General features: G+C 39.1%; 2 long non-coding RNA genes across 2 annotated transcripts; both read left to right on the top strand.

Annotated features, from left to right (window-relative positions):
• Positions 1–16403: 16403 nt before the first annotated feature.
• On the top strand, positions 16404–19239 carry LOC145051316 (uncharacterized). Its single transcript, XR_013683538.1, has 3 exons — positions 16404–16494; positions 16580–16650; positions 19080–19239. It is a non-coding gene; the product is annotated as an uncharacterized LOC145051316 (long non-coding RNA).
• A 29720-nt stretch (positions 19240–48959) lies between these two features.
• LOC145051315 (uncharacterized) lies at positions 48960–55936 on the top strand. The gene is made up of 3 exons (XR_013683537.1): positions 48960–49074; positions 49164–49232; positions 55805–55936. It is a non-coding gene; the product is annotated as an uncharacterized LOC145051315 (long non-coding RNA).
• The last annotated feature ends 16153 nt before the right edge of the window (positions 55937–72089 follow it).

The following is a 72089-nucleotide window of genomic DNA, read 5'->3' as shown; positions in this document are numbered from 1 at the left end:
TTCCCGTTGCCAGATACGCGATTAGGGCGGATCCCCACATCTCTATTGAGAAAATTTTAGCCATCTGCCCTTGTGAGTTTCCCTTTCCACGATTTCGTTCCGAACCGTTCTCAATCCTCTCCAGGCCGGAGAGTGAAACCTTTCCATGTATAAAAGTAACTTAGTAGGAACGACTCGCATCTTATGGCCTTTTTCCGATACTCATACTCTTACCTTGATTTCCAGGACTACATCATAGGGATGTAGGTCAACGTTCAAACAACTAGTACCCGAGGCACGGGAAAAATTTATGCCTAATGCGTTAAGGACAGAAATGTCCAGGGTTAACCATCATCTCTCATTACCTTGTATTCCTCTCCGTGTAGGAAAAACCATGCCACTGAAGAAGCGTAACCAATCCGCAAGCAAGAAACCTGCCCTCTTATTCGATGAAGCTACGTTCCAAGCTGCAGTCTCAGCAGCCGTAGCAGCTGTCATGGCTCACCTGAATGCTAACCACACCAATGTTAGCAAGGGCCCTGTCGGGATTTCTAATTCTGGCAATGGACGGCAGCAACCCACTCTTCCCCACTCAGCCACCCAAGAACCTCCACTTAACCCACTAAAGAGAAAATTCAAGATAAAGGAGGGAAGTACCTCGGCTCCAGGACCTTCCGAAGGGCAACGAGCTGAGGCAGTCGATACCCCTGTAAATCCTTCCCTCCCGACCTCAAGAAGACCATACCTAGGAGACCTTCCCCACTGCAGCAAGTGCAGCTACCATCATCATGGTACCTGCCGGGAACTTTATTGTGCTAGGTGCCACATGTTGGGGCATACTGCTCGTGTCTGCAAAACCCCGGTTGAGTTCATTACACCAACCACCAATGTGGCGACCCGTATGGTTTGCCACCTATGTGGTAGAATGGGACACTCTAAGAGGGACTGCCCAACTGAAGAGAAAGACAAAGACACAGAAGGAGCCTGACACTACTGCTTAGGAAGAAGCAGCAAAGAAACTCGTTGGATTTTGGTACGTCTCTCGATCCCGGATAACTAAGCTAAAAAAAAAAAACAATAAAAGACTAATTCAAGTATAAATTCTTTCTAGTAAGGTGAAAGTCGCAGCACTGTTATAAAATTTAAAAATTCATTAGGTAAAACTACAATGGCTAAACATATACGTTACGGCCATGTATATTTAGGATGGATAGACCTAGAGTGAGCGAATGCCGCCTCATTTCCTGTTCCTCCTTTGGTTGTGGATTTAGGGCGGGGTCGCTCAGTCGACAGTCCTCCCCACCTTAAATATACATGACTAGTATATGTGAGGCGATTATAGAAATGCCTCGTGAGGATCCATTCAAGAAAAGATACTCTATTCGGAAACATTTAGAACTCTCTATAGTTCCGCGTCGACTCTATCGGTCCAAGTATCCGCGGTAGAGATATATGGGACGAAACCCGAGACGCCTAGAACTTGTGTGCCTGTTCGGCACATGACTCTATCGATCTTCACTTTATATCACGTTGAAGTGAGCCAACTTCGACGACTCTATTGAGCACGGTTTGACTTCGTGCAACCATGTGTACATTCTTAGTGCTGTGAGCTTTCTCCATGGCCATATCGGCAAATAAAGGTTCCTCCGAACCCGAACCTAACACAAATAATCACATCTAATGCAATTCGTCAACCGTCCCTCTTATCTCAAACCTTTCGAAGTACTCAAGTGAGGGTACCCCACGCCATCGATCGACCCCTCGTAGTCAAATGAACGTCAAAGTAAAAGGCACTGCAAATACCTCAGAAAACGACAACCATCTGAGGCATACTCCGTTGAGTTCCCTGGGTGACCCTCCTCACCTCACACATAAGGTTCGTGAACCCAGAGAATAGAACTCATGAGGCTGACCACTATGACCAGGTGTACTGCTGGCATCCATCAAGTATGGGCAGTTAAGCCACGCATGAGTTCTACCATGAACCTCTTCGCAAAACACTTTCACCCCATTCGATGACATAGGAGCAGAAAATCAAGAGAACTACTGCGGATTGAGCTAGTAGAGTTCCGAGTGAAGAGACCCTATGCCCACTAGATTTGCCTTAGACCGAGAAAACTCAGAACCTTTGGGAGAATAGTTGCGGTAGGTGCTCGCACTACTCCTGCACCTTGCCCACCCAGTTATAGGCAGGTAGTGCTTATCATCCTCCACCCTCTCACAAGGAGGAAAATCGTCGTCGCCTCGTAGGTGATGAATCATATTTCCCGAGGTAAACACTAGAATACCGAGAACCACAGCGTAACCTTCGCAGCCAAGAATACTTGGTCAAGTGCGAAAGTAGTTGCGTTAAATCTCATGACACGGATCCCGAAAAGATTATAGACTCGACACCAGCCTTGGTGTTAGTCGAGGGATTACGTCGGAGCACGCACTTTCCACACTAGAATAAACCACAGTCTTAGAGATTCCTTGGACTAATAGGTGTTCTCCGAATACTATCTCAAGCAGAGATAGTAGAACTACCTCGCGAGATAGTCCAACACTCGTCTGGTGAAACCCTATCTCCCCGATTCTCAGGGTTTCCGTATCTCAAGTGTCGTTAGTGCAGGTCCATTTTGCACAAGCTGGAGATAGACACTCTATAGCAAACCAATGACCATAGTCGCGCAACCCACTTGACGATCTAGGAAGCCTCTATCATCCAGTGGAAAGAAAGCATGAAACTGAAGACCACTTGAGATTCCTAAGAACCAACCCGAAGGACTACACTACCAGTATGAGAGAGAACGTTAGGAACTTCGGAATGGCGATCACGCCAGTGATGATCTTGCCATAGAAGTACACTATGTTCTAAGTACTGAAAGGCTATACCCTTCCTAGAGCGTAGGACCATCCGGGAATCCTCATGGAAATTTGGTCCAATCCTTTTCAGACCACTACTACTTTCGGATATACCACAAGATTCACATTCGACCGATCCACTTCTTAGACTTGATATGCGACTATCCGACAACACTCTTCGTGCCTCACTCACCTTGATAGAATCCATCGAGAACCCTGACTTCATAGATACACCAGTCGGAACCCGCTAGCTACACTTGACGGAATGCGCATCCCGTATGTGAAGATCTGTGGGGAGGACAAACACAGACTAGAGATCACTTGGGAATGCAAGGGCAACCGTATAGGAAGTACTCCCTCATCTCTACTTGGCCATTCATGCCTACTTCCTTGTCTAGACTTGAATTTCGGGACGAAATTCCCTCTAACGGGGGGATGATGTGACAACCCAAGTTGTCCCGTTACATTTCCCCGTTACCGTTAACGGAATATTCCACTGTATAAAAGTTCAGTTAAATAGAGGGCATCAATTTAATAAACATTCCATTGGTTGCCTTTAACATGCCGTTAAGTCGTGATAAAAGGGAATAAAAACTCAAGACACACATTTCCATTTATTGAGGAAATGTCAAGTTTTATTATTACGACCACTAAATCGGGTGCGACCAAAAGCCCCGTTTAACGGCAGTATCGGGTAAAATTCCACTGAGCCCCGACTGTGAAACCTATATAAGGGTGAGTGGAGTCAAATGGGAGACTTTTTACACTCTCTCTCTATACTCTCTCTCTAGACCCGTTTTCGCCCCGAATTCGCAACCAAACGCTTCCAAATTGTAAGTCTGCTTACCCTAACTTATTCTAAGCGTATTGATTTATGTTTATAGCCCAAAAATCATCCAAGAAGACATAAGATAAGGAGTTTACGGCCCAGGAACATTCTAGGGCCGTAAACCCCTAAAAAGGTGTCAAAAATGCCTTTAAACTTGACCATGAGCTTAGAAACTATTAGGGGATATAGCCTAGGGGCGTTTAAACACTAAAATGCATGGATTTTAGACTCAAAGAAGAGTTTACGGCCCAAGCACATGCTTAGGCCGTAAACTCCACAAGTTAGGGTCCCAAATGTGCACCAAACTCATCCTAGGGCTTATTACATATTTTAGGGACTTATTCCTTTGAGTTTAGGACACTAGAACACTCCAAAATGAATTAAAGAAAGGAGTTTATGGCCCATGAATAGTCAAGGCCGTAAACTCCCTAAAATCATGCCCAAAAGTGTGATTTTTGCCCCCCTAATGGCCTTAGACATTTACCATAAAATGCTAGAATGGAATTAAAGGCTTAAACACAAGAAAAATGAGCCATTTCTTGGAGTTTATGGCCCAAGCATTATCTAGGACGTAAACTCCCCTAAAACCCCCTCAAATGTTGGTTTTAATCCTCCAAAATAGCATCACACTTCATTATAAATCACTAGAAAGGCATTAGAGGCTTGAAACTTCACTAAACTCAAAGATTGAGAGTTTACGGCCGTAAACTCCCTTGGGAGAGTTCTTAGGCCGTAAACTCCTATAAAATACCTTTAGAAGCCTCAAATCCAATCATGCCTTTGATGAAAAGTGCTTAGAATAAATCAAGGAACAAGCTAGAAGCATCAAAACCCCAAGAATAGAACCTTGGGAGTTTACGGCCGTAAACTCCCTTAGGTTGGGCCGTAAACTCCTTGTTTGGTCCATATTGATGCTTTAAACCCCTTTACACCCTTGATACTTGAGCATAGCAAAGTCCCACAGCTGATAGGAGACCCTTAGCACCCTTAAACGCTACCCGGGACCCCAAACACTCAACCAAAAGTGTTTTCCACTCCTTTGAGTGTGTATAATTGTTTAATTAGTATATTATATGCTAATTGTATGTGAACATATGTTATCATATGTTAAAATAGGTCCTAGTGTGTGTTCAAGTCCTTGCGAGACCCCGAACGCCCAAACGGCACTTCCGTCGGACCTACTTACACTAGGTGAGTTCATACCCCTGAATGAACCTTTTTAATGCTTTTAAATGTTTTCATAGGGGGGGATTACAAGTTAAACATGCCAGTTATCATATCAATCACGTGTGATTGATAACCCGCATGCACAAGATTTTACCACTGTACACTGTTTTACCGAGTAGGACACTATAAATGGCTTTCAAAAAGGGTTTTTAAATTTGTTCAAGTTCTTACTTTCATAGCTTATCAAAGACTCATTTCAACTGATTTATAAAAGATTCTCAAAGATTTCTAAAGATTTTCACACCTATTTTATCAAAGAATACAAATGCGATTTTCCTGAGTAACAAAATCTTTAAGGGTTTTCATGAATACTTTTAAATTGTTAGATACCACTGCTTCGCTTATACTTATTTTATGCTCCTACTCTGTAATGTTTTTGCTTGTACCTGAAGTCACTTATACCTGATAACTCTTATACTTATTTACCCTCTTACTTAGTGATACGATTCTACTTCGCTTGTATTTGAGAGCGACTTTACTTCACTTATACTTGATACACTCTTACTTCACTTGTGGTCATATCTACTTCGCGATGCGCCTATACTTATTCGACACTTATACTTCACTTGCGACCGCTCTTGCTTCACTTATTAGACACTCCTACTTCACGAGAATCACTTTCACTTGATACCCACTTAGTCATAGTTAGATGTATGTCCGTACTTATATAGGTATATATAAGTAATGACTGAAAGACTTAGGAAGGCTCATCGGCCCTATTTCCTTTTCTTCGTTGAGATGTGGTCTGGTGGGATCGGGTAGCCGTCCGAAGGTCGTTTGGTCCATTAGTTAAATACTATGTATATGGGTATGGACATATAGGGAATTCTCTAGTCAAGTCAATTAAGAGTCTCTTCATCTATTCTACACATACCTTAGAAACACACTACCCACTGTTTGGAAGTCTCTACCTCTAGTATATCACTTGTATTAGAAACCCACTCCTCTCAAGAAACACACTATTCTCTATTTGGGATGCATCTTCGGGACGCGGCCTTCTCCGTCGTCTAGTTGGTAACCAGAGTCTCCTGTAGGGAGAGCGGACATTGTGTGTATATGCCTATACGGGATTGACAACCCCGCACCCTGACAGCTAGCTACAGTCCACGGCCCACCAAGCCAAGGGGTGACAAATGTCATATTATATAGATGCTTGTAGGGCGTCTGGAACTCTAGTCAGTATGGTTACGAGTATCCTGGGTTGCCTTATAATTCATGGTTTTAAGGTAACGGTATTTGCGTCAGCAATTTACACTGTATGCTGATGTCACTTTTCGGAGTCACTCTGTTTCGACCTTGCTAGCTGTATCTTTCATTTGATACTGTCTGGGGTCTATAATCTCTGTTTCGACCTTGCTAGCTGTATCTTTCATTTGATACTGTCTGGGGTCTATAATCTCTGTTTCGACCTTACTAGCTGTATCTTTCATTTGATACTGTCTGGGGTCTATAATCTCTGTTTCGACCTGGCTAGCTGTATCTTTCATTTGATACTGTCTGGGGTCTATAATCTCTGTTTCGACCTTACTAGCTGTATCTTTCATTTGATACTGTCTGGGGTCTATAATCTCTGTTTCGACCTTGCTAGCTGTATCTTTCATTTGATACTGTCTGGGGTCTATAATCTCTGTTTCGACCTTACTAGCTGTATCTTTCATTTGATACTTTCTGGGGTCTATAATCTCTGTTTCGACCTTGCTAGCTGTATCTTTCATTTGATACTGTCTGGGGTCTATAGTCTCTGTTTCGACCTTGCTAGCTGTACCTTTCAATTGATACTGTCTGAGGTCCGTAGTCTTTGTTCTAACCTTGTGAGAGATACCTTTCATTTGGTATCGTCTTCGGTCTATATTTACTGTTTTAGACCTTACTAGCTGTACCTTTCATTTGGTACCTTCTGGGGTGTATGTCTCCCCTTTGTTAGACTGAACCAGGCGTGTCGTCAGTTCGATACCCTCCTGGAGTCTAAGATTCTTTGCCTTAGTCAGCAGTCCTCACTGCTGAGGCATATGTTATTCCCTGATGTCTCCTGCTTTCTTAAATAATCAAATTCAGTATTTTGATAACAATGTCAATTAAGGGAAAACTACCTCTTACCACAATGCACTGAAACAGTCTTGGTAGAAGGCTGCTTTATTTAAAGAAAATATAGGATTTTCTGGAAAGGACGCTAAAGCACAGAAAGCACTTAAACTACTACTTATTAAAGTTATTTGACTAAATGACACTAAATGCTTATGAACTCACCAGCATTTGTAAAAATGCTGATACTCGCTTTTCAAATAACTTGTAATCTCAGGTAAGCAATTAGACAGGTACATCCCCGGAGCTGCTGATGAAGATGGCCTAAGTACCTTGCTGCACTTTATATATGTTGCTTGTATTACTTTGATACTATGTAATGTAACCATGTAAAATTATTACTATTAATGCAATGTTTTGTTGTACTTTGATTACTATATGCATGTGTTGTGATACTTGACATGACGTCATCCACCCCAAAACGTTTCCGTCGTTCTGGTTTTGGGGTGTGACACTAATGAATAATGAATTCGCGTAAACAAAAGGTTAGTTTACGCTGTTGTGATACCGTATAACCATTCTTGATATGACCTAGTGACCTCTGTGATGTTCTTCAGGCGTCGGATATTATGACATTTGTCAACGAAGGCATGCCTGCCTAACTGTAGCTAGTAGTTTAGGTGTGGGATAGTCAATCCTGAATAGATCTATTCACAAATCTCACGCTCTCCCTCCGGGAGACTCTAGTTATACTATGATTTGATTTAACCCACACCCCGAAGGGTACAATTGAAGTGATGTCTCACAACGCTGTATTAACTAGTTTACGTGTAGTGTTATGTTCTCTTGTATTTGAATCCGTTTGTAAACTAGTAGTGTAACAATAGTTATACTTAAATAATTATCTAATATTGTACTCTTGAAATTCGTATGTATTAATGTATTTCATAAACTAAGTCTGTCATCATTTATATGTTTGTTAATGTACTATTGAAATCCGTATGTTATGTACTCGGTTTGTGTATTGGTCTGAAAAGTATGCAATTTGATTGTAAGTCGGAAACGTCCCCTATGCTCAGCATGTTACAAAAGGGATAAAATATCTAAATATTTTATAAAATGTGGAAATCTTTTGATTGTATGAATTGCATAAGTTTTAAACATGTTGAAATTCTTTTGTATACGTTCACAAAATCATTTGTGTTTGGCTTGTATTCTTCCCCTGAAAACGTTAAAATAGTAAAAGCTTAGGGGTATGAACTCACTGTTGGTTGCGTGTATATTGGACCACAAGACTGGAATGAGGACCCTCGAGTTGTTGAGCGTGAGGTTAGTTAAATTAGTAAATCCATTAGTTAAAGTGTTATAAACACATGTTTTTGGTTGAGGAATGTTACTGAGGCTTGATCGAAGTGGAAAAGTAGGTTTACAGCAAAGATTCACGATATAAGGCTGATTACGGCCATGAACAGATTACGACCGTCAACTGTTCTCAGCCGTGAATGGTTTATTGCCTTTGATGGGTTTGTGGTCTTTGAAGGGTTCATGGTCTATTCTTGGTGAAAATATGAAGATTTGAAGGGTTCACGGTCATGAACTGATTTCGGCCCTTGAATATTTGAAGATTTGAATGATTTACAGCCGTGAACTCAAGAACAAAAATACTTGATTTGATGAAAAGACTGATTTTTGATGCTCCAAAACGAGGTCTAAGGTGGATTGAGTGATAGATGAAGAGAAACTTGGGTTTTTCGGGTGATGGTTTTAGAGAGAGAAGGTGTGTTTTCGGCCAAAAAAGTGTAAATGAGGGTAGAACACGTATATATATATATATATATATACATATATATATATATATATATATATATATATATTGGTGGTGGGGTCCACCAGCCGTGAACGGTTTACGATCGTGATCAGGTTCACGGCTGTGAACACCAATCAGACCGGATTTGCTGATTTTCGAAGAAAACTCAGGTTTTCGCGTAATTTTGGATCCGACTCTTATATAAATTTTAATTATGTAAATTAATGATTTTTCAAGCTATAAGGATTTGACGGAACAAAATAAAATTAAAATTTTATTTAACGGAATCGGGCAAACGTTAACGGAAAAAGGTTCGGGTTGTGACACCATGCTTCTTGTGATTAATTCTAGATTTCAGTTGTTCAGACTTCAACGAAATATTCTCATTAAATCAAGATTAAAATTACATACCATGAATAAGGATGTTACAATACGTAAGAGTGGGTGCTACAGTTTCTTTTTGTCAACGAGCTACTAATCGGCTGGGATAGAACTTTCTTTGGAACTTCTGCTGGCTAACTACAGAGTTTATGTACTGTAACTTGACCACTAATCGATCTCAACTATGATTTCATCTATTCGAGCTGCCACCATTGAGTAAATCAGCGTCTTCATGTGGAATGGTTCAAATTATTGACACAACAACCACTCTTATTTAGGACTTTCAGATATCCTTTTAAAAGATTCCATACAACCAAACTGGCTTAGGATTTTTTTGGTATTCCACATGGCGCTAACGTATCAAGATAACGTGAATCGTAAATTAGAGGAGATAAAGCAAATCCCAAGCAGTACAATGAAATTGTCATTGTCTCCCATCTAGATAACACCATTTTCTCCGGTTGCGTGTAATTAGAAGCATATTTATTATCTAACATAACATCCTTAATTTTTTCCAACATATTATCCATTTTTTCATACATTTCTCCAATTTTTGATCCGTCACCATAACAAAACTTTATCAATAAAAAAATTGGTTCTGTAATTACTAAAATACTTTCAATATCTTCCAAGAACTCTTCACTTCTTATGGTGTGAGCAACTGTGGCTCTAGTAACTCTAGTGTTTTCATATCTACGTTTAACCCAATCTCTCTAAGAATTTAGGGAAATGGTTGTGGCAAGAGCCTCTCTACTATCCATTAACCTTTTCAACCTTTTCAATATAATATAATGAGACACAAATCTTTTATTGGCCATTTTTATCAATTCTAAGAATGATTTATCTCTAAATATGGCTAGGGATTGATTGTAATTAAGGAAATACTTAATAATTACTTTACTTCTCCTATATACAGTGATCAACCATTAAATTTCATTAGCGAGGTGTTTAAAGTTCAAATTCAATGTACGAACACAAGGAGACCAAAAAATGTTTTGGTGTACCTTTTCAGTTTCCCTTCCAGTAGCCTTGAAGTTCACATCATTATCTATAACAACTTGAAGGACATTGTTTCGTCCTACTTCTTAAATAGCTCAAATACATTGCTATTGCGACACCTTTTTTTCTATACCTGAGAAATCCTCTAGGTACATGAACATTGCCCCACAACTATTCATTGTAAAAACAATAATTAGACATTTGTGTTTCACAATTTTCCACCCATCAGATACCATGGAAATGCATTGAGACCACATATCATTGATCACTTTTAAATCCTTTTCAACATCTCTAAGGCGTTCATCAAAAAAAATTGTCATCGCATTTTTGCTTGATGAAAGTTTATAACCAACACGAGTTTTGCTTATTGCTCTAACGTTCTTGAAAAATTACAGATTCCACAAAACATTGATAGGAATTCAATTAAAACATAAGCCTCTTGTAATTTTCAAGTCCCATGTTTCTTTCCATTTTATCAAATGATTCTTTAGTGGTTTTCCTAGACAAAGGAGAGATGGAGTATTTTTACTGATTACATAATTTTTCAAAGTACAAGGAACACCTACCTTTTCGACAGCTTTAACTTTATTCATCAACCTTTCATACTTCTCGCAGTCTTTTAATATTTCGCTACACCTTTTTATATTTGCTTTCCTCCCATCCTTAGCACCAAAAAAGTGAACATGAATTATTGTATAAGAACATGTAAATTTCTGATGGTAACGGTTGCAAACTCAAACCTTGGCATCCCTCTTTGTTTTTGCTATTTATATAAACAATTATGTTGACTTCTTGCAAACGTGGTTTTTGATCCTTCACTTCTTAGCTCAGAACTTTTTTATTATTCTCCGTAATTGTGTTATCATCACTACTATCTTTATTCTCAGTTAGCACAATATGCTCTCTAGTTTATTGTTTGAAACAGAAGAAGTAGATCCCTTTTACCAAAAGACATTGTGTAACTTTAGCATTTTGTTTCTACGAAGAAAAGAGTGCAAAAATTATATATTGTTGTTGATGTGAAGAGAAGAGTGAAGAATGTGTTCTACGAAGTCATGTTGTTGCATTATATATACGTATAGGAATTGTGAATCAACCAAATCAAGGAAATCATATAGTTGATTCAATGAAACAAATTACAAATGTAAAAGTAGTTAATTAAAGATAAATTAATAAAAAATCAATTCAAAATTTCAAGAAAATATTTTCCAATATTGTGTAATCGTATCCCCGAGAAGAAAACATGATTTCAAATTTCAACTAAATCAATTAGCAACTTGTTTGTGTTCCAATGACACCGGTACGGGAACCCAATTCCACAAATTCAAAATTCATGTTCCACAGACCTCCGATTCTTGATCCCAGTTGAAGAAAATACGAAATCGGGAATAGGGTAAATCACATTCCAGGTGACAATCCATGATCATTTGGTGTCAAAATGTACCACAAACTGGAACGCACGATCCAAAATGCAATACGTGGCTGATTTGACGATCTTTGTGACTATGGGAAGAATATTCAAGTTTCATGAATGTTTCAAAACGGTTTATGCCCAGTTCCTTAGTTTAAGCAAAGCAAAGAAAAGAAAATAAGGAGAGAAAAGAAGAGAAATAAAAGGAAAAGAAAGCTTTCTTTTGTGTTCCCAAGTTGGAGAGAAGTTGAAGGAAATTATTCATTTTGTCCTTTCTTTCCAAATCCTTCCAAATCGGAAGGAAAGTTTGGACGAAAAGTGATCATTCCATTTCTCACCACTTCCTTCTTTTAGCGTAACTCAGGAACACAAATTTCTTTTATTTTCTTCTCACTTCCACTCATTTCCTTTCTTTAATCTCATTAAGTTGAACTCGAGAACGGGGTGTTAGGGTTTACTTTTGTATCAATCTAATATGTAGGTCATTATTTGAATTCTTTTGTTACTTTATTACTGTAATTATCAAAAAATTGCATTCAACTTGTAATTTTCATACTTTGAAAAATCTATTTGGTATGTGCTTATTCTGGATGGGAAAACTATATTTAGCTATGAAAAGTTGAAGTAATATGAAAAAAGTAGAATGATATAATAAATACATTACAACATAATACAAACTCAGATTCGTAAACAAGAAACTAAGATCGCAACTACCTTTGAGTAACATGATTCTCCAAAATAGTCGACGATTTTTTATTATTTGCATAAGCACAAAAACTATTTATAAATGGGTAGATGCTACATATGGGAAAAGAAACAACAAATAGGCCATTACCTATACTGAGGCATCAAAAATATTTTGTTATACGAGGTACAAGTAAATATTTTTAAAATAGTCCTTAAAAAAACAAACAAATGCTAAGACTTAGTAATATTTGTATTTTGGGTCGTTCAAAGGGGAAAGCTAAACTGTTAGTCAAGGTGATAATTTTCACAAAAGTCTTCCATCTAATTCAAGTGAGTGCATGTTTACTTAAATAAGAATGATTTTCCATAAAATATTTTATATCAATTGAATGCTTCCATAGGAAATGAATGCTTAGTATTTGGAATATTTGTTAAGTGTATATTTGGTAATATTAAATGAAAATATTAATAGAAGTTGTGACACCTGAACATTTTAGGTAGTTTCCATTCTTGAATCAAGTATTAAAAATATTGAAAATCTGGTCCTTATGTTGGGCATACTGGAAGTGTACGATGGACGTACGTCATTAAGGAACGATGCAACATCTTTGAGTATGCAGGGCGTTATCACGTTGATCCCAAAACCCAAAAAAATTATTGAGACCTTATTTAAACACCTTAAGTTGCTTGATGCCTCTTTATGTTGATCCTCCACCCTCCTCAAAGAAGCAGGGATATCATGTTCGAAGATAATGTCCTCTAAAAGGTATGCTTGGAGAAAATCTTGAAGCAAAGTAGAAACCACATGAGAAATATTAATTTCTATTCAATTCAATTAAAAAGAATGACACTACAAGACACTCTAGAGATATGTGAAAGTTTTAGGAAGAAATAGGAGCTACGATGAGTATGAGGATTTTGGAGATAGTGGGAGCATAGAGGATAACTGATTTTACAAAGTGAAACGATGAAAGAGCTAAAACTGAAACCCTAACTAGCATAAGATCTAGTATAGTAAGAGGAACTCCAATTAGTTAATCTCCAACAACAGTTTACTTGTTGAATGTGGAGACAAATTATTATCTAAAGGCCTTGAGCATGAAAGATTCCATTTAGTGGACGAGTAATGGTGGACGAGTTAAGCTCACTTGAAAATAACCAATGTTGGTACTTCATCAATCTACCAACAGGGAATGAAGGACTACAAAAGATGTTGGTATTCAAGGTCAAAGACGAAGATGGACATGATCAAGAAGGACAAGGACAAATTAGTGGTCTTTGGTAATGTGCTTCCAAAGGTCTATATTTAGAGTAACTAGATGTAAATATTGCATTCTTGCATTGAGACCTTTATGAAGATATATACATGGCACAACAAAAAGGTTTTCAGATAGGTAGTAAAGAAAACATGATGGGCAAGTTAATGAAAAATCTATATGGATTGAAGCAAGCTCAAAGGTAATGGTACTCTAATTTTTATAGTATTATGTATATGAATTACAATGTGAGTTGTTACATGGTTATTTGTTGCTTCCTAAAGAAGTTTACTTCCTCGTATATCATCCTTAGATTGAGTGTCGATGACATGTTGGTAGCTGAATCAAGCATACATGAGTTAAACAAATTTAAGAAGTAGTATTTCAAAAATTCAAGATAAAGTACTTGGGAGCTACCAAAGGGATTCTATACATGAGCATAGTCAAAGACAGAGCTACCAAAGGGATTATGCATGATAAATGTTAAGGCCAAAAGCACACATTTTGGGAGTCTTCTGATATTCTCAAAGAAGCAATCCCAAAGAAGGATGCAAACAAATAAGAAATGAATAAAGTTCCTTATGTCACAACAATTATAAGTTTGATGTATGTTATGTTATATACTATCCCATATGTTGCTCTTGTAGTGAGATTTATTAGTTGATTCATATCAACTCTAGGAAAGAAGCATCGGGAAGGAGTCAAGTGGTTTCTATGCTAGTTGAAAGGCACTCTTCTTGTTGCTTCATATTTCAATAAAAAGAACACAGATGTAGATTTTGGGAGGTTGGGTAGATTCAAAGAAAATAACACAATTAATGGGTTCACTATTGTGGGTACATCCATCAACCGGGTGTCCAAATTACAAAATATTGTTGATCTATCAATCATAAAAGTATAATATATGGCAATTATAGAAGCTGCCACATAGCTTATATGATAGCTTATATGGTTGAAGAACTCCGAATCAGAGTTGGGCACAGAACAATATAACTATGTCCTACATTGTGATAACCGAACTGCAGTTAGCATGGAGAAGAATCTAGAGTGTCACAGCATTCTGATAACCAAAGTGCACTTTACCGGTTCTGGAGTACATAGTTTTGTAGAAATGCCAAGGCCATTGAAAGGATTTTTGAAAAATGATTAAATGGTAAAACTCAAGATGTCATTTTTTTTAAGTGCGACATAATCCAATAAATCTAAACTTTTATTGTAGATAGTAATAATGGTCTGATTAGTAAAAAAACATCAAATGGTGTCGTTCCATTAGAAAATTAATAATATCACTTTGGTTGCTACGGTTACCAAAATACAGTAATATTTATGTAATTTGTCCACTATTTTATTATTCAATCTCATAATACACGCACCCATTATTGGTTTGACTTTCTTACCGTTAGGCAATGGTCACTCTTGTAATTAATTCAAATTGAAATAAGACTATGAAGAATATGACCGTTTTGTAACGGTCTAAAAACTACATATTTATAGTAACAAATTCTTGGTCAATCTGCATACTTTTGCCATTACACTCCTCCCCTCCCCTCTTAAATTCCTTATCTTCAAATATATTCTTTCAATTTCTAATTTGTTCTCTATATCATCATTTTCGTAATTCATTCAAGTAGTTTCTCTTTGCTTAGATGTAACTTTGTTGATGATTACTTTGTTCAAGACATCTTGTTAGCAACCATAAGTTTGTTTCATATAGCCTCCAAACCTATAAATCCATTTATGGTCTTCATAGCTTATTTGATTTCCGTATTTCAGAAATAAAAAAACATGTATTTGGCTACCTTCAGTGTAAATCTTCCTAAATTTATTGCAATCGACATAACTTGGATCGACAAATCCTGCGTTGAGGAAGGGAATTGAATTTGCCTGGGCTTAGAAAGTCTCTAAAGATTTTGGTGAGTATAGTTATCTTGTATAGTCATCCCCGTGATAACCTCAAGCTACTCGAGTTTTTTGGGTATTGTGGTCGATTGGAATGCCAAAGCCGACCATAATCTGATTCTAGATTTGGATTCCGATTACATGGCTCCTGATTCCGATTCAGGTAAAATCGTTACCATCGAAAACAGTATGTTCTTCTATAAATGACATCGACTCAGTCCAGCAGGTCTCGATAGCATACCTGCTCATGTTGAAGTTACAAAACTCGTTGGTGGAGATACAGAAAATATATCTGATGATGATCATGCAAATCTCTAACATCTGAATATAGGAGAAGAGTACCTGGAGATTAATGTTGGAGGCCTTATTGATGGCAGCAAATGACTAACCTAGGGAACAATCCAAACTTCTTATGGATCCCATAAGCAATCCTCAAATACATATATACAAGCCCTAAATATACTTACCTTAAAACGAAACAGAGAATTGTTGTTGGCGAAGTGTAGCCATTGATTTTCGGAGTACTTGAGACTGTCTGAGAAACCAGTTCATACAATTTTTGTTGTTCGGTAATAAAAGCAATCGAGAAAAAGACACAGGGCTAGGTAAAAGAAGCATATAATACATTTTAGGGGAAGATCGAGGTGAGAAATTGATACCTTAGAACCGCTGGATTTGATGTTAATTTTCAGAATTCGCCGAGAGACAGATGGAAGAGGAAGGATGCGCAAATGAAGATGTAATGATGTTTGATTATATGTTTTACTAGTCTAGAAATTATTTAGTTATGAGGATGCGTATATTTTATTTTACAAGTTAAATTAAAAAAGTTACTTAAAGATGACATATATAATAAAATAATTCAAATTATATTTATGAGACAATATTAGACTTTGTATGGTTTTCTTTTAGTATATTATGGAGTGTTTGATGTGGTTTCTAATTGGTTCCAAATGGGGACCGGGTCACAAAAAAACTAATTATACATGTTTAATATTGCTTTTTAACTATTAGACTCGATCCAAAGGGCTGACTCGGACCATGAGAAACACCGGATTTGATTCTCTCTTCCAAACTGAAGGACCTACTCTTTCTTCCTTCTTCACTTGCCATCACTCGACATAACGATTATCGATCAAACAAGCTCTTGAAGGTTTTTTTCTTCTTGTTGGTCGAATGATTTTTGTTTCTTCTTTGTTTATGTTTGGTTAAAATATATAATCTTGATTGATGCGCAGAGGGGAAACCAATTCTGATTGAGATCAGAAACCAGGATGTTGCTCTTTCCTTGAAGATGAACGAATTGTAGGTATATGTTTTCTAACCTTTAAAGTCGACTTGATTTCTGAAGTTTTCTAACCTTCAAAATTGCCAAGAAATCGACCTTGTACACTCCATTGCCGACTCACCTTCAATTTCATTCGGATTTACTCCAATTGCTCTTTATTTTGTAATCACACAAAAGATGTCACCTTACTTTTCGTTCTTCTTGTTTAACTCCAATTGCTCTTTATTTTGTAATCACACAAAAGATGTCACCTTACTTTTCGTTCTTCTTCTAAACAAGCTCATCCGATACAAATACTACAAACTCATCTGATTTGATGGTCATTTAATTTTAAAAATTAGGTATTTCACTTGTTCACCAAGTGTTCTTGTTGTTGTTGTTTTCTTTACTTATTCGACTTATAATTGTTTGATTTCCATTGGTAAGTTCATACTTTTTATTTGGTGTTAGGTTTTTAATAAAACGTCACAATAAGTTTTTTTAAGTCGAATAATGATATAAATTTTAGATTGATTAATCAATACAATTTGCTATTTGGTAGGGTTGATCGATTCAGTCCCTTAAGTTTTTGTCAGGCTTTATGGGCCCTTGAATTAGGATATGACCTGCTCATTTAGTCCCTGTCAACCGATAATAGCCGGTTCACCATGAAACAGTGACCATTTAGACTAAAAATACTCAGATTGTGCGCCTATAAAGAAAAAAAGTTTGGGGATCAAATGATAGTCTTACCTTCATCTCTACTCAACACCACCCTTATTCTACCATCCTCACAACCTCTTCCGTCAAGCAGTCACGTTACGTTACCTGAACCAACTGCTAACTAACATTTTATTTAGCCATTATGGCCACCATAACCAACCTTAATCACCGTCGAATCAATATCACAACAGCCCAATCCAACCATCCTTATTCCTCCCATTTGTCTCCTGAAATCAGCCACCACCGGAGCACCGATAACCCACAAAAACCACCGGTTAGCCACCATAACCAAATCACCTGCAAATCAAAGACAAAAAAACTAACTCTCGTTTTCTCTGTGAACCTCATCAAACCCACGCAGCCTTCTCAACCTCACATCCATCAAACCTGTAACTCGGAGGGAGAAATAGAGGTAGCTTGTGCGATTTTGAACATAGAAGAAGGAATGAGAGGGTTAATTTATTGAAGAGCTGAAAACAAATCAAAGAAAAGAGTGGAAGGAGGCAGTGATCGAGAATTGATTAGAAGGAGAAGAGGGTTCTAATCTTTGATGAGTGTGTGTGACGATAGAGGGTGAAGACGGAAATAAGAGAAGTGATCAATTTCATGGGAGGGTATGAATTGAGTATGAATCGACTTTAGAAGAAAGGAAGGAGAGCTAATAAAGGCGAATTTTGTTACTGGATGCTAGTATAACAAAGACACAAGAAATCGAATGGGTTGCTATCTTTCATTTTTCTCCCAAATCACTTAGATCTTGGGGCATAAGGAGTTGATCCCCGAATTTTTTTTTTTTTAGCTTTATAGGGGCACAATGTGAGTTGTATATTTTTTTGTCTAAATGGTCACTGTAACCGACTATTACAGGAGGTTGACAGAGACTAAAAGAGCAGGTCGTATCATAGTTTAGGGACCCATAAAGCCTGACAAAAACTCTAGGGACTGAATCGAGAAGCCAAGAAACTTTGTAGGACATTTGTGACATTTTCCCTAGTTATTTAATACATTGGTTAAGTGTGATGCTGAGAACCATGACAATTTTCCCTTAAGTTGAAGTGATTCTTGTTGCTAATTTGAAGTGTTAATATATTTCTTTCTTTGAAATTATCTGTACATATTCATGATGTAATGTTATAAAATAAACGGTAGATAAAAATAGAATTATTATAAATTTTTTTGAGGGGTAATATAGTAAATTTTAACAATTAGTCAGATACCAAATCAAACAAGTTTTAGTCAAAAGTTAACTCGGTTAGAACTTCTAACCCGGTCAGCTCTACCGCTCTACCCCGGTCGTCAAATATCAAACGACTTCTTAGAGATTATAATTGTTACTTAAAGAATATATATGTAATAACATGATTCTCCTTATTGATATTAGTTCTGACGTAATATTACAAAATTTAGATATCAGTGTAAGTATATACTTTCAGTTACGATGAGATATATTGTAATTGTTGTATCACCTCCTGGAGTATTTTTGTCGAAGCTTGTTACATCTTCTAACCCTCAACATTGTTCATTTATTTTATTTGTATTTTTTTTTTTTTTTTGTATATTTTCAGTTAGCTTAATTAACCTGTCAATGAAATCAGTAATCATAAGCACCTACTTTGAAATTTGCCAATGTGGTAGCTATATGTACGTTCTTTTATCATTTAAGTTGAAAATCATCCAAAATGCAAGAAATATATCATCTTTACATTAATATCTTTTTCATGTGTCAACGCCAATTTCAAACTTAAAAGCCAGGACTTTTGCTGTGTATTGGCTACAATCTCATAGGCATAAGGATGGTCTCATAGCAATCTTGGGGATACCATACAAGTCTCATCCATGTTTTAATAAGGTTTATGGTTTACTTTTGTAAGAATAATATATGTAGGTTATTTGCACCTGTTTGTTACTTTAAAACTGTGATTATATAAAAAATTTGTATTCACATCATATTTTGAATGCTCTACTCGGGCAGTGCTTATTTTTATATGACTAGGCTATGGGTGTGATTAGCAAAACTAGTTAATAGCCAAAGCTGTAACCTTTATTTATTCATAAATGTTTTGCAAAAGTAGTTGTTAGTTTTTAAATTTGTAAAATTAGTTAAAAACTAAAAAGTAAAAGCACCCAAAAGCTAGTGGTGGTAGCTTTTGGATTCAGAGGTTATTGGTTAAATATAAAAGCTAAAAGTTATTGTTGTCAAACAAAGTTTTTTTTTTGATAATAAAAGGTCGCAAACCCCCTTGCTGTGTCATACTCTACTCATTCATGAGGGCTTATTGGTCCTCCACACTAGAGAAAGTAGTTCCAAATCAAGAGGAAGCATTGGTGACAACTAAAATCTCTCAAAAGCTATGTGCCAACAAGTCATATATTTATGTAAAAAATTTGAAGTAATAAAAAAATTAAAAACAAAATGCTATTGTAAATAACTAACAAAAGTACATTATTAGTTTTTTCGGTCAGTAATTTTCAAGGTTTCGATGTATAGCAATGGGGGTGCACCTTCTAGTATGAAATATTCCACAAGAGAATTGTCAAATGGGATTCACCAACACTTCCATTTCCTATTAGTCCATCCTCAAATCCACACCTGTTGACACTAACAACCCAAATCAATCCCTCCATCTAATTTTAAGTTATCTCATTATATATCATGGAAAAAAACCTATTACCCATTTTTGGTATTCAATGATGTTAGATTCTTGATCCCTTATATAGCTCCCGATACTTGTAATTTTCAAGTCATTGCTCTTTCTTCCACAAGGAATTTGAATTATGCCCACCAAGTGTTCTATGAAATGTTCACAAGAGATATTTGTTTCACTACACTTGGACTTGGTTGCACTTACTGAATGACATTTAAAAGCAAAATTATGGTGTAATTGTAAATGGTTCGAATCATGCACTTTTGATTCTTCACGGGTTCTGTTTAGAGAGTAGGGTGCATGAGGCAGTGTATAAGCTCGATGTTGAATAAAGGAGTGTAACCTGAAGAAACAAAATGAAGTTGAAACCATTCTTCAAGTCTTTAACAAGTCTTTTCAACATGATGTAGAGATTGCGAGGGGTATATTAGGAAAATTCGTGTTCTATTTTTGTAGAAAAGGTAGAATTTAAATTTATCATCTTTCTTGATCTTTATTATTCTTTTTGCTTTTCTAATGAATTGTTCTTTATTTGTTTACTGTTAGGCTGTTAACAATGATTCATTTTCTTGCTTCATATATGCATGGTCTTAGCAAGTTCTTATAGGTATGTTCATCTACATGGATGATGTTTTTGTATGTTCTGTATAGTTAATATTTAGATCTCATTATAGTCCATATTTAGATCTCATTCTTTGAATATTTCATTCTCATACATGGTAATATGGTCCCTTTATAAAATTTTTGACCATACTAGACTTGTGAGAATTCTATGTCACTAAGCCAGGGGCAATTTCTTTTATTTTTATTTTTTATTTTTTTATTTTTTTTTTTGGAAGGAGCATCAGATAAAGCAACAACAAAAAGAAAGGCTGATTTTTGTAAAGAACACTCAAAGTCATGGGCTATTTTAGTATGTATCTTAACAAGAAATTAGTTCGTTGAGAACCAGGAAGATATCACGGATGCTGTTGTCAATGGACTCGATCAATCCACATATAAACCTGTTATGGATGTTGTACACACAAGGGACTCACCTATTACTTTCAACGAATTGCATGAAAAACTCATAAATCATGAGTTAACAATTGCTCAACAAGTCCCTGCTACTGTTGATCCAACCAGCGACTGTCTTCTAAGCCAACCACAACTCCAACAAAAAATCATGGTCTCCTCGCCAACAATCAACCACCACAGGCTTGCTTCCCACTCCAACAAAACAGGTTCCCCAAACAACTAGTCAACGCCCATTTTTAGGCAAATGCCAATGGTGTCATCAGAAAGGACACTCATTGAGCAACTGCTCAATTTTTAAAAGATCCTTTCCCACTGCATCTGTACCATCATATCGACACACACAGATCCAAAATGCCCAAGCCCATGTCATGAGTCCTCTTCCAACAGCAAACACAGCAAATTGGTTGTTTGACAGCGGGGCTAGTTTTCATGCAACAAACGACCTCAACAATCTTTACATCCATGCACCTTATGATGGAATTGAAGAACTGGTTACGGGTGACGGTTCGTGTCTACAAATCTCCCATATCGGCTCTGTTGTCATTCACTGTGACAACCCGTAATTTAATTAGTCACGGTAACCCATTTCCGTCAGTAAAACCGTTTGTATTTCAATTTTTCCGTTAACATTTTGGATTAGGTCATTTAAATTAAGACTTTTATTTTGACCTCATGAGTGTCCAAACCCATTAGAAACACGTGAAAATACCCTCGTTATTTATTTGGAAAAATTTTAGTTACGACTAAGTCGTAATTACGACAATTAATCGGGTACGACCATAAGCCTCGTTTAACGTCAGTATCGGGTAGATTTTCACCGAGCCACAAACTCAAGCCTTATATAAAGGATGAGTGAACTTCAATTTAGCTTTTTACCACCACCTCATAACTTTCTCTCTCTACTCTCTCTCTAAAACTCGACTTTGATCCAAAATCATCCATTTCAAGCTCAAATTTGGTAAGAAATCCATCCTAGCTCATAGTATAACATGTTTAGCTTTCAAATTCGTATTTAAATCATGAAATAGGACCAAGAACTTGTGTTTACGGTCTAGGAACCTCCCCAAACCGTGAACACCTATAAATGGGTTTTTGAAGCCCCAAAACCCTTCCAAACCACTTCTAGTGCTTAGATATGACGTATGGGCTTACAAGATTGGACTTAGATCACCAAAAACTTAACATTTGAGGGGTAAACATGATTTTACGGCCCAAGAACATCCTTGGACCATAAACCCTCATTCATAGACCATAAACACCTTTTATGGTGTTAAATTGCCCCTTAAACACCTCCAAAAGCTTCCATGAGCTTCCATGAGTGCATAGAACCTTATATTCCTTCATTAGATGCACCAAAACATACACAAATGAGTCACACTTGAGTTTACGGTTTGGGAAAGTCTCCCAAAACCGTAAACACCCCTTCTTAGACCATAAACACCTCCAAAGGGTGTTAAAGTGCCCTTAACACCTTGTATGGCTTAGAATTGGACCTAGAACTTTGTATGCTTAACCTACAACCACCAAAACACATGATTCATGGAAAAACATGAGCTTACGGCTATAAACTCATGTGTTTAAGGTAGTAAACTCACCAAGAACACCTTCATAGACCATAAACTCCTTTTCCAAGGTAAATTCAAGTCCCGATCACTTCTTAAGACATGGAAACAACCCTAGAACCTTCCTTTGTGCATTGTAAGACCTTTAAGCATCCAAGAACACACCACCCATGAGTTTACGGCTGTAAAATCATGGGGATATGATCTTTGGACCGTAAACACCCCTAAGGGCTTACTCTTGTAGAGTAAACTCCTTATCTATGCCCTACACATCCTTAGATACTACCCGGATCACTCGTAACACTTGATATGAAGTGTTTTCGTGCCTTGGAGTGTATATTCTTATCTAATTAGCAGTTCAAAGTCTAATTAGATACAATTATGTATCTATTTATATTACATAGGACCCTCGCGTGCACTCAAGCCCCGAACTGACACTTTGCATCCAACCGACACATTTCTCGTCCGGTGAGTTCATACCCCTACACCTTTTTCTGTGTTTTCAATGTTTTCAGCGGAGGAATACAAGCAAAAGTACAAGAATATCTTGTACTCAAACTTATTATTTCATTTGAATTGTTTCATTTTTCGTATGATTTTAACAATTGAAATCGTATTAACCAACCGTTTGACTTGTAGAGTTAGTTTTCAAACTGGTTGAAAATCTTATTACATAGTGTTATATTGTATATTTCGCAAATGATTTTCAGACTTCATTATTGTTAAAAGTCATTAAACTTAGAACTTTAGATACGTCCTCGGTAACACTCCACAGAGATACGCGACTAGAGGACCCCCTTTGTAACTAGAACTTAAAACAGGATTTTCCGCATTATTACTTGTAAATTTGTTAATCTTAATAATTGGAGACACGTCCTCGGCAACACTCCACAGAGATATGCGAGTGGAGGACCGCCCCTATAACCAGAATCTCCTGGAGGGAGAACGTGACTTGAGTGTATAGATCTATACGGGGCTGACTACTCCGCACCTGGCTGCCAGCCACAGTCGAACCGATAGGTTTAAGGGTGACGAAAGTCATAAAATGATATTGGACTTCTTATTGCCATATCTAGTCTACCGTATGGTTATGGAACTTGCAAGTTAGATGACAGAGATTTACTTGTTGGTAATAATGAATTTAGTAATCTAATAACCTTAGGAATTAGTTTACTTTCCACACAATAGTTTTATATACGTGTTACAACTAACATACATTTCAAGGATAACCAGGCTTTTAGGAAACTTCACACAAACACTTTAAGTATGGTAGATACTTGTACATTACATTCAGATTCGATAACCAACCACAAACTTTTAAGGAAAATAAGGGTTTTTCCTGGGATAACTGAACTTGTTCTTAACTAGATTGTGTAACAAATGGATAACTAAACTTTACTCATAAGAAAATATGGGATTTTCATGGATAACACTTTTTCAGAAAACCAAAGGAAACTTGTTCATTTTCAGAAACAAACCGCTTATGAACTCACCAGCTTTATGCTGATATTTTTAAAACTGCTTGTATTCTAAGGTTATCCTAAGACAGGTAGCCCGCGTTCTTTTGAAGAAGACGGAGCATATGGAAGTCACGTCTTTACTTTTGATTAAACTAATGTATCTATAAAACATGTATTATGTAATGACTCTATGTAATGTAATGTTTTGTGTTTACTATGCTTACTATGTACATTGGTTGTGATACTTTACATGACGTCCTCCGCCCCGGAACGTTTCCGCCATCGGTTTCGGGGTGTGACATATTGGTATCAGAGCCCTTGTTTATAATAAACTAAGTATACCAAACCTTACATGGTATAAGACTATAAACACTAAGGGCCCGAAGTGCTCTGAACTAAAAGTTTACTTTAAAATATAAGTATTTTTCAAAAGTATACAAGAATACCTAAACGTCAAATATCGTAACCTCGAGTAGAACAAAACATAAGTAATTGGGTGTTGTATGCTATGGTTAAAACTGGGCAGTTATGTAGTCGTGTCTAGGGTCAATATAGCCTGATCAGCTATATTCATTCGAGACACAGCCAACATGTGCTTGGGAGTGACTGTGGTATGTGGCATGCCTAAAACTTACCTAATACCCAAACAATGAGTCGTCGTTGCCACGAAACATAAAATACTATAGGAGTATTTTAGTCAAAGTCGAATACGTTGTAGAAATTCATTCCAAGTGTTGCTACTTATTCTTTCTTTAGCGATAATTCCCTTGTTTTGGTAGTTTTCCTATATATTATCGCTTAGTAGAACACTTTATCTGTCATAATGAGATATCTCTCGTTTCATACCTCATTATTCATTTCAGAGGACTTACCATCCTCTCCTTCCTAATCATTCTAGATCAATATGCCTCCAAAGAAAGGACCCAGCTCAAGGAACAACAACTCTCCACCACCGTATCCTTCTCAATTTGACCCTGTCCTATTTCAGGCAGCTGTTACTGCCGCAGTGACGATTATAATGGCACTCGTGAACCCTGACAGGTCCAGTGGACCAGGAAGTAACACATATCCCTAAAACCATGAAGATGATCAGGAGCACCAGAATTAGCGTAATGAGAGTAGAAAGGTTTTCTAGAAAAAGCGAAAGGGTCAGAGTGTTGGAATAGTGTCTAAGGCTGCAACTATATTAGACAAGTATTTGACCCGGTTGTGCATGGTCCTTTTGGGTTGCCTTCACCATAGCAACTTGATAGGATGATTTATTACGAGAGAGTAATTATTATTAGTATATTATGAGAATAATATAATGAATAATATATTTGTTATTAGATTAATATAAGTCATAGAATTAATTAGAATTAATTTGGTGACTTAAAGAGATTAATTAAATAAAGGGGTATAAACTGTCAAATGTTTGATAGTTAAACTTTAGACTGTAAATCCTTATTGATATAGGATTGGACGATTTCTAGGGCTAGGATAAGCCAAAATCGTCCAAAGGGTTATCAAGGAAAGGATATGGATTAACTTAAAGTCTAAGTTATCCAATTAGGGTTTAGGTTGTAACCCTTAAGGAGTCTACAAGTATAAATAGACCCCATGGCATAGGGAATTCGACACATCTCAAAAAGTAAGAGAACCTTGGCCGAATTCCTCCCCTCTCCTCTCTCCTAAATCATTCTTCTTGCTATTGGTGTTTGTAAGCCATTAGAGGAGTGACATTTGTGACTCTAGAAGCTCCAAGACTTCAAGATCAACAAGGAACTCAAAGGTATGATTCTAGATCTGTTTCAATGTTGTTATTTAACCTAATTAGTCATTAGAAGACTTGGATTCATAGCATGTTTATTAGAAAGCCTAGATCCAAGCAATAGGGTTTTGCATGCGCACATAGGAAAGTTCTTATGGCTAAAACCCATCAGTGGTATCAGAGCCTAGCTTGGTTTTCTTTAAATTGTTGCTTGATTAACTGAAACAAACCTGCAAAATTCGATTTTTAGGTTTCTGAGTCACTGACTCGGCGAGTCCCAAGGTGGACTCGGCGAGTCGTCCTGACTCGGCGAGTCCCCTTGTGCACTCGGCGAGTCCAGGCGTCAGGAATGGCCAGAATCGGGATTTTTTCATAATTATCTTATGGAAACTTACCTTAATCATAATAGATCAATCTAAATCCGATTTTTTGATATATATGACTATTATCTTGATCTATTTAAAGGTATTTAACAACTAATAAAATATTTAATTTCCTTATATGATAATTAATTAATTATTTTAATTATTTTGGTAATTATCTTGAATAAAATCAAATATAGATAATTAGGATATTAATTGTTAATTGGAATTATTTGTTATTTCATCCTCCATGTTTTAAATGTTTAAAACCTACCCTCAAGTTTTGAAATTTATATTTGTGATTAAAAGTTTTTTAATTTAGACAACTTAAATTTCAAACCCTAGATTTTAAAAGTTTTAAAATACAACCCTATACTAATATGATATTACTAGAATAATATATATATATGTATAACTAAATGCTAGTCTTACCGTTAGTAGGCCTCATTCACGAAGCCGATCTATAAGGTGGGTATAAGGTTGCGGCCTATAAAATGGCGCTTAATGGGTGTACACTCACACCCACCGCTTGCTTGATTGGTGGAGGGTCGTTAGCCGAACGGGTAGGATAGGGCAACCTCATCCTCTCATTAAAAGTATAATAAGAAATACGAAGTAACTACACATATTTTTTAAAATTTCCCAATCCTAGTTACTTTAGGAAAAGTGAATTGATGCAATCCCATGAAATTACACTTTGCACCTTGCTAAGATGTTAGTGGAGCGTGTGTGGTTTATCGGCACACTAATTGGTTCTAAGCGAAGGTGGCAAAGGGTGATTCATTGTTTATCATTGTTCGATGGAGCGTGTGTGGTTTACCGGCACATCGAATAGGTGATCATTACAATGAAGGCACCATGTGAATTTGCATGGTAATTCACACCCGCTTTGTGATCCTCGACATCCCAGTCACAAACGAGAGGGGCATATCGAGATTTAAACATGCCATTGAATAGTTTCAATGAATCTCATCCGAACCTAGGAATTCTTAAAAACACTTAGGACTAATAGGTTAAGTTTTGTGATGGAGAATTAGTGAATCGTCATTCACTTACCTTCAATTTATTTGCATGTTAGATTACGACATCCCTTTTCTAGTATGTAAATCTTCGATCCTAGCCCTAATTTTTCTTATTGGGTGATAATTAGGGATTCTTATTCTAATCTATCTTTGTCCTTTTCTAATTGTAGATGTCGAACGCAAACAACACCGCTGCTAGTTCTTTCACGTTGATGAGCCTTTGGCAAAAGGTCACCTTCGATGGAACGAACTTTAGCGAATGGATAAGATACATTCGCACCATTGCTCACTATGAGGATAAGGAGTATGTCCTCGATGAGAAGCTCGAGAAAATCAACCCCGAAGTTGCTACTCCCACTGAAATCACCGCCTTTGAAACTCATGAGCGAGATGCAACGAAGGTACATTGCATCATGATCGCTACCATGAACTCCGAATTCCAAAAGTCCTACGAGGACATGTACCCGTACGAGATGCACCAAGACTTATTGGAGAGATATCACCAAAACGCGAGACAAGAGCGTTATGAGATTTTCACCAACATGATTTCCGCGAAGATGGGTCATGGAGAATCTCTTACCGTGCACCTGCAAAAGATGCAAAGGTATGCCGACCGCCTTCGCAAGTTAAATGTTGACTTCGGTGAAGACTTGGCGATCGATATGGTGCTTCACTCTATGCCTCCGATGTACAACCAATTTAGGATGACCTACCACATGAACAAAGAAGAGGTCACCCTAAGCAAACTCCAAGGTCTCTTGAGGGTCGCTAAGAGCAACTTCAAGGACAAGTCTGTTGCACCTACTCCCAATCCGTCCGCTGCTCCTGTCTTGGCTATTGGTCAAGGAAAGGGAAAGAAGAGGAAAGCTTCATCGAAGAACTATCGCAAGGTGAAAGCCCGAGATGGTGCCTCTTCTAGTGGGACCAAAGTTGATCCCGCTAAGCCCTGCTCTAACCCGAAGGAGGCAGAGTGCCACCACTGCCACAAGATAAGACATTGGAAGAGAAGCTGCCCGGATTACCTGCAAGCGATCAAAGAAGGAAAGATCAAGCCATCTTTCGCAGGTATATACACAATCAAATCTAACGATTCTAATCATGCTATTTCTTGGGTTCTTGATACCGATTGTGGTTATCACATTTGTTCTAATGTGTAGGGACTAAGAAGAAGTAGGGATGTGGAGTAAGGAAGGATCAATCTAATCATGGGGAATAGAAGATCGTCGCCTGTGACCAAGATTGGAGTGTATTCTTTAGTGCTTAGGAATAGTTTGGTTTTGGATTTGAACAATTGTTGCTATTCGCCAGAAATGGCTAGAAACATCATTTCATTTCATGGTTTATATAGACGAGGATTTAGATTTTCTTTTAATAATGAGAATGGTTCTATTTTGGCTTATCTAAATGGTGTCTTTTACTTTGAAGCTATACCATATAATGGAATATATGAAACCGTTATGATTGTTGATAACTTAGGAAATGATGTTTTGAACATTGATTCTTCCAATAGTATGGATAAAGCATCCTTATGGCATTGTCGTCTTGGACATGTCAACAAGAAACGCATAGCCCAACTCCAAAAGGATGGAGTGTTGGAGTCATTCGACCTTAGGGAAGATGACACATGCGAGTCTTGTTTGCTTGGAAAGATGACTAAGTCACCCTTCATGAGTACATGTGAAAAGGGCGAGGGTCTATTGGACCTAATACATACCGATGTATGTGGACCGTTTAGATCAACCACGAAGGATGGGAACCGCTTCTATGTGACTTTTACCGTTGACTATAGTAGATATGGGTATATCTACTTAATCAAGCAAAAGTCAGACACCTTTGAAAAGCTCAAAGAGTTCAAGAATGAAGTGGAGAATCAATTGGGCAGGAAAATCAAGATGCTTCGATCCGATCGAGGAGGAGAGTACCTAAGTCTTGAATTCCACGATTATCTCAAGGAGTGTGGAATAGTTTCACAATTGACGCCTCCTAGGACACCGCAGTTGAATGGTGTGGCAGAAAGGCATAATCGAACCTTATTCGATATGGTTCTCTCTATGATGAGTCGTGCTTCACTAGCAATCTCTTTTTGGGGGTACGCCTTAGAGACTGCCGCCCATATCCTTAACCGAGTCCCTACTAAGAAGGTTGCCAAAACACCTCACGAGATGTGGATAGGGAAAGCTCCCTCGTTGGCACATATCAAGGTTTGGGGTTGCAAGGCTTTCGTAAGACGAGATACTCACGACAAGCTTGAACCTTGAAGTGAGCGATGTATTTTCATCGGCTACCCGCAGACATCCTTTGGATATCTCTTCTATAGACCGAAGGACAATGTTGTCTTCGTTGCGAGGATAGGAGTTTTCCGAGAGCGAGAACTCATAAGCCAAGGAGACAGTGGGAGGCAAATCGAACTTGAAGAGATTCAAGAGTCGATAGATGAAGGAACCTCTACCGCTGGCATTCAACCCGAGGAGGAAACTCCTGTTGAACCGATTGACGAATCCTTACCTCTTAGACGTTCCGATAGAGTTAGAGTTCATCCCCAGTTTTATGGCTTTCATATTACTACCGAAGGGCACACGTATATTAGTGATGGTACACTAGTAAATCTTGATGAACCTAATAGCTATAAGGAAGCCATGGCAGGCCCGGAGTCTGTAAAGTGGAAAGAGGCAATGGATAGCGAGATCCAATCCATGTATGATAACCAAGTTTGGAATTTGGTTGATTACGTGCCCGGACGTAAGACCGTTGGGTGCAAATGGATCTTCAAGAAGAAGACCGACATGGATGGGAACGTACACACATATAAAGCGCGATTGGTCGCGAAGGGCTTTACTCAAACTCCCGGAGTGGACTATGATGAGACCTTCTCACCAGTTGCGAAGATTAAATCTATTAGAGTGATGCTAGCAATTGCCGCATTTCATGATTATGAGATTTGGCAAATGGATGTCAATACCGCTTTCCTTAACGAAAAGTTTGCTGAGGATGTTTACATGGCTCAGCCAGAGGGGTTTGTGGATCCGAAGCATCCGGATAGAGTGTGTAAGCTTGAGAAGTCCATTTATGGACTTAAGCAAGCGTCTCGCAGAAGGAATCTTTGCTTCGATGAGAAAGTCAAAGAGTTTGGATTTGTACGAAGCGAAGACGAATCTTGTGTATATGTCAAAGCCTGTGGGAGTATAGTAAGCTTCCTCGTTCTATATGTCGATGACATATTACTCATAGGAAACGACATCCCGACTCTGCAGGAGGTTAAGTCCTGGCTCGGGAAGTGCTTCGCTATGAAGGACCTCGGAGAGGCTTCTTACATATTGGGAATAAGGATAGTAAGAGAAAGAAGTAAGAGACTAATTGGACTTAGTCAGAATACTTACTTAGAGAAGGTACTAAAACGTTTTAGTATGGAAAACTCGAAGAAGGGAGAACTACCGATACAAAGTAATGCCAAATTGAGTAAGACTCAAAGTCCGAGTACCGAAGCTGAGATAGTGGAAATGAGCCGAGTACCATACGCTTCCGCATTTGGCTCAATCATATACGCTATGACTTGTACTCGCCCTGATGTAGCCTTCGCTTTGAGCATGGTTAGTAGATATCAAGGGAATCCTAGCAAGGCACATTGGATTGCGGTGAAAAACATCCTTAAGTACCTTCGGAGGACGAAGGAATGGTTCTTAGTCCTCGGAGGGAGTGATGACTTGAAGGTGCGAGGGTATAGTGACGCCAGCTTTCAGACCGACAGGGACAACTACCGTTCGCAGTCGGGCTGGGTCTTTACCCTAAATGGAGGAGCAGTGACATGGAAGAGTTCCAAGCAGGAAACCGTAGCTGATTCAACGTGCGAATCAGAGTACATTGCAGCGAGCGAAGCGTCGAAGGAGGCAATATGGCTAAAGAACTTCATCGGTGATCTTGGAGTTGTACCTGCCATAAAGGAGCCAATGAAGATTTTCTGTGATAACGAAGGCGCGGTTGCCTTGACCAAGGAACCGAGGGATCATGGTAGATCAAGACATATCGACAGAAAGTATCACTTCATTAGACATCGTGTAGAAGAAGGACAACTCGTAGTGAAGAGGATAGCATCAGAAGATAACCCAGCAGATCCGCTTACGAAGGGACTGAGTAGGGTTAAGCACTTGCAGCATGCTAGGAGTATTGGGCTGAAGGATGATATTAGCTTAGATTAGATAGTATTAGAAACGTGTAATAGATAAATGTAATTGACATTTGATGATTAAATAAAGGAGTTTTATTTATGAGTAATGTTACTATCTTATGTTAATTGTTTAGCTATTGTTTGGAATAATCGAATTGTTCAAATGGTCCACAATCGTTCATATGTTGGGAGTAGATATGAATGAAGATTGTCATGAATTGGTGTGTAGAATGTCTAAATGGTGTTAGACATAGCAAAGGATTGCTGCAACGTTCATGAGTGCTTATGAACTAGTTTTGAGCATTGGAATAAACCCGCGCTTGCTGGAATCACTTTATGGAATACGATATAAAAGGTGATCGCAAGACGATAATATCATATAGTCTTAAAACCTAGATATATGGTTTATTATTTGTTAATTGATTGTACATTGATAATACGAAAACGCATCAGTAACTTGGTGTTATAAAACGTATTGTTGTGAATAGTTGGTTAATGAATAAGTAAATGCATATAAGTCGAAGTTTATCTGTAACTTTTATCTAAGAAGGTAAAAGCGATATCTCGGCCGCTCGATGATTTGATTTGACTTATGTGCCGGGCCCGGTCAAAACTGAATTGATGTGTTTGATTAAGTTCTATGTCAAATAAATCAGAGATCGAGAAACCTAAATGCTTGACTAACCATTCTATAGGATTGTCAGCATGATATCCAACAGAGGACTGTACGTTCCCTTATCTAAAGGACAAGATTGATTAGATCAGAGTTGACAGCGTCTTTGAGAGCTACGATTGGAAACCGAATTGTACTTGTGCATATAGTTACTAGACTTATCCAAGTGGGAGACTGTTGGAATAGTGTCTAAGGCTGCAACTATATTAGACAAGTATTTGACCCGGTTGTGCATGGTCCTTTTGGGTTGCCTTCACCATAGCAACTTGATAGGATGATTTATTACGAGAGAGTAAATATTATTAATATATTATGAGAATAATATAATGAATAATATATTTGTTATTTGATTAATATAAGTCATAGAATTAATTAGAATTAATTTGGTGACTGAAAGAGATTAATTAAATAAAGGGGTATAAACTGTCAATTGTTTGATAGTTAAACTTTAGACTGTAAATCCTTATTGATATAGGATTGGACGATTTCTAGGGCTAGGATAAGCCAAAATCGTCCAAAGGGTTTGTAACAACCCGAAATTTCATGTCACTTCTTGTATCCCAACTTGTAATTCGATCCGATCAACCAAACGTTATTTTCAATTTCGTTTCCAATTTCGCTATTTTATTAAGTCATTAGTTTATATTGGCCTAAAATGACTTAATGGGTGTCTTAATACATTTAGAAACCATTTTAAACACCCAACATTAGTGATCGGAATAATTCTAGAAATTACCGTATCGGGTTACGGTAACTCAATCGGGTACGTCCAAAAGCCCCACTTAACGTCGGTATCGGGTAGAATTCTATCGTGTCCAATTCCCGAACACTATATAAACATGATTTAGACTCCATTTGAAGCCTTTGGCCAAATTCACACTAAACTCTTACAACCTCTCTCCTCCAAGCTAGAATTAAGGTCCAAATCACAAGTTTAAGGCTTCAAATCTTTAAGGTAACCTCTCTAACATGTTATTCAACATCTTTAGCCTTCAAATTGATAAACTAATTGAGTTTTAGGACCAAGAACATGAGTTTACGGCCAAGGAGCAAGCTTGGGCCGTAAACTCCATTTTATGGGGTTTTTAAGCTCTTAAACGCCTTCCTAAACTCAATTGGACTTTAGATATGGCTATGGGACTTCAAGATATGGACTTAGAACAATTGAAACTTTGATTTTGAGCCATTTGAAGGAGTTTATGGCCAAGACATAAGCTTGGGCCGTAAACTCATGTAAAAGGGGTTTTTCATGCCCTTAAACCCTTCCAAATCACTTCTATGGCTTAGGTATGAATTATAGGACTTTGGTTCTAGCATTTGGACACTTGAAACATGAATTTTGGGGGATTTAGATGAGTTTACAGCCAAGGTGAGTGCTTGGGCCGTAAACTCCCCAAAACTTGACATAAATCCAATTCTAAGGTGTTAGAAAGCCATCCAACACCACCAAAAGCCTTGGAATAAATCAAGGTACCAACCAAAAATACTTCAAGGGCCTTAAACACATCATTCATGGGATTTCTAAGAGTTTACGGCCAAGGCTTGTTCTTGGGCCATAAACTCCAAAAATTTTGGTGTTAGAATGCAAACTAAACACCCCTAAAGCCTTTAGATGAATTTTAGAAGCCCTTCTATGCAAGTTTTAGACCTTGAATCACTTTGTATCAACCTATATAAGAGTTTACGGCCATGAGGAGGGTCTCATGGCCCGTAAACTCCATAACACCCGTCATATGTCCCATAAAACTCATACTAGGTCTTGGAATAATCCTATTAATCACATGTGATTTGTTTTAACAACATTTAACACCATTTTCATGAAGATTAAGGAGTTTACGGCCAGGAGCCTATATTAGGCCGTAAACTCCCATAAAATAATCATTTTGATGATTTAAATTCATTCCAAGTGTTCCAATGCATTTTAGAAAATCCATTCTAGCAATCCCCATGTCCATTTAAGCCCTTAGATCACCAAAACCACACCAACATGAGTTTACGGCCGTAAACTCATGTGTGGGTGTGTTTTATGGTTGTAAACTCATTTAAATGTTTACTTATGGAGAGTAAACTCAAGTCCCAAGTCCCTAGTGCCATTACAAGTCTGAAGATGTCACCCGGGTCACTCCAAACGCTCGTTTTGAGGTGTTTAACCTCATTGGAGTGTAATGTTCCATATGATTAGTGAATGTATCTCTAATTGTATATATATGGACAGTATTTCATTTTACATAGGGACATCGCGAGTAATCGAACCCCGAACCAACGTCTAGTATCCAAAACCGATACGTTTCCGAGTCCGGTGAGTTCATACCCCTACCTTTTCACTGTTTTTCACTGTTTTCAGGGGGGAAGACAAGCAAAGTACAAGGGTTTTCTTGTACTCAAAACTTATTTTTCGTGTGTGTGTTTCACATTTCATATGCTTTAATACTAATATACATGACTGATAACCAGTAGATCATACAGTTCACTTAAACATTTATTTGTGAAATGGATTTTATAAACGGTTATGTTTTATATATATTTCACAAATGGTTTCTACATTTTATCAGTTAAAAGCATGACATTATAACACATGAACAATTTAATTTGTACACTGTCTTGTCCTCGGTAACATTCCACAGTGATACGCGAATGGAGGATTATCCTATTATTACTAGTAAATTTGTTATTCCGTATGATTGGAGACACGTCCTCGGCGAACACTCCACAGAGATACGCGAGTGGAGGACTACACCCGTAACCAGAATCTCTGGGATTTAGAGAGCGTGACTTGAGTGTATAGATCTATACGGGGCTAACTACCCCACACCTAGCTGCTAGCTACAGCCGAACCAAAATGGTTCAAGGGTGATGGAAGTCATAAGGATTGTGGACCACTTATTGCCACAAGGCTGTGGACTACTTATTGCCACAGGTTCAGTCTTTAGTATGGTTATAGAACTCGCAACTAGGATAACAGAGATTTACTAATAGTAATAATGAATCACATACTACATTTTTCAGATAACCAGGATTCAGTTTTCACCTTTTACATCTTTTACACCTTTTACATATGATAACCAATCTTCAGGAAGGTATGGGACCTTCCTGGGAAATCTTGTACACAACCAGGTTTAACAAAATACATCTTTTACATTGAAAACACACATACAGGAAAGCATGGGGCATTCCTGGGTAACCTACACATAATCAGATAAGAGTAATCAATTGAATAACATTACATCTTTTATAATAACTACACTTCAGGAAAGTATGGGACTTTCCTGGGAATACACTGATACATTAAGATATAAAACAATGTGCCGGATAACTAAACCATACATTGCTCTTATGAAACAACAACCAACTTTTAAGAAAATATGGGATTTTCTTGGTGTGTGTTATATTTTCAGAAACAGAAAGGAAACATAAATATTTTCACAAAACAAAACTGCTTATGAACTCACCAGCGTTATGCTGATTTTCAAATTGCTTGTGTTCTCAGGTCAACGATAGTACAGGTACCCGAAGACTTACTTGGTTAAGGATCGTGTGCGTCCAAGGCTCGTTCATTTTGTTTATATCTATATTATGTATCACAACTGTATAAACTGTGTCTTTTGAAACAAATTGTAAAACTTTTAATATATAATGTAATGTTTGTTTCACTTTACTTACTATGTACATTGGATTTGATACTCAACGTGGAGTCAACCCCGGAAATGTTTCCGCCTTCGATTTTCGGGGTGTGACAGGGTTATCAAGGAAAGGATATGGATTAACTTAAAGTCTAAGTTATCCAATTAGGGTTTAGGTTGTAACCCTTAAGGAGTCTACAAGTATAAATAGATCCCATGGCATAGGGAATTCGACACATCTCAAAAAGTAAGAGAACCCTGGCCGAATTCCTCCCCTCTCCTCTCTCCTAAATCATTCTTCTTGCTATTGGTGTTTGTAAGCCATTAGAGGAGTGACATTTGTGACTCTAGAAGCTCCAAGACCTCAAGATCAACAAGGAACTCAAAGGTATGATTCTAGATCTGTTTCAATGTTGTTATTTAACCTAATTAGTCATTAGAAGACTTGGATTCAAAGCATGTTTATTAGAAAGCCTAGATCCAAGCAATAGGGTTTTGCATGCGCACATAGGAAAGTTCTTATGGCTAAAACCCATCACAGAGTTCACAAGGACCCTCCAAGAAGCACAAAACAGTGGACGTTCAAGCTGTTACTACACCTGTCGATGCGTCTACAACTCAAGCACCTATCACTAGGTATGCTGGTAACCTCCATTGGTGCAACAGGTGCAATTATCACCATCGTATCCCCGGCCCATGTCGTTAAAAGCTCTGCAACAACTGTGGCAAGAAGGGCCACCTTGCGCCAAACTGCAAAGCACCGGCTCAACCAACCAATCAAGCTTCTGGACCAAGTATCGATCAGGTCTGCTATGGTTGTGGAGAGGTCGGGCATTTCAATAGGAGCTGCCCCAAGGCAGCAACAGCTAGCAACGCTGGGATAGCTCTGGCTATAAAGCTGGAGGAGACAGTCACCAATCCCACCATCATCGTGGGTACGTTTCTTCTCGAAAATTCTTATACTCGCATCCTTTTCGAATATAGTGCCAAAAGAAGTTTTATTAGTCATTCATTCAAGCATCTTCTTAAACATAGTCCTCTTCTAGTAACCGAAACATTTACCATCGAGATGGCTAACGGTGAGAAAGAGAACGCTAACGACTTATTCATAGGCTATACCCTTACCCAGAAATATCATTCTTTTCCCATTGACCTAATGCCAGTTTCCATAAAGATCTTTGATGTTAGCATTGGAATAGATTGGTTGACTCGCAGTCATGCTGATATCCTTTGTTACGAAAAAGCCATATGTCTTAATCTCCCCTCTGGTCAGACTCTCATAATCTACGGCGATAAACTTAGTTCCAATCTTCGCATCATTTCTTGCATCAAAGCTCAAAAGCTTCTGCGAAAGGAGTTTCATGCATTCCTAGCTCATGTAATCAATGAGAAACAGGAAGTCAAAGACCTCGAGAGCATCCCTGAAGTCTGCAACTTTCCTGATGTCTTTCCCGAAGAGCTTCCAGAATTCCTCCCGAACGTCAAGTCAATTTTTGCATCGACCTAATTCTTGGAGCTACCCCCGTAGCCAAGTCCCCATATCACTTAGCTCCAACAGAAATGCAGGAGTTATCCAGCCAGCTCAGTGAGCTATTTAATAAAGGAATAATCAGACCGTGTTCCTCACCCTGGGGAGCCCCGGTATTGTTGTGAAGAAGAAAGATGGATTCTTTCGGATGTGGATAGACTACCGCGAGTTGAACAAATTGGCAGTCAAAAACCGATATCCTCTTCCACGAATAGACGACCTTTTCGACCAACTTCAAGGAGCCAATTACTTCTCGAAGATAGACATTAGATTAGGGTACCATCAGCTTCGAGTTCATGAGAATGATGTTTCCAAGACAACATTCAGGACTAGATATGGTCACTACGAGTATGTAGTGATGCCCTTCGGTCAAACCACTTTCCTTGGTCACTTAGTAAGCGAAGAAGGCATACCCATGGACCCATCCCGAAATCAAGGCGATAGAGAATTGGTCAGCACCAAAGACACCCACAGAAATGCGTCAATTCTTGGGTCTCACTAGATACTATCGCAGGTTCATCCATAATTTTTCCTGAATAGCCAAACCCTTAACTACTCTGACACAGAAAGACTTAAACATGAGGCAGTGGCGATGGGTAGAGATGCTCAGTGCTTATGAGTGGGAAATCTGCTACCATCCCTGCAAGGCCAATGTGGTAGCAGGTGCCCTGATCAGAAAGGAGAGTCCAAGCCGCAAGGCGAAGACATTAATGGTGACCATTCATTCCTACTTGTCTACTCAGATCCGAGAAGCCCAGTTGGAAGACCTAAAACCAGAGAATGTGTTAAATGAAGCCTTGAGGGGAATGGATAAGAAACTTGAGATCAGAGGTGACAGAGTTTACTGTTTCGTGGATCGAATTTGGACCCTAAAGTTTGGAAGTTTAAGGGAAGTTGTTATGAACGAAGCTCACAGGACCAAATACTTTGTTCACCCAGGTTCGGGCAAGATGTACCTGAATCTCAAGAAACAATACTAGTGGCCAACCATGAAAGCCAATATCGCTACCTTTGTGGGCAAGTGCCTGACTTGCGCCAGGTAAAGATCGAGTATCAGAAGCTCTCGGGTCTGCTCCAGCAGCCCGAGATACCTGAATGGAAATGGGAGATGATTACCATGGATTTCATCACCCAGTTACCCAGATATCCGAATGGGTACGATACCATTTGGGTAATTGTCGATCGTTTGACAAAATCCACTCACTTCCTTCCGATCAAAGAATCATTCAAGATGGAAAGACTTACACAAACCTACATTCAAGAGATAATCCAACTGCACGGTGTACCTGTGTCCATTATCTCCGATTGAGATAACGGGTTTACCTCATGGTTTTAGCAGTCTCTTCAGAAAGCTCTTGGAAGTAAGCTGAACATGAGTGCGGCTTATCATCCTCAGACAGACGGACAAAGTGAGAGAACTATTCAGACCCTAGAAGACATGCTGGGAGCATGTGTCATCGATTTAGGAAAGTTGTAGGACACCCATTTACCCTTGATAGAGTTCTCTTATAACAACAATTCCCATACCAGTATCAAGGTTTCCCCGTTTGAAGCCCTCTACGATTGTAAGTACAGATCCCCTCTATGTTGGGCCGAGGTAGGGGACACACAGCTGGCCAAGAGTCAAATCCCCAACAGTGCTCTCACTAGTACGAAAATCATCCGTGAAACCACCGAGAAGATCATCTAAATCTGAGAATGACTGCAAGCATTACAAGATAGACAGAAGAGTTACGCCGATAAACGACATAAACCTCTAGAATTCCAAGTAGAAGATTGTGTCCTGTTGAAGGTCTCACCCTGGAAAGGCAATATACATTTTTTAAATCGCGGAAAACTTAATCCGAGATACATAGAACCTTTCGAGATCCTTGCTAGGATCGATCCCATAGCCTAAAAATTCCAACTACCTTCGGAACTTAGCAACATCCATCTTGTATTCCACGTCTATAATCTTAAAAAGTGTCTATCCGATGAAACCCTAGTAATCCCTTTGATGAGACCGAAATCAACGAAAGTCTAAACTTCATGGAAGAACCAATCGAAATCATAGATCGAGAGATTAAACGTACGAAACAAAGCCGTATCCCAATAAGTGAAGGTTTCCTGGAATGCCAAGCGAGGACCCGAGTTCACTTGGGAGCGCGAAGACTCGATGAAACAAAAATATCCGCATCTCTTTTCAATTATATGATTCGTATCTTAATTCTAATTTTCAGGACGAAATTCCCTCTAACGGGGGGATAATGTGACAACCCATATTTTATTTCGTCACGGTAACCCATTTCCGTTAGTAAAACCGTTTGTATTTCAATTTTTCCGTTAACATTTTGGATTAGGTCATTAAAATTAAGACTTTTATTTTGACCTCATGAGTGTGCAAACCCATTAGAAACGCGTGAAAATACCCTCGTTATTTATTTAGAAAAATTTTAGTTACGACTAAGTCGTAATTACGACAATTAATCAGGTACGACCATAAGCCTCGTTTAATGTCAGTATCGGGTAGATTTACACCGAGCCACAAACTCAAGCCTTATATAAAGGATGAGTGAACTTCAATTTAGCTTTTTACCACCACCTCATAACTTTCTCTCTCTAAAACTCGACTTTGATCCAAAATCATCCATTTCAAGCTCCAATTTGGTAAGAAATTCATCCTAGCTCATAGTATAACATGTTTGGCTTTCAAATTCGTGTTTAAATCATGAAGGAGGACCAAGAACTTGTTTTTACAGTCTAGGAACCTCCCCAAACCGTGAACACCTATAAATGGGGTTTTGAAGCCCCAAAACCCTTCCAAACCACTTCTAGTGCTTAGATATGACTTAGGGGCTTACAAGATTGGACTTAGAACATCAAAACCTTAACATTTGAGGGGTAAACATGAGTTTACCGCCCAAGAACATGCTTGGACCGTAAACCCTCATTCATAAACCATAAACACCTTTTAAGGTGTAAAATTGCCCCTTAAACACCTCCACAAGCTTCCATGAGTGCATAAAACCTTATATTCCTTCATGAGATGCACCAAAACATACACAAATGAGTCACATTTGAGTTTACGATTTCGGAAGGTCTCCTAAAACCGTAAACACTCCTTCTTAGACCACAAACACCTCCAAAGGGTGTTAAAGTGCCCTTAACACCTTGTATGGCTTAGAATTGGACCTAGAACTTTGTATGCATAACCTACAACCACCAAAACACATGATTCATGGACAAACATGAGTTCACGGCTGTAAACTTATGTGTTTAAGGTACTAAACTCACCAAGAACACCTTCATAGACCGTAAACTCCTTTTCCAAGGTCAATTCAAGTCCTGATCACTTCCTAAGCCATGGAATCAACCCTAGAACCTTCCTTTGTGCATTGTAAGACCTTTAAGTATCCAAGAACACACTACCCATGAGTTTACGATCGTAAACTCATGGGGATATGGTCTTTGAACCGTAAACACCGCTAAGGGATTACTCTTGAAGAGTAAACTCCTTATCTAGGCCCTACACATCCTTAGATACTACTCGGATCACTCGTAACACTTGATATGAAGTCTTTTCGTGCCTCAGAGTGTATATTCTTATCTAATTAGCAGTTCAAAGTATAATTAGATACAATTATGTATCTCTTCATATTACATAGGAACCTCGCGTGCACATAAGCCCCAAACCGACACTTAGCATCCAACCGACACATTTCTCGTCCGGTGAGTTCATACCCCTACACCTTTTTCCGTGTTTTCAATGTTTTCAGGGGGGAATACAAGCAAAAGTACAAGAATATCTTGTACTCAAACTTATTATTTCATTTGAATTGTTTCATTTTCCGTATGCTTTTAACAATTGAAATCGTATTAACCAATCGTTTGAGTTGCAGTGTTAGTTTTCAAACTGATTGCAAATCTTATTACATAGTGTTATATTGTATATTTTGCAAATGATTTTCCACTTCAATATTGTTAAAAGTCATTAAACTTAGAACTTTAGATACGTCCTCGGTAACACTCCACAGAGATACGCGAGTGGAGGACCCCCTTTGTAACTAGAACTTAAAACAGGATTTTCCGCATTATTACTTGCAAATTTGTTAATCTTAATAATTGGAGACACGTCCTCGGCAACACTCCACAGAGATACGCGAGTGGAGGACCGCCCCTGTAACTAGAATCTCCTGGAGGGAGAACGTGACTTGAGTGTATAGATCTATACGAGGCTGACTAAAATGAGACCAAGAAGCTTTATTACACAAAAGTTCTTTAAAGACCTTTTTTATCGCGGAATTAGACCTGCTATTAACGTCGGCTTTTCGAAACAGGCCTAGCCTTACTCTCTCACTCCAAAATACCAGTCACCTTCTGGCCATTTGCATTCACCACAGCGGCTTACCTCATAAATCGTCTACCTACCTCCACTCTACATAATCTCTCCCCATTCCGATGTCTCTTCCAAAAAGAACCAAACTACCTCAAACTAAAAAGCTTTGGATGTTTATGTTACCCATGGCTCAGACCCTATTCCCCTCACAAACTCCATCCAAAATCTACACCTTGTATCTTCGTTGGTTATTCACCCACCCAAAGAGCATACTATACATATGACCCTAGCTCTTCTAAAGTTTAGACATCTAGACATGTTATCTTCATAGAAAATGAATTCCCTTTCACCAAACTCACAAACACCTCACCCTCTCACTCACCAGTGAATCTTGATGACTGGGTTCCTCTTTCTCTTCCAATTCTCACCTCATCTACTCATTACCCACCATCACATACAGACCACACAACATCCTTCACTCCCACCTCCAGCCCTCTTTCCTCTCCTACACCTAACAAAAATATAAACCTCATTCCATCTCCCATCCATGATATCCATTCTCCCAACTCATCTCCTCCAGCTACAAGAATGAACACTAGACCAAACCCTAAACCAAACACACGTTATTTCAACTCTGATTTCAAATTTTATACTGCTTCTCCCTCTTATCCATTAGAACCTACCACAATCACTCAAGCCCTTAAACATCCAACATGGAGCCAAGCCATGCAAGAAGAATTTGATGCCCTGAAACGCAACAACACTTGGTCTCTCATAGCTTCTTCTCAAGCACAAAACCTTGTTGGATGCAAGTGGGTATACCGAACCAAATATACACCAGATGGATCCATTGAACGCCTAATAGCATGCCTAGTTGCAAAGGGTTTTCATCAGCACCCCGATATTGACTACAAAGAAACTTTCAGTCCTGTTCTAAAACCAGCCACCCTACAACTTGTTCTCTCTTTGGCAATCTCACATGATTGGTCCTTAAGGCAACTAGACATAAACAATGCCTTCTTGCAAGGAAACCTCCATGAAGATGTTTACATTTCTCAACCCCCAGGATTTGTCCATTCCTCATTTCCAAACCATGTTTGCAAGCTAAACAAAGCTCTATATGGTCTCCGTCAAGCATCTAGAGCTTGGTATAATGAACTCAAATCTTACCTAAAATCTCATGGCTTTAAAGCTGCAATCTCTGACTCATCTCTCTTTATTCTTCACCATAATTCCTTACTCATCCTAGTTCTTACTTATGTATATGATATCATTGTCACAGGACCCTCTCCCACACATCTCTCACAATTTATTACTAATCTTGCTAATAAATTCTCTCTCAAAGATTTTGGTCCCTTATCTTATTTTTTAGGGATCGAAGTAATTCCTAACTCCACTGGTATTCTTCTATCTCAAAGGAAATACATCATTGACATCATTACTAGAGCCAAAATGAGTGATTGTAAAACCGTTTCAACACCAATGACTAGTTTTGAACCTCTAACCTTGACAGGTGGTACACCTCATTCATCACTAACTGAATATTGTGCCTTAGTTGGTGCTTTGCAGTACTTATCCTTAACGACCAGATATATCTTTCATAGTTAATCGCCTGTCTCAATTTATGCATGCACCCACTTCCTTACACTAGACAGCTTTGAAGCGATTACTAAGATATCCGCATGGCACTTTACACCATGGTATACTCCTAAAAACGCAACTAACCACTCACTCTCCATGCATTCACTGACGCTGACTGGGCTGGTGACAAAGACAACTATAGAAGTACAACCGGATACATTGTCTACCTCGGCTCAAATCCTATCTCATGGAGTTCAAAACGACAAAGTACTCTTGCTAGATATTCCATCGAAGCTGAATTTAGAGCAGTTGCATCTACAACAACTGAAGTTCAATGGCTTACATCATTACTCAGTGAACTTGGATATCAATCTGCAACTACACCAGTCATTTATTGTGAAAATATAAGTGCCACCTCCAACTCAGCAAACCCAGTTTTCCCTTCACGAATGAAGCATCTTTCCTTAGACATCAATTTTGTACGCGAAAAGGTCCAGCAAGGTTCACTCAGAGTTCAACACATCGCTGGAGATGATCAACTCGCCGATGCTCTAACCAAATCTCTTCCAAGACCACGTTTTCACTACTTACTATCAAAGATTGGTCTCATCTCCGGATCGTCCATCTTGCGGGGGCATATTAAGCCACAACAGGGACTACACCTTATTTACCCACATGTATTTTTACCTTGTCAAATGTTGTTATACTTTCCGTGTATATCGCAATTAGTTAGGTTTAACTTGTTATAAGTACCTGCTGTATGTTGCTCTGTAAATATACAATAACATCAAAAGAATTTCCATCTCGCCCTTTCTTCTTCTTCTCTGTATTCTTAATATGGAATAGCTAAAAGGATGAACATAATATTGAATTCGAGGACAAAGAGTTTGAGACTACATTCATGTTTGCCAAAGATGTTTTGGGAAGGTTCAGTTACCACTTGGAATGAGCATTTGTATAGACCACACTGCACATAGGTACATATTCTATGGGTATAACTTTTGGTTGGAATGTCTATTTAGATTTAAAATTTAATTCTTTTTATTGTTCTAGTTAGATAAAAAAAAAGTTATGATTGCTTATATAAAAAATATATAAAAATTAATGATAAGGTGAAAACAATTAGCTTTGATATCCTGACTTCGGAGGACCGTAAGTCATTAAATGTAAAGTCAAAAACGACAAAATTATTATGTAAAATCATATACAAACTCTAAACTACACGTTGAAAAATGTCGCATGCTAAAACGATTTCAAACGAATGAGATATGAATGTTTTATAATTTTTACATAATAAAAAATACAAAAAATATTTGAAAAACAGAAAAATTCCAGCTTTGATATTCTGACTTCAAGGGATTGTAAGTCATTGAATATAAAACCAAAAACGAAAAATTATTGTCTAAAATCATGTAAAAACTGTAAATTACATACTAGAAAAATCTACATGCCAATCCGACTTAAAAAAATGATATTTTCATTTTTTTTTAAATTTTCATAGAATACAATATACACACACAAAAAAAGTTGAATGAGATTTGATCTTTTAAAATTTCAGTCAAAACAGGTTTTTTACACGGACCCAGATGAACAAATTTTGTTTTGTATCCAGACCTTTTTCTCACAATACAACGAATTCCGAACCAACCCTAATCTAATAAATCGTACGTGTCTGTGCCGAGTGCCTAAGTTCCCTGTCTAGTCTGGTCCGTAGGCCCAAATGCTCACCCTAGTTAGCATAGTAGCTTACTTAGTCAACCATGGACCCTTAATCACATATGGTTCAAGATTCTAAAGGAGGAATGAGAAGACCAATATTTATCTTTGACATACTTGAAAGTTTAAATCGTATCTATTATATAATATTAGGATCAAGGTTAATAATAAAGACTAGACAAAGGAAAAGGCGACAAAGTGTATCTTGATTAGGTATTAGTTGGATGTTATAAGATATGATTTCTTGGGATGATTAGATATAATTATCATGAGAAGCGGGTATATCATGTTCACAGAGAATGTCCTCTATAAAGTTACGGTTGGAGAAAATCTTGAAGGAAAGTAGAAACCAGACGGGAAATATTAATTTCTATTCAATTCAATTACGGAGAATGACACTACATGACCTGTCTGTACTCTAGAGATATGTGAAAGTTTTAGGAAGAAATAGAAGCTACGATGAGTATGAGGAATTTGGAGATAGTGGGAGCATAGACGATAACTGATTTTAGAGAGTGAAGCGATGAATGAGGCAAAATTCATACCCCAACTAGCATAAGATCTACTATAGAAATAGGAACTCCAATTAGATATTCTCCAAAAACAGTTTACCTGTCGAATGTGGAGACAAATTATTATCTAAAGGCCTTGAGCATGAAAGATTCCATATAGTGGAAGAGTAATGGTGGATGAGTAAAGCTCACTTGAAAATAACCAAATTTTCTCCTCCGTCAATCTACCAACAGAGAATGAATGACTACAAAAGATGTGGGTACTGAAGTTCAAAGACGATGATGGACATGATAAAGAAGGACAAGGACAAATTAGTGATCTTTGGTAATGTGCTTCAAAAGGTCTATATTAAGAGCAACTAGATGTAAAGATTGCATTCCTGCATTGAGACCTTGATGAAGATATATACATGGTACAACAAAAAGGTTTTCAGATAGCTAGTATAGAAAGCATGATGGGCAAGTTAACGAAAAATCTATATGGATGGAAGCAAGCTCAAAGGTAATGGTACTTTATTTTTTATAGTATTATGTACATAAATTACTATGTGAGTTGTTAGATGGTTCTTTGTTGCTTCCTAAAGAAGTTTCGTTCCTCGTATATCATCCTTAGATTGAGTGTTGATGACATGTTGTTGGCTGGATCAAGCATACATGAGATCGGCAAATTGAAGTAGTAGTATTTCAAATAGCTCAAGATAAAGGACTTAGAAGCTACCAAAGAGATTTTATACATGAGACTAGTCAGAGGCAGCTGTTGGTATTCTAAAGCGCACCCAAAAAATGTGTATCAGGAAAGTCATGGCGAAATTATACATGACAAATATTAAGGCCAAAAGCACACGTTTGAGGAGTCTTCTGATATTCTCAAAGAAGGAATCCCAAAGAAGGATGCAAATAAATAAGAAATGAATAAAATTCCTTATGTCACAACAATTGGATGTTTGATGTTTATTATGGTACATACTATGCCATATGTTACTCTTGTAGTGAGATTTATTAGTTGATTTATGTCAAATCTAGGAAAGAAGCATCGGGAAGGAGTCAAGTGGTTTCTATGCTAGTTGAAAGGCACTCTCCTGGTTGCTTTATATTTCAATAAAAAGAACACAAATGTAGATTTTGGGAGGTTGGGTAGATTCAAATAAAATAACACGATTTATGGGTTCACTATATGGGTACATCCACCAATTGGATGTCCAAATTACAAAAGATTGTTGCTCTGTAATTCATAAAAGTATAATATATGGCAATTATAGAAGCTGCCACATAGCTTATATGGTTGAAGAACTCCGAATCAGAGTTTGGCAAGAAACAATATAACTATGTCCTACATTGTAATAAACAAAATGCAGTGAAAATGGAGAAGAATCTAGAGTGTCGTAGCATTCTGATAACCAAAGTGCAGTTTACTGGAGTAGTTAGTTTTGTAGAAATGCCAAGGCCATTGAAAGTTTTTTTTTCGAAAAAACTAAATGGTAAAATTCAACATGTCATTTTTATTTTTTTTAACTGCGACATAATCAAATAAATCTAAAATTTCGTTGTAGATAGTAATAATGGTCTGATTAATAAAAAAAACATCAAATGGCGTCGTTCCATTAGAAAATTTTAAATATCACTTTGGTTGCTACGGTTACAAAAATATAGTAACATTTATGTAATCTGTCCACTATTTTATTATTCAATCTCAAAATACATGCACCCATTATTTGTTTGAGTTTCTTACTTTTGCCATTACACTCCTCCCCTCCCCTCTTGTATTCCTTATCTTCAATGTATACTCTTTCACTTTCTAATTTGTTCTCTTTATCATCAATTTTGTAATTTGTTCAAGTAGTTTCTCTTTGCTTAGATGTAGCTTTGTTGATGATTACTTAATTCAAGACAACTTGTTGACAACGACATGATTGTATCATATAGCCTCCAGACTTATAAATCCATTTAAGCTCTTCTTAGCTTATTTGATTTCCTTTTTCAGAAAGAAAAAAAAAATGTATTTGGCTACTTCATGTGTAGTCTTTCAACATTTATTGCAATTGACATAACTTGGATCAACAAATCCTGCATTGAGGAAGGGAATTGAATTTGCCAGGGCTCAGAAACTCTCTAAAGAAATTGGTGAGTATAGTTATCTTGTATAGTCATCCCCATGATAACCTTATGCTACTCGAAATTTTTTGGTATTGTGGTCGATTGAAATGCCAAAACCAACCATAATCTGATTCTAGATTTGGATTCCTATTACATGGCTCCTGATTCCTATTCTTTCTGTACAAAGTTAGGGATCTTCTTGCTGTTAATAACAATTTCATAAAAAGCAAGCTTACTTGAAATGTCTAAGCTTTAAATAACAATCTTTCTTGCTCCTGATTCCGGATCCATACAAAAACTACTCCCTGAGTAGAAAGTTTCACATATGGGTCCTCCAAGAACACCAACAGCTTCACCCATGGACACCCCATGCATGTACAAATTGAATAATTTTTTTGAGTACTGATCGTTATACATCTATTTTCTGTTTCAGGTAAAATCATTACCATCAAAAACATTATCTTCAGAGTTTGCTAATGCAACAGTAAGTTGAAGTTTCTCACTGATTTCTGTATATTTTCCTAAACAAGAAAACACCTTACAGAAGTGAGGCTTTTCCATCAACTTTCTAAAGACTGAAGCAACTGCAGGTTCTAGATGAGTACTCTTCAAGTCTTTTTCAAATATCTTGAAGTGAAGTATGCAATACTCAACAAGTAATATGCTTTCTTCTGTTCCACGTTCAATATACTGCAATGTGTCATGGTCAATTTGAAATTTATGTGCCGGATTTGATGTTAATGTTCAGAATTCACCGAGACAGATGGAAGAGGACGGATGCACAAATGACGATGTAATGATGTTTGATTATATGTTTTACAAGTGTAGAAATTATTTAGCTCTGACGATGTGTATTTGCTAATTGAAGTCTTCATTTAACAAATCCATTTTTCTCTCCGTTTGTTATGACGTGAATTGGTAAGGCTATCATTAGAGATATTTGAAGAAAAAGAGAAAGCACATCAGGTGTTCAACAAAATTCCTTTTTGAAATCTGGGTATTAAATGCCAATTTGAAATCTGGGTATTTGTAACTGGAACTTTCCCCACCAAGGGATACCTGGACAATTTCATTGAGATCAACTTCTCTCTGTAGCACCTCAAGAGCCCTTTGTCATGATGTTCTGAACAACCAATAAACTTAACATACCAAAACAAAACAAAACAAAATATCCTCTAAAACAAGTACTACTGTCGGTGCCCAACTTAGTCCCACTCACATTGCGTATGTATGTAACAACAGCTTTGATACTTTTTTTAGAAAATAGAGCAAAAGGATGTAACTTAGGGCAATGTTTGCCAAAACTTTTTATGACTTTGAGATTATGAAGAATATGAATTATTGAAAGATGATGAAATTTTTTAAAGCATTAAGATGAAATCAACCACCACAGGCGAAGTTAAAATAAAATAAGTTACTTAAAGAACATATATATAATAAAATAATTCAAATTATATTTATGAGAAAATATTAGACTTTGTATGGTTTTCTTTTAATATTGTAGGGATTGTTTGATATGGTTTCTAATTGGTTCCAAGTGGGGTCCGGGTCAAAAAAAACCAATTATACATGTTTAATATTGCTTTTTAACTATTGGACTCGGTCCAAAGGGCTGACTCGGTCTGTGAGCAATTTTCTCTTCAAAATTGAAGAACCTACTCTTTCTTCCTTCTTCACTCGCCATCACCCCACATAACGATTGTGGATCAAACAAGCCCTTGAAGGTTTTTTCTTCTTCTTATTGATCAAATGATTATTGTTACTTCTATGTTCATGTTTGGTTAAGTTATATAATCTTGATTTATGCGCAAAGGGGAAACCAATTCGGATTGAGCTCAGAAATGAGGATGTTGCTCTTCGCTTGAAGATGAACGAACTGTAGGTGTGTTTTCTAACCTTCAAAATTGATCTGATTTCTGAAGTTTTATACTCGACTTCCTTCAATTTCATTTGGATTTACTCAATTCTTCTCAATTCACACAAAAGGTATCACCTTCTTTCGCGTTCTTCTTTTAAACCAGCTCACCGGATACAAAAACTACAAACTCATCAGATTTGTTGGTCATTTGATTTTAAAAATACAAATCATTTGATTTTAAAAATCTGGTATTTCACTTGTTCATCGAGGGTTCTTGTTCCTGTTGTTATCTTTACTCATCTGACTTATAATTGTTTGATTTCAATAGGTAAGTTCATACTTTTTATTTGGTGTTAATTGTTTAATATAATGCCAAAATAAGTTTTTTTAAGCCAAATAATGATGTAAATTTTAGATTGATTAATGCATACAATTTGCTATTTGTTAGGATAATCGAACTTGATTAGTTATATAATACATTGGTTAAGTGTGATGTTGAGAGCCTTGACAATTTTGCCCTTACATTGAATTGATTCTTGTTGCTATTTTGAAGTGATACGTATAGTTCTTACATTGAAATTTTGTGTACATATTCATGATGTAATGTTATAAAATAAACAGTATCATAAAAGAATTATTATAAAAATGTTTTTTAAGGGGTAATATAGTAAATTTTCATAGTCAGACGCTAAATCAGACAACATGTTCACTCGAAAGTTAACTTGGTCAGAACTTCTGACCCAGTCAGCTCTATGGCTCTACCCTAGTAAGCAATTATAAAACGACCTCTTAGAGATTTTAATTGTTACTTACAAAACATATATGTAATAAAATAATTATAAATATATTTGTGATGCAATGTTGCTGCATTAACCTGTCAATGAAATCAGTAATCAAAAACAATTTTAAAATTTGCCTATATGTGGTAGTTTTATATACGTTCAGTTATTAATTAAGTTGAAAATCATAAAAAATGCAAGAAACATAAGGATAGTCTCGCAGTCGTGTTGTAGGAATCATAGTCACAAGGAACATGGAACATGTTGAAACGTGGAAAAAAACCGAAACGAGGATCTTTAATTTTTTGTTTTTAGTGCGGAGGGGGTAGCTTCATTCGGAACGTGAATCTCATACGCAAAACGTTGTACCAAGTTACTCTAGTACGAAGTACCACATATAAATGGAAAAATATACATTGTGATTTAGTAATGCATTAAAGTAAAAATCATATTATGTAAAACATAATTATTTCAAATTTCATAACTTCAAAAAAACATGGTTCGTTAATAGAATAGTAAAAAACACAAACATAACATGAAATTAATCACCATTTTGCCTTCCCATTCCCAACCACACTAGCATCGTCTACGTCTAAATTCTACCATTGCATGTCCTCGAATCTTGCACTTGGCCCTTCCAAATATGCATTTTTCAGATTCATATGCCATTTTTTGCGTGGGCCTGTTTTGTAACTTATAGAAAATATGATTGTAGGTGAATATTAGAATGGATAAATACAAGTTTTTCAGCCCTTTTACTATTTAAGCGGTTTCCCTTAGCATTGTGTATGTGTAGTGTCCTAATTTTCACAATAAATTTTTAGATAAAAACCATTTTCAAATTTCAACCATCCACAAAACTGTTGTTTCAAAACATAAACCAAAAAAGAAAATCAAAGTATCATAACAATGCGGAATATTAAACATAAAAATTATTGATCAATGTGTACAATCATGTGTTCGCCTTCCCACGATCCTCAGAAATACCTGAAACGTTTAATCCACAATTGTAAGCCAAAGCTTAGCGAGTTCCCCAAAATATCATAGATAACTATAGATAACAATAACATGTCCGCAACAATCTAGTGTCCAAATTAACCTACAACAACGAGTCTGTATCAACCCTGGGTCCGTATCAACCCACAACAAAGCATGCAATATATAATCAAAAAGCAAGACCCAACTAGACTAGAAAACAACCATCACCTCGCAGATAAACTAGATAACAAACACCATACATAAATACTAGTACATCAGTTTCACACACCACCCACAAATTAAATCAAACGTCAACCTCAAATACGACCTAAAACCCTAAAGTTTGACCCAAGGTCAAACTTAGTCAAAACGTCAACAGGAAATTCTAGTCATGTTGGGTCAAAATATGGTTTATACTTTACTTTTCTGGGCAATTATATTTTTGTGTAATATTTTATGAATTTATGGTCTAGTTTACGGCTGAGTTTACGGCCGTAAACACCTTACGGCCGTAAACTCATTTACGGCCCCTGCGTGTCCGGCCCATATTCAAGTATAAATAGAGGTGTTAGGGTGAGGAGTAGAGAGGGATGAACCCTAGAGAGTTTACGGCCAGAGAGAGAGAAACAGGAGCTTTTATGTGTGTGTGAATCTTTTGTATTTGGATCATAATTCATATCAATATATACAAAGATTCATATTCTTCTTCTTCTACTTCTCTTCTTATTTAATCTAACATCATCCGTTTGATTGGGATTCCGCACCATCAAACGGATCTGACTGATACACAGGCAGATTAGGGACTTTACAATTGGTATCAGAGCCAAGTTGTATCAGTCAAAATGATTTATTGTTTCATCCAAAAATCGATTCTGTGTTCTCGGTCCAAGCTTACGACCATAAACACTGAGTTCACGGCCGCAAACCAGTCAATTTCATCAATTGTGAAGTCTAGATTCTTGGGCCATAAACTCTATTTTGGAGCATTACTTGATCTTATTTTTGAAATATTTTTGCGTTTTTGGATAGATCTCGCAAAAATAAGGGGGGTTTGTTCTTCGTGTTTTTCATAAAAAAAGGTTTTTGATCGAGTTTTGAAGCTTTAAAGTCGAAAAATCGTTGTTTTTCACGTAATCGTTGAAGGGTTTTCGGCCGGAGCTTAATGCCGGAAACAATTCACGGTCGGAGTTTACAGCCGGCAGCGGAGTTCGTGTTTGCGGCTCGGCTCAGACGTGGCGGCTCGCGGCTTGGATAATGGCTCGGCTCGGCTCGGCAGATCGGCTCGGTGGATCTGGGTTCAGAAGTCGGCTTGCATTAGCGCTTCAGCAAAATAAAGGACGCAAAGATAGGGGGAGGCGGTGATCGAACCCACGACCTCTTGATCACAAACCAAGCGTGCTTAGCCAACTCGACCAACTGAAATTTTGTTTCAATCCCCTGTAATATTAAACTTAACCTCTCTTAGTCGCAGCAAGTTTCGCATTATTTACACTTTCTGCCCAAAAACTGAATTTCTTTTATTTTTAAATTCATTTTTAATCCAAAATAAAAAAAAAATTAAATAAAATAATAAATAAATTAATTAAATAATAATAATTGTTTTTATATTTGACTTTTTATTTCAAAGTTTGACTTTGACTTTCAAGTTTGATTTTTTTTTAAGTTTGACTTTTTCAAGGTTGACTTTTTCATGTTTGACTTTTGAGTTTAAATTTTTTTTTTTCACTTTTAAGTTTTATTTTAGCTTCTAGTTTTTTTTAATTGATTTTAAGGTCTACGAGGGAGTTGAAAACATGAAAGAAAGTCGTCAGGATATGTTAAGACAAAATTTCAACTTTTTCGATGATGTCCCTGGAGAAACTCTCGAAACTCAGTTGCAGCGATTTACTACACTCACTACCGAGATAAATATAGCTGGGATATTTTTGTCTAAATCTGAGATAAACAAAAAGCTATTGAATTCACTTCCAAAATCGTGGGATATGAATGTAGCTGTCATCAAGAAGACAAAAGATCTCAATCGTCTTAGTATTGTTGAAGTAATTGAAGAGCTTGACGCTTTAAAGAGTTCTGTAAACCTTCCGGTCAATGAAGTGTCATGTTCTCATTCATGTGAAGTTTCGTGTTCTCAATCATGTGAAGATACGATTAAATTTCTTCGGGATCAAATTGATATATTTAAAAGAGAAGTTGAGGACCTGAGATATGAAGGATATCAACTCAGAAAAGGACAGAAACCCTTGAAGGCTGAGTTAGAAGCTAAAACCAAGGACTTTAGGAAAGTTCAGGAAGAGTATAGCAGCAAATGTGAAAATTATGATTATGTTAAGAGACAACTTGTTGCTGTAACTGAAGAACTTGACGCTTTAAAAATGAAGTGTGGAAAAACTGATGTCAGTTTCAAAAATTATACTGCGTCAAGTCAGACAGTCGAGTCCTTATATGAAACCCAGTTAAAATTCAAAGAAAATCAAAACAAGGGTCTAGGGTATGATAGTGTACCTCCTCTTTATAATCATAACTACACATCCATCCCTATGACACAGGATGAAACTGACAGGGAGCCACATCTTCAATATGGAAAACGAGTTGGATTTGTGTCAGGAGGAGTTATTAATGTTGAAAATACTGATGTTTCTGTTACATGTGCAGGTAAAGTAGCAGAGGATGAGAAAAAGGAGAGTTCTTCTGAACAAACAAACGACCCCTTGAACTCTAAATTTGTTGCTTCTAATCAACCTGCTGTTAGTAAATATAGGCCTCCAATTCCAACGCAACAGAGTGCCTGTCGCAAGTGTGCGTGTGGGAAAAACAAGAGACAAGGCAAGGATATGCCACCAGGGGCAGGAAGAGACAACTCCCCAGTGAAGAAAAGGACATGTTTTCACTGTGGAACACCTGGACACATTGCCAGAAATTGTCCTAATCGCGCGTATGTTCCCTACTATGCACAAGGATGGAAAAACATGCCAAGTGGGAGATACTTCAAAAGAAACCCTTCCAGGTCATGTTCAGACAATGGTGACTGGAACGCGCACAAGGCCAAGAATCAAACTCACAAGGCCAAGCATCCAACTCCCAAGGGAAAGAAGGGAATGCTGGCCCAGAAGTATAGTTCAAGAAATGCTCCTGTGAAACCAAGACCGGCTAGGTCAAAGTCATCTCGGTAGCCGGCTTCAATTTCCAAAGCAAGTGTCGAGGCACCCATCCGATCCAAAAAGAAATGGGTTAAACCCAACTACAAATGGGTTCCGAAGGCTCACTCTCCCAAATCAACTAACGATTCTACTATTTCTACATCTTCTGTTTGTGATAAGCAGGACATGTCTTGGGAGAGAGTGTTGTGCAAGGATGACAAAGGTCGGCCCAGTTTCAAAATGGACTGGGTTCCAAAGACCAACTGATCTCGCTCTGTGTCGGAACAACTATGGAGGCATATCATCAAACTTTGGTTTGTTGGTAGTGGCTGTTCTAGGCACATGATAGGGGACATCTCTCTACTGTACAACATTCAGGTCTTTGTTTGAGAGTATGTGTCCTTTTGCGGGAAAGGGAGAAAAGAAGGGTGTAACAGCCCGGAATCTCAGGTATTGTTAAATTATGTTTTTGGGGGTGATTTGAGAGGGGACTCGGCGAGTTGGAGCCTAGACTCGCCGAGTAGCATCGCAGACTTGGTCGCGGGTTCGCGACTGGACTCGACAAGTCCAGATATGGACTCGGCGAGTCGACGCTGTACAGCAGAAACCCTAACCGTTCGGTTTTGGATCGTATATAACGCCTCTTAGGCCGTCATTTTCCGTCTTTTGGTCGATTGAATGGAACCCTAATCGTTGTGGACGTCTAGAGCAGGTGAGAAAGCTATTGGAACTTGGAGGAACTTGTTAGGCAAGAAGAAGAAGAAATTGGCCAAAGGAATATCAAGGAGGATCGAGTCCTGAGGTTTGGGGGACACAGAGAGAGCGTTTTTCAGGTAATACTCGGATCAATTCTGTTATCTTGATGTGTATACGAATCTAGGGTTTATGAAACCCATTTAGTGATTAGATGGATTATTATGTTATTGCCCAAACGTTTATACCCCCAGTAATGAGATGTTTAGAAGTCCAGAAAGTCCCATGATTGTATATCTCGGGACCATACGTAATTCAGGAAGCAGTTGCTCGTCTGCATGGCCTGGACTCGCCGAGTTGTTCTTCAGACTCGGCGAGTAGCTTGAAGATTTACTGGGACTCGCCGAGTTGTTCTTCAGACTCGGCGAGTGGAGTCGGGGTGGCCTCGCGATTCTTCCAGGAGTAACTCGTCGGGTCGAGGAGAATACTCGACGAGTAGATAGGGAATCTCAGAGAGTTGGAGGACGTCTAGACTCGCCGAGTCCGGTCGAGTTGACCGTTGACCGTTGACCAGAGTTGACCTAAGTCTGACTTCTTAGGGATAGTCACACTTAGAAGAGATAAGTGTTAATGAGATATGTGATGTTATAGGGAGGTTGTAGCTCGTCGGATTGTACACGAGTCATTTCGGGATTTGCTAGCTTTCAGCTTCTACGAGGTGAGTCTTCTCACTACACTGTACCCGGAAGGGTTTGACTGTGTGACCGGAAGGTCAGATATGATATGTGATATGTATGCTATATGTGATAAGTTATTTGTTATATGTGTGCTATGTATGTTATGTGGGCCGGAAGGCAATATGTATGGGCCGGAAGGCGATTATGTTGTGGGCCGGAAGGCGTTGTATTGAGGACCGGAAGGTCAGGGCCTGGAAAGGCGTATGTGCGTAAGTGTATATTGGGGGACTCACTAAGCATTTATGCTTACAGTGGTTATGTATGTGTTTCAGGTACTAGCGAGGACCGTGGGAAGGCACCAGCGTGATCGATACACACTGAAGATTGTTTTTATGATCTTGGGATTTAGACTATTTGTATCTGATATAATACTTAAAGTTATTTATGCCTTGTTTCGAATGGAAATACCCTATTTTTTTTTTATATGAAAATTTTGTTTAAAAATTTGAGTTGTTACAATTGGTATTAGAGCCTTGGTTTAAGGGATTCGGGTGCACCTTCGGGGGTAACTGAACTCAAACCGAGGATTTGAGGAAACTTTTCAAATAAAGGCATAAACTTTTGTAAATGGTTTTGTGGTAAGCAAGAAAGAAGCAGTGTGTACGATCAGTCAGCGCCCGAACGGTAAAGATCCCCAAAATACCTTACAATATTATGTGATATGAATTGTTATGCATGCTAGAAGACTAGGTATTCATGATAGGACTAGAGTGGCCTGATTTGTGATGCCTTAGTCTAGGGAAGTTTGCCTATATGAGATGCGTTGCTAGTATGCGGGTAGATGGTGCATATCAGAAGTAGAGTACTCACTATCCGGAGTTTGGGGAGGAGGACTTGGGATGAACGCTGATGCGGTGTGGTCGGTAGTATTGGGCCCGTACTACCGAGGACACCGGGTCAGTGGGAGACCCAAGTAAGAATCCCTGGATATCGGGGACGGAGTAGGGTTGCGTTATCGAGTGCTATTACACTTGATGGAGTCTCTGATAGTTTTATGTTTTATTTCAGAGACATCATGGTTAGACCAGGCCACGGAGCGAGTACGAGGGGTGTGAGTGACGAGGATATTCGTCAGATGATTCACGAGGAGGTGGCGGCGGCGATCCGGGCTGAGATCCCGGAGATGTTTGGGTCTATTAAGACCACCCTGATGGAGACATTCGATGAGTGGTACGCCGCGTTGACTGAGGCTGCAACCGCTGCAGCTACCGCAGCTGTGGCCGCTGCTAGGCCACAGGGGGGTGACTCGTTGCTGTTCCGAGAGTTCAGCAACACGAAGCCACCGGAGTTCGATGGGACGCAGGATCCGATTGCGGCGATGAGGTGGATCGTGGACATAGAGGGGTGCTTCTACACTTGTTCATGCCCGGAGCACCTGAGAGTACGGTTCGCTTTGAACCAGCTCCGTCTGGGAGCGAAGGACTGGTGGAAGTTCGTGACGGCGAACTTCACTTTGGCAGAGACTACAGCGGTGACATGGGAGGGGTTTACTGCTATGTTCAGAGAAGAGTACGTTCCCCCGGTGGAGAGAGAACGATTGGTTCAGGAGTTCTTAACCCTAAAGCAGGATACTGACTCGGTGGTGGCGATCACGCGGAAGTTTCATGAGAGGGCGATGTTTTGCCCCGAGCTGGTGGCCACAGAGCAGGCTCGGATGAGCCGGTACTTGGGTGTTCTGAGGAGGGAGATCCAGGAGTTTGTGTCAAACTCCACTTATCATACTTTTACGGAGCTTCAGGCGAATGCCAGGAAGCGTGAGATCGAGTTGGAGACTCAGGCCAGGGAGGAGGCCGAGTCTCAGCAGACAGACCGGCGGCCGGCTCAGTCTCAGCCAGCAGCCAAGCGGATCAAGTCCGCCGATTCGAGGACGGGAGGTCCGAAGAGCCGCACTTGCGGAAAGTGCGGCAAGGGTCACGATGGGGCGTGTTGAGCCGGTGCTTGCTACAAGTGCGGCAAGGAGGGGCACATTGCTAGGGAGTGCCCCAAGGGGTTTACGGTTTGCTTTCATTGCAACCAGACAGGCCATAAGAAGGCCGAGTGCCCTCAGCTTCTTCAGGGATCTGCACCTGCTGCCGGAGCTACTGCGACTCGACCGGTGAAGGCCGAGGCCCCGAGGGCTCGGGGAAGAGCCTTTCAGCTGACTGCGGAGGAGGTCCGCGCTGCGCCCGATGTTGTGGCAGGTATGTTGTAATTCATGTAATTATTTTAATGTCGATATGTTATGCTTATGTTATTATACGCGTAGGTACTTTCCTTGTGAACTCTGTGCCTGCCTTAGTGTTATTTGACTCGGGTGCGAGTAGGTCCTTTGTGTCCTTAGCCTTTAGTCAGCATATCGGCGTTAGTCGTGAGTCGTTGAGTCGACCTTTGAGAGTTTCTATAGCTGACGAGAAAGTGATTTGTGCCACGGAGGTTCTTCGGGGATGCGTGCTAGAGATTTTCGGGGTCGAATTTCCTATTGACCTGATTCCTATTGCGATGGGCGATGTCTGTGTCATCGTAGGCATGGACTGGTTGAGCCGATTCGGTGCTGTCATCGACTGTGAGCGTCAGTTGGTGACCATACGAGACTATAGTGGGGGAGTTCTTTCGGTGTACGACGAGGGTACCCGTTCGGGATCAACTTTCTGTTCGGCCGCTAGGGCGAGACAGTGTCTGCGCTGGGGCTGTATGGGTTTTGTGGCGTATGTGATGGATACGCGGGAGGCTTCCGAGAGACCGAAGTCAGTTGAGGAGGTCCCTGTGGTGCGTGAGTTTTCAGATGTTTTTCCCGAGGAGCTGCCGGGAGTACCTCCTGTGAGGCAAGTAGAGTTTGGTATCGATCTGCTTCCGGGAGCCGCGCCTATTGTTAAGGTGCCTTATCGTCTTGCACCTCCAGAGATGCAAGAGTTGTCCTCGCAGCTCCAGGAGTTGCTGGGGAAAGGATTCATTCGGCCGAGTAGCTCGCCGTGGGGAGCACCTATTCTGTTCGTCAAGAAGAAGGATGGTTCACACCGGATGTGCATTGATTACCGGGAGTTGAACAAGTTGACGGTCAAGAACCGTTACCCGTTACCGAGGATCGATGATTTATTCGATCAGTTGCAGGGAGCATCTTGGTTTTCCAAGATCGATCTGAGGTCAGGATACCATTAGGTGAGAGTGCGGGATGAGGATGTCCAGAAGACAGCGTTTAGGACGCGTTATGGGCATTATGAGTTTGTGGTGATGCCTTTCGGGCTCACCAATGCCCCGGCTGTGTTCATGGATCTCATGAACAGGGTATGCAGACCGATGTTGGATCGATCAGTGATTGTATTTATCGACGACATTCTGGTGCATTCTAGATCTAGAGAGCAGCATGAGGAGCATTTGAGGGAGGTCCTTGAAGTATTGAGGTCGGAGAAGCTTTATGCAAAGTTCTCCAAATGTGACTTCTGGTTGCGGGAGGTCCAATTTCTAGGACATGTGGTTAATCAGAAAGGGATATTGGTCGATCCGGCCAAGGTTGAGGCGGTGATGAGTTGGGAGGTGTCGAAGTCACCCTCTGAGATCAGAAGTTTCCTTGGGTTGGCAGGGTATTATCGGAGATTCATCAAGGACTTCTCCAAGATCGCAGTGCCACTCACCAGATTGACCCGGAAGGGTGTTGCATTCTCATGGGGGCCCGAGCAGCAGACCTCCTTTGAGACACTTCGCCAGAGGTTGTGCGAAGCCCCGGTATTAGCTCTCCCAGAAGGGATGGAAGATTTTGTGGTATATTGCGACGCATCGATTTCGGGATTGGGTGCAGTGTTGATGCAGAGGGGTCATGTGATAACTTATGCGTCGAGGCAGTTGAAGCCTCATGAGGCGAGATACCCTACGCATGATTTAGAGTTGGGAGCAGTAGTGTTCGCTCTCAAGATTTGGCATCACTACTTGTATGGGGTTCGATGTACGATATACACGGACCATAAGAGTCTGAAGTATTTGATGGATCAGCCCAACCTAAATATGCGACAGAGGAGGTGGTTGGATGTGGTCAAGGATTATGATTGTGAGATCCTGTACCACCCATGCAAGGCTAATGTGGTAGCCGATGCATTGAGCCGCAGGGCGGAGAGCACTCCATTGCGAGACGTATGCTTGAGACTGACTGTGATGACTCCTATATTGGATGCTATTCGTAGGGCACAGGCTGAAGCTGTGCGACCGGAAATGCAGAAGAAAGAGCAGGTTGTGGGGTTAATTTCGGAGTTCGTTAAGGATGGGCGAGGGCTTATGACGTTTCAGGGTCGGATATGGGTACCGTTTGTGTGCGGTACGCGTATTACTTTGATGGGAGAGGCTCATAGATCGAAATTCTCGATCCATCCCGGTGCTACGAAGATGTATTTGGACCTAAGGAAAGAGTATTGGTGGCCCTGTATGAAGAGGGACGTTGCATGGTTCGTCGAGCGGTGCTTGAGCTGCCGTAGGGTTAAGGCTGAGCACCAGAGACCGCATGGCAAGTTACAGCCATTGGAGATCCCCGAGTGGAAGTGGGAGCAGATCACTATGGATTTCATCACCAAATTGCCGAGAACTGCCAGGGGAGTTGATGCAATTTGGGTGATTGTGGATAGGTTGACGAAGAGTGCACACTTCCTTGCCATCAGCGAGAGTTCTTCAGCGGAGAAGTTGGCAGAGATATATGTGAGAGAAGTGGTATCTCGACATGGGGTACCGATCTCGATTGTGTCAGATCGTGATGTGCGCTTCACTTCCAGGTTCTGGAAGAAATTCCATGAGGAGCTGGGTACTAAATTGCATTTTAGTACCGCATACCATCCCCAGACAGACGGTCAGAGCGAGCGGACAATTCAGACGCTGGAGGACATGCTCTGAGCGTGCGTGTTGGACTTCGGGGGTAGTTGGGATGCGTATTTACCATTGGCTGAGTTTTCCTACAACAACAGCCATCATTCGAGCATTGGTATGCCACCTTTTGAGCTGTTGTATGGTAGGAGGTGTCGGACCCCCATTTGCTGGGGAGAGGTGGGACAGAGAGTGATGGGCAGCACGGATATCGTGCTCCAGACGACATAGCAGATTCAGCAAGTGAGACAAAGGTTATTGACTGCCCAGAGCCGACAGAAGAGTTATGCAGACAGGCGCCGATCCGAGCTTGAATTTCAGGTCGGCGACTTCGTTCTCCTGAAGGTCTCTCCCTGGAAAGGAGTGATTCGATTCAGGAAGAGGGGCAAGTTGGGTCCCCGGTATATTGGGCCATTTCGTGTGAGTGCAAGGATAGGTCGGGTAGCCTATCGGTTGGAGTTGCCAGCGGAGTTGGGACAGATCCATGACACTTTTCATGTGTCGCAGTTGAGGAAGTGCATAGCCGATGAGTCGGCGGTGGTTCCATTAGAGGATATTCAGGTGGATGCGAGCCTGAATTATGCGGAGAGACCAGTGGCTATTAGGGATCGGAAGATCAAGGTTCTGAGGAATAAGGAGGTACCTCTGGTGTTGGTTCAATGGCAACATCGTAAGGGATCGGAAATGACTTGGGAGCCGGAACGAGAGATGCGGGAGCAGCATCCGGAACTATTTTCAGAATCAGACTTCGAGGGCGAAGTCTAATCCTAGCGGGGGAGAGTTGTAACAGCCCGGAATCTCAGGTATTGTTAAATTATGTTTTTGGGGGTGATTTGAGAGGGGACTCGGCGAGTTGGAGCCTAGACTCGCCGAGTAGGATCGCAGACTTGGTCGCGGGTTCGCGACTGGACTCGACGAGTCCAGATATGGACTCGGCGAGTCGACGCTGTACAGCAGAAACCCTAACCGTTCGGTTTTGGATCGTATATAACGCCTCTTAGGCCGTCATTTTCCGTCTTTTGGTCGATTGAAAGGAACCCTAATCGTTGTGGACGTCTAGAGCAGGAGAGAAAGCTATTGGAACTTGGAGGAACTTGTTAGGCAAGAAGAAGAAGAAATTGGCCAAAGGAATATCAAGGAGGATCGAGTCCTGAGGTTTGGGGGACACAGAGAGAGCGTTTTTCAGGTAATACTCGGATCAATTCTGTTATCTTGATGTGTATACGAATCTAGGGTTTATGAAACCCATTTAGTGATTAGATGGATTATTATGTTATTGCCCAGACGTTTATACCCCCAGTAATGAGATGTTTAGAAGTCCAGAAAGTCCCATGATTGTATATCTCGGGACCATACGTAATTCAGGAAGCAGTTGCTCGTCTGCATGGCCTGGACTCGCCGAGTTGTTCTTCAGACTCGGCGAGTAGCTTGAAGATTTACTGGGACTCGCCGAGTTGTTCTTCAGACTCGGCGAGTGGAGTCGGGATGGCCCCGCGATTCTTCCAGGTGTAACTCGTCGGGTCGAGGAGAATACTTGACGAGTAGATAGGGAATCTCAGAGAGTTGGAGGACGTCTAGACTCGCCGAGTCGCCATGGCACTCGCTGAGTCCGGTCGAGTTGACCGTTGACCGTTGACCAGAGTTGACCTAAGTCTGACTTCTTAGGGATAGTCACACTTAGAAGAGATAAGTGTTAATGAGATATGTGATGTTATAGGGAGGTTGTAGCTCGTCGGATTGTACACGAGTCATTTTGGGATTTGCTAGCTTTCAGCTTCTACGAGGTGAGTCTTCTCACTACACTGTACCCGGAAGGGTTTGACTGTGTGACCGGAAGGTCAGATATGATATGTGATATGTATGCTATATGTGATAAGTTATTTGTTATATGTGTGCTATGTATGTTATGTGGGCCGGAAGGCAATATGTATGGGCCGGAAGGCGATTATGTTGTGGGCCGGAAGGCGTTGTATTGAGGACCGGAAGGTCAGGGCCTGGAAAGGCGTATGTGCGTAAGTGTATATTGGGGGACTCACTAAGCATTTATGCTTGCAGTGGTTATGTATGTGTTTCAGGTACTAGCGAGGACCGTGGGAAGGCGCCGGCGTGATCGATACACACTGAAGATTGTTTTTATGATCTTGGGATTTAGACTATTTGTATCTGATATAATACTTAAAATCATTTATGCCTTGTTTCGAATGGAAATACCCTATTTTTTTTAAATGAAAATTTTGTTTAAAAATTTGAGTTGTTACAAAGGGATCACATGGGTTTAGTGCTTAATGAGATGAAGAATTTTCGAATCTGTTCTGAGTTTACGTGTGCTGTTCTCAGACCTTCTGGATGCAAATTCAATTGGTGACTTACAGTTTGCGTTTTCTTCTCTAATACTCCTAAGTTTTTCTTAACCTGATTCACTTTAAAGACTAATTTTTGTTTTAGGATAGTTTAAATTTGCGCATTTACTTTCGTTTCTCTCCTATGCACAAATTTAGGGGGAGAAATAAAAACAAAACAAAAATTAGAAAAAGTTTCAAAAATCCAAAAAAATTAAAGATAATCAGAAAATAAAAAAATATATATTGGTTATGAAATCTGTTTGAGGGAGATGTTTTGGGAAGTGATATTATCAAGTGATAACAGGCAACCTGAGTCTACGTAACTTACCCAAAGTTGAAGGGTCTATGTTTTGACTTGATGCATTGGTAGGCACGAAAAATTTTAAAATGGACTTGACTAGGGAGAGTTGAACTTAGGAAATTTATAGACTTGACAATACGACGCTCGGATAGGTTGAGCAGGGAGATATATATGGGAATCTACTCGTCACATTAAATGAACCCGTACTTGGAACCGTGGTTTAACTTTTCCTTGATGTGCGGATTCTGTCCTTAATTTCGGTTGGATGGGGCGACTGGTAAATTCCGATAAATTAGGTCTGTAGAATATCATTTTCTTTCTTTCCGTCTGTTAGTCATATGTTGTCTCCTTTGCGTGACCTCCAATTCGACCTGGTACACAACATATGCAACTCTATTTCTCTGCAGGCTGTATATAAATGTGTGAAATACTTCTTATCTGTTAGCCATATGCTGTCTCCTTTGCGCGACTTCTAATCCGACCTGGTCTACATCATATGCAACCTTCTTCTTCTCAACCCCTCTGAAGTAGTTAGCAATAGAATTATGAATCACTTCTCTCTCTGAATGGTTGTCTGCTCACCCGGTGTAAGGAGTACTCTGGAAGTTCTTGATGGCTGGGGCATATCAGGAAGCGGGAAACATGTTCCAGTACAATTAAAATTGAACACTCAAAGATTGTCTATAGATCTTGCTGCTCAATTTAGGTGGACAACAATATCCCTGGTCGTCGTCAGATGAATGGTCCTTAAGATATAGTATCTAAGAAATTAGGATCAGATGTAAATTTTAGGATTTTAAGTTCATCCTGTCTTGTAACAAATAGTATGTCCTAAATTTGTCAGAATTTTTCGTGTTTAAGTGGACAACAATACCGACGATCGACCAGACAAAGATGTGAATATGAAAGATAGTGACAAGTGGATAAAGGTTGTCTAAAAACTTTGATCCGAAATCACTCTTAAAGTTAGATATCATTTTTGTTTTTGTTAAATTTGTCATAGTTTTTTCTAATTTAAATATTATGGGAGAATTAAAAATTAAAAATAATGAAAATATAAAAAAATTATTAAAAAATCAAAGAAAAATTAAAAATCCAAAAATAGTGTTATTTTTGTTCTATTTCTTGTTCAGGAAAATCAAAAATCCAAAAATATTTTTTGATTCTATTTTAATTTGTGTATTAAGTTTTCTTTTAGTTTTGTTTTTGTCTTGAAAAGTGATTTCAGGTATAGATAAGACTCATGGAGTTTGTGTTGAAGATTTCTGAGCCAAAGCCTCGTCTGTGAGCATCGAAGAATTCTCATTTGAGGGAGCAAGAAATGAAGATTATTCTTTCAACATTCAATCTTTCAACCCCAGAAGCAAGGTGAAGCTGAAATTGAAGAATATGTGACAGATTGCATTGAAGCCTCCTCAATCAGTCTGCTGCTATCTTCAACCTGCTGAAGTGATCTAGAAGATTTGTTCTCTCTGAAGTTCTCTCTGAAGATTCTCACGCTGAAAGTATCATCTTTCAAGAATCAGTATGTCAAGCCTCCTCACCCGACGTGCGTTCAATGCCAAATTTTGAAGAAAAGCCCAACTGCTCAAGATGAAGTCATTCATTGAAGATTCATCAAGTTCATCTTGAAGTCATGAAGAATTTGAAGATTAATGTTGAAGCCAAGTTCCCAATGAAGATTATCAAGAAATCCAACTAATTTTTAGGGGGAGTTTGTTGGGTCATTAAGAAAAGAAAGCTATAAACCAAGGGGGAGATTGTTAGGTCAAAATATGGTTTATACTTTACTTTTCTGGGCAAATTTTTTTTGTGTAATATTTTATGAATTTATGGTCTAGTTTACGGCTGAGTTTACAGCCGTAAACACCTTACGACCGTAAAATCATTTATGGCCCATGTGTGTCCGGCCATATTCAAGTATAAATAGAGGTGTTAGGGTGAGGAGTAGAGAGGGATGAACCCTAGAGAGTTTATTGCCAGAGAGAAACAGGAGCTTTTATGTGTGCGTGAATCTTTTGTATTCGGATCATAATTTATATCAATATATACAAAGATTCATATTATTCTTCTTCTTCTACTTCTCTTCTTATTTAATCTGACATCATCCGTTTGATTGGGATTCCGCACCATCAAACGGATCTGACTGATACACAGGCAGATTAGGGACTTTACAGGTCAATAGGCGCCCCATGCTTTCTGTGGGTGCCCTATGCCCATAAAAGGACAACACAGTCGAGATCTTACGCTAAAACAAGGGCATTCAAGAAAAACCAAAAGCACGTTGCGCCATGGATAAACACGTCGCGTAGAGGTCTTTTTCACATAGTGAAAAGACTTAATCTATTAAGTTTAAACCCCAAACTTCTAGATCTAATCCTTGACAATTTCTCAGTGAATAAAGTTTGAAACATTTCTCATTCAGTTACTCCAATGAAGTCGGATGGAAACTTTTGTACTCTAAAAGACCTAAATATCACACATAACTTGCATAGCTTAGAGGACATGCACAAAACACCAACTTTCCAAGTCAAAGAGGTCCATAAGACAATTCTAAGTGCTCAAAAGGAGCTGGAGTCATCACAACTCCAAGCTCACCACCAAAAAGGGACCATAAGTGCATTTTTTTGACAATAAGCAAGATCTAGCAAACTAAAAGGAATGATTGAAGATTTATACTCAAAAAGGTCAATAAATGAGGCAAATTTATGGGATCTACACTTGAGCCTTTCTTCTATGTACCAAAATGAACTCTTGATCCTCAAGATTTAACCAAAAAATAGAGAAATCAGCTTCCCAAATGATTCCAATGCTCAAAACAAGTTACATACTACTAAGGTTTTGTAGGATCACTCTAGGGGACGATGGAGGCTGATAGTGAGCTAACCCTAGGGGTTAATGGTGCTTAAATAGCCTCCATAACCCTAAAAAGCTATTCACCCCATGGGCCTAAGCGTGTTGTGCCCGTAAGAAGCACATCGTGCTACTTGCGATTAATTACTGATTTCAGTTTTCAAATTTCAACGAATTATTTTAATGAAATCCATATTAAAATTACATACCATGAATAAGGATGTTACAGTATGTAAGAGTAGGTTCTATAGTTTCTTTTTGTCAACGAGCTTCTAATCGGCTGGTATAGAACTTTCTTTGGAACGTAGGCTAACTCCAGAGTTTCTGAACTGTAACTTTACTACTAATTGATCTCAACTATGGTTATTTCATCTATTTGAGCTGCCGCCATTAAGTAAATCCATGTCTTTATGTGGAATGGTTCACATTATTCACACAACAACCACTCTTATTTTAGACTTTTAGATATCCTTTTAAAAGATTCCATACAACCAAGTACCACTTCTTTGTCTGGATTAGGAGTTTTTTTTTTTATATTCCACATGGTGTACCTTCATTGGGTATGAGTTGGATCTTATGAGATATGGTTTCTAGGATGATAAGATAGAATTTTCATGAGAAGTAGGAATATCATGTTAAAGATAATGTCCTCTATAAAGGTACGCTTGGAGAAAATCTTGAAGGAAAGTTGAAACCACACGAGTATTGTTAATTTCAATTCAATTCGATTACAAAGAATGACACTACATGACCTGTCTGCACTCTAGAGATATGTGAAAGTTTACTTGTCGAATATGAAGACAAAATATTATCTAAAGGCCTTGAGCATGAAAGATTCCATATTGTGGAAGAGTAATGATATACGAGCTAAGCTCATTTGAAAATAATGAAAGTTGGTCCTTCGTCAAGCTACCAATAGGGAATGAAGGACTACAAAAGATGTGGGTATTCAAGGTCAAAGACGAAGATGGACATGATCAAGAAGTACAAGGCCAAATTAGTCGTCTTTGGTAATGTGCTTCAAAAGGTCTATATTTTGAGCAACTAGATTGAAAGATTGCATTCTTTCATTGAGACCTTGATGAAGATATACACATGGCACAACAAAATGGTTTTCAGATAGCTAGTAAAGAAAACATGATGGGCAAGTTAAAGAAAAATCTATATGGATTGAAGCAAGCTCAAAGGTAATGGTATTTTAATTTTTATATTATTATGTACATGAATTACTATGTGATTTGTTAGATGGTTCTTTGTTGCTTCCTAATGAAGTTTAGTTCCTCCTATATCATCCTTATATTGTGTGTTGATGACATGTTGTTAGCTGGATCAAGCATACATGAGATTAGCAAAATGAAGAAGTAGTATTACAAATAGTTCAAGATAAAGGACATAGGAGATACCAAAGAGATTCTATACATGAGCATAGTTAGAGGTAGTTGCTGGTATTCTAAAGTGTTCCCAACAAAAGTATATCAAGAAAGTCATGGAGAAATTATGCACGACAAATGCTAAGGCCAAAAGCACACGTTTGGGGAGTCTTCTGATATTCTCAAAGAAGCAATCCCAAAGAAGGATGCAAACAAACAAGACATGAATAAAGTTCCTTATGTCACAACAATTGATAGTTTGATGTATATTATGGTATATACTATGCCGTATGTTACTCTTGTAGTGAGATTTATTAGTTGATTTATGTCAAATCTAGGAAAGAAGCATCGGGAAGGAGTCAAGTGGTTTCAATGCTAGTTGAAAGGGTTGCTTTATGGTTCAATAAAAAGAACACAAATGTAGATTTTGGGAGGTTGGGTATATTCAAAGAGAATAACATAATTTATGGGTTCACTATTGTGGGTACATTCATCAGTTGGATGTCCAAATTATAAAAGATTGTTGCTCTATAATTCATAAAAGTATAATATATGGCAATTATAGAAGCTTCCACATAGTTTATATGATAGCTTATATGGTTGAAGAACTCCGAATCAGAGTTTGGAAAGAAACAATATAACTATGTCCTACATTGTGATAACCAAAATGCAGTGAACATGGAGAAGAATCTAGAGTGTCATAGCATTCTGATAACCAAAGTGCAGTTTATCTGTTCTGGATAATTAGTTTTGTAGAAATGCCAAGGCCATTGAAAGGCTTTTATGAAAAATGACTAAATGGTCAACATGTCATTTTTATCTTTTTAATGTGCGACATAATCAAATAAATCTAACATTTTATTGTAGATAGTAATAATGGTCTAATTAATAAAAAACACATCAAATGTTGTCATTCTATTAGAAAATTTTAAATATCACTTTGGTCGCTACGGTTACCAAAATATAATAACATTTATGTTATTTGTCCACTATTTTATTATTCAATCTCAAAATACATGCACCCATTATTTGTTTGAGTTTCTTACCGTTAGGCAACAGTCACTCTTGTAATTAATTCAAATTGAAATAAGACTATGAAGAATATGACCGTTTTGTAACGGTCTAAAAACTACATATTTATAGTAAAAAATTCTTGGTCAATCTGCATACTTTTTCCGTTACGCTCCTCCCCTCCTCTCTTCAATTCCTTATCTCCAAAGTATACTCTTTCACTTTATAATTTGTTCTCTATATCATCATTTTCATAATTTGTTGATGATTACTTTATTCAAAACAACTTGTTGACAACCATATGATTGTTTCATATAGCCTCCAGACCTATAAATCCATTTAAGCTCTTCTTAGCTTATTTGATTTCCTTTTTCAGAAAGAAAAAAAAAACATGTATTTGGCTAACTTATGTGTAAGTCTTCGTAAATTTATCGCAATCGACATAACTTGGATCGACAAATCCTGCGTTGAGGAAGGGAATTCAATTTGCCAGGGCTCAGAAAGTCTCTAAAGAAATTGGTGAGTATAGTTATCTTGTATAGTGATCCCCATGATAACCTCAAGCTGCTCGAAACTTTTTGGTATTGTGGTAGATTGAAATGCCAAAGCCGACCATAATCTGATTCTAGACTTGGATTCCCATTACATGGCTCCTGATTCCTATTCTTTCTGTACAAAGTTAGGGATCTTGTTGCTGTAAATAACAATTTCATAAAAAGCAAGCTTACTTGAAATGTCTAAGCTTAAAATAGCAATTTTTCTTGCTCCTGATTCCGGACCCATACAAAAACTACCCCCTGAGTAGAAAGTTTCACATATGGGTCCTCCAAGAACACCAACAGCTTCACCCATGGACACCCCATGCATGTACAAATTGAATAATTTTTTTGAGTGCTGATCGTTATACATAATTTTCTGTTTCAGGTAAAATCATTACCATCAGAATTTGCTAACAAAACAGTAAATTGATGTTTCTCATTGATATCTGTGTGTTTTCCTAAACAAGAGAACACCTTACAGAAGTGAGGCTTTTCCATCAACCTTCTAAAGATAGAAGCAACTGCAGGTTCTAGATGAGTACTCTTCAAGTCTTTTTCAAAAATATTGAAGTGAAGTATGCAGTTGTCAAAAAATATTGAAGTGTGGGAAGGGTCACACCGGGGTTTGTAGGTCCGGTGGTGCATGCCGCAAGTGCGGAAAGGAGGGGCACTATGCGAGGGATTGTCGGCAGTCAGCGCCGGTTCGAGATTTGAGGATTTGTTATCATTGCCATCAGATTGGAAATTTGAGCGTCAACTGTCCTCAGCTTGCTGCAGGACCGGTGCAGGCTCCAGCACCGGCCACGTTGAGGATCACAGGTGGAGGTCAGGGTGGAGCAGAGCCCCCAAGGGCTCAGGGTCGTGCTTTTCAGCTTGTAGCAGAGGAGGTCAGGGCAGTGCCAGATGCAGCTGCGGGTATGATTCTTTCTTGATGTCTTATTATCTTGTGATTATTGTGGTGTATTGTTTATGAGCTGGTATTTGTTTGGTTTTCGATGTGGTATTCGTTATTTTGCGGGTTTGTGGTTTTGGTTATGGGTTATTGTTTTGGGAATTTTGTTGGTTATCATTCATGAGGGTTATTAGCGGAAACCCGACATTGGGTTGCAAGCCGGGTAGCTTCTGCTTTCTGAGGAGTGGTTAGATGCAGATTGAGTTTCTTTCGAGCAGGTCGATCGGTGTTAATGTGAGATCTCGTTGAGGTTGTTTATGCTTGTGAGAAGCAGTCCGCGTGTAAGTGTTTTCTTTGTACAAGAGTTGTTCTGGTAGGTCGATGATGGCGACCGGTGGTTGATAGTCAGTGCCCAAGTGGGGGAGAATTGGAGAATTCTCCGGGAGATCGATAAGTATTTGGGAGTGCTTAGCTGTTGGGATTCAGCAAGTGTTCTGTCAGCCTAGAGTATAGGCTGATAGGAGTAAGTGTCGGGCATGCGGGGCGGGATACAGACCTAGGGCATTTGACTGTGGAGGGCCTGGGAGCAGGCCGGGATCGAGTATGTATGATGGAGTTAGAGTTCGGAACCCCTAGAGGGCTAGAACGGTATGCATGGGAGGATTTCCAGGGGGGATAGCCCGGAATGTTGAATGCTAGTTGAGCGGTCCGGATAGACTGAAGGTCGGTAGGCGTACCAGTCAAGCCGAAGGCTCGGAGAACGGTCCAGCCAAAGTGAAGGCACTGAGAGCGGTCCAGATTGGCTGAAGGTTCTGAGAGTGGTCCAGATGGGCTGAAGGCCTGGTGAGGCGGTCCAGTCATGCTGAAGACTCTGCAGGTAATGTTGGATCAGTTGAGGATATGGATTGGGTATGTTGCAGTGTGATTGCATTTAGAAGGTCTGGCCTCGGGTAGTGATCTTGATTAGTGGAGATAGTACAGGGGCTTGAGAGTCCCTGCGATGAGAGTCAGAGTATGTGTGTTGGATGGATAACGGATACGCTAAAAAGGGTGGTGTAGCGTTGGGCGAGCACCGTGGCACTTGTTGGAGTGGCAATATGGACAAGTGGATTCCTTGGAAAAGGAAGTGAGAGAGGTGCGTAACCCTAAGAGGGAGTGCAAGTTCACAAAAGTGAAAGCGGCAGAGCAGGGTTATGATTAGAGTAATTCGAGTATGGTTTTTGAGCAACGTGTTTGCGGCAGTGGATTAGAAGCTCATCCGGTTTGGGATGTCTGTTGAGGTTGCAGAGGAATTCCGCAGATGTAGAGCCAGAGATTCGGAAGGGATGCAGGGAGATAGTCTTGGGCTCTTAGTGTGAGCCTGATCAGGGTTTTGGATATGTATTAGAGGTTCATCCTGGGGGATGTTGGAGGATATCATCAGTGTATCAGGTTTTCCCAACCTGAGGGTGCTGGAGAAAGTTCAGCATGCGTATGTGATTGCAAGAGGAGAACTCGTGGGAGTTGCTCTGAGATTGAGAATGGGTCTTTCCGTCGTCACAGAATGGATAGAGTGGGTTTCGGATCGGGAATCCGATGGTTCTTGGCTTTCTAGCTCTTATGGGTCGAGTGATTGTTGGGATTTGGGGCAGTGATGCTTCATGGGTAATTCTCGGTTGTTGAGTGTGATTATCAGAGGGTACAACCGGTGCCCGGCTCAAGACGGTGGTCAGGACAGCGTAAGGAAAGAGAGAGTGTGTTGAGTTTCGATGGGTATGCCTTGAGGGATTTGGCCCGGTTAAGGCCAGGTGGCGCGTTGTGGGAGTATCTTTGGGATTCAATTGCTGTAGGCTTCGAGGACGAAGCCTAATTTAAGTGGGGGAGAATTGTAACATCCCGAAATATCAAGAGTAGAGTGGAAGGGCTAAAAGAGTAAATTGGGAAAGAGTGACTCAGCGAGTCCATGGATGAACTCGGCGAGTAGAGTTGCGATTTGGTCGCGTGTTAAGTAGCCGACTCGGCGAGTCAATGAGATGGACTCGGCGAGTAGGCGCTGAGTGGAGAAAACCCTAATTCTTGGGGTTGAGCCCTATATAAAGAACATTATGTTTTCCTCCCAGCCTCTTTATCCCCCCTTGAGTTCCAGAAACCCTAAAATCGTGGAGAAGCACCATTGTTGAGAAAATTGGAGCTTGGAGAGGTGGTTGTTGAAGAGATTCTAAAGAAGAAGAGGCTTGGATCAAAGGGCTTTGCAAGGATTCGGGATAATCTTCTCTTGGAGCTTCCTTTTGAGGTATCTTTCCATTGTTTGAGATGCTATTGTCTAGATTCTTCATTTTGGGGGTGTTGAGATCTTATCTTTTGGTGTTTTGGTGTTTAGAGATTAGATCTGAGGTTGCTACCTCAGATCTGGAATGGAAAGGAATTAGAATGCATGAAAGTCCCTGTGTTG

The sequence above is a fragment of the Lactuca serriola genome, chromosome 5, assembly GCF_051521515.1.
Source record: "Lactuca serriola cultivar US96UC23 chromosome 5, Lser_US96UC23_V15, whole genome shotgun sequence".
NCBI classification, from domain to species: Eukaryota; Viridiplantae; Streptophyta; class Magnoliopsida; order Asterales; family Asteraceae; genus Lactuca; species Lactuca serriola.
This window is presented reverse-complemented; position numbering and strand designations above follow the sequence as displayed.